This window comes from Rhincodon typus, chromosome 38 (genome assembly GCF_021869965.1).
Source record: "Rhincodon typus isolate 14 chromosome 38, sRhiTyp1.1, whole genome shotgun sequence".
Classification (NCBI taxonomy): Eukaryota; Metazoa; Chordata; class Chondrichthyes; order Orectolobiformes; family Rhincodontidae; genus Rhincodon; species Rhincodon typus.
In genome coordinates this window covers 180,735-252,823 of record NC_063369.1, presented here as the reverse complement: position 1 = coordinate 252,823, position 72,089 = coordinate 180,735, and the positions used below count along the sequence as shown (strand labels likewise).

At 41.1% G+C, this 72,089-nt stretch overlaps 2 protein-coding genes across 5 annotated transcripts; both read right to left on the bottom strand.

Moving 5' to 3' along the window:
* Nucleotides 1-5,522: 5,522 nt before the first annotated feature.
* On the bottom strand, nucleotides 5,523-12,789 carry LOC125487216. Of its 4 annotated transcripts, none has more exons than XM_048617758.1 (4): nucleotides 12,702-12,789; nucleotides 9,411-9,898; nucleotides 6,949-6,976; nucleotides 5,523-6,303 (listed from the first exon to the last, which is right to left on the bottom strand). In XM_048617758.1, the coding sequence occupies exons 2-4, from the start codon at nucleotides 9,732-9,734 to the stop codon at nucleotides 5,894-5,896; spliced, it is 762 nt and encodes a 253-aa protein (XP_048473715.1). In that variant the 5' UTR covers nucleotides 9,735-9,898; nucleotides 12,702-12,789; the 3' UTR covers nucleotides 5,523-5,893. The 4 variants fall into 4 exon arrangements, with proteins under 4 accessions (XP_048473715.1, XP_048473717.1, XP_048473716.1 ...); XM_048617760.1 differs by having other exon boundaries at nucleotides 9,411-9,813; nucleotides 12,702-12,773; XM_048617759.1 differs by lacking the exon at nucleotides 12,702-12,789 and adding an exon at nucleotides 12,384-12,638 and having other exon boundaries at nucleotides 9,411-9,813.
* A 17,733-nt stretch (nucleotides 12,790-30,522) lies between these two features.
* odad3 (outer dynein arm docking complex subunit 3) lies at nucleotides 30,523-67,512 on the bottom strand. The gene is made up of 13 exons (XM_020523379.2): nucleotides 67,126-67,512; nucleotides 65,128-65,249; nucleotides 56,979-57,053; nucleotides 55,308-55,487; nucleotides 54,894-54,995; nucleotides 45,179-45,304; nucleotides 43,786-43,908; nucleotides 42,013-42,153; nucleotides 41,186-41,346; nucleotides 39,017-39,173; nucleotides 38,513-38,668; nucleotides 31,263-31,347; nucleotides 30,523-30,819 (listed from the first exon to the last, which is right to left on the bottom strand). The coding sequence occupies exons 1-13, from the start codon at nucleotides 67,193-67,195 to the stop codon at nucleotides 30,650-30,652; spliced, it is 1,668 nt and encodes a 555-aa protein (XP_020378968.1). The 5' UTR covers nucleotides 67,196-67,512; the 3' UTR covers nucleotides 30,523-30,649.
* Between the last annotated feature and the right edge of the window lie 4,577 nt (nucleotides 67,513-72,089).

The window sequence follows — 72,089 nt, the reverse complement described above, 5'->3', positions numbered from 1 at the left end:
ACTGTTGGCAACTGTTGTAAAACCCCATCTGCTTCATGAATATCCTTTTGGGAAGGAAATCTGTCATATTACCTGGCCTACATGTGACTCCAGCCTCAAAGAATGCTTTTATCTGCCATCTAATTTGGCCTAGCAAGATGTTGTTGTATCAACTGTTAAAAGTCTCAAAATAAACATGAAACCAGATGGACTACCTGAGGCCAAACTATGCAACCAATAAATCAAGAGCAAACGTGGCCCTATCGACCCTGGAAAATGCTTCTTGTCAGTATTGGGGCTAGTGCCAATATTTGCAGAGCTGTCTTACCTAAATTAAGAAACAACCTGACATAGTCATGCATGGAATTAGACCTTACAATATGCCACACAGCACCATCACCATCCTTGGGTATATCCTGTTCTTCTGACAGGATAGACCCAGCACATATGGCAGCACAGTAGTATGCAGTCGGGAAGGAGTTTCCTGGGAACCCTCAACATCGATTCTAGATCCCATGAGGTCTCATGGCTTCAGATCAAACATGAACAAGGTAACCTCCTGCTGATTTCCATGTACCCCCAACACCCCCTCCCCCCTCCCTCCCCCCCAGCTGTAGATGCATCTGTCCTTGACATATTGGTAGAAGTGACCATTGCACAGACATTGTGGAGACAAAATCTCATCTTCACAATGAGTTTACCCTCCATTGTAATGTGTAGCTAAACAGGATAGACTTCAAACAGATTTAAGCAACTCAACACTTGGCCTCCATGAGGCACTGTCACTGTTAGCAGCAACAGAATTAAACTCAAACACAATCTGTAGCCTTGTCACCTAGCATTTTCACCATTCTATCATTACCATCAAGTCAGGTGATAAACCCTGGTTCAATGAAGAGTGCAGAAGGATGTTCCAGGACCAGCACCAGGCAAGCCTAAAAGTGAAGTGCCAACCTGGTGAATTACTGGTGAAACTCAGCAGGTCTGGCAGCCACTGTGGGGAGGTCATTTGAAACTTACAGAATGCTGAGAAGCCTGGATTGAGTGGATATGGAGATGTCTCCACTAGTAGGAGATACTAAGACCCAAGGGTAATTCTCAGAGTGAAGGGATGATCCTTTAAAACTGAGATGAGGAGGAATTTCTTTAGCCAGAGGATAGTGAATCTGTGGTACTCATTGCTGCAGAGGGCTGTGGAGGCCAACTCATTGAGTGCCTTTAAGATAGAGATAGATAGGTTTTTGATTAGTATGGGGATCAAAGATTATAAGGTGTCTGCAGCTCAGACTTCACCTCATTAGTTCTGAGCTGAAGTTCGTCCAGCAGCCAACACTTGAAGCAGATGTGAGAAATGTGGATTGCACTGCCATTTACCAGGTCCCATATAATACAGCTGCAGCACACCACCTGCCAACCACTTCTGTTCAGTTAATTAATTTGGATGTTAAGATCATAAAAAGTAGGAACAGGAGTAGGCCATTCAGCTCCTTAAGCTTATTCTGCCATTCAATGGGATCATAGCTGATCAGATATTCCTCACATCCATTTTCCTGCCCTTTCCCCATAACCCATGATTTCCCCTTACTGATAAAGAATCTCAGTCTTAAATATACCCAAGCACCTGATCACCACAGTTCTCTGTGGCAAGGAGTTCCAAAGACTTTCAACCCTCTGAGAGAAGAAACATCTCCTCATTTGAGTCTTAAATTGGCACTCCTCTGGTCCTAGACTTTCCCATGAAGGGAAACATCCTCTTAGCATTTAAGAATCCTATACATTTAAATAAGTATATTCAAATGGTGGATTTCTTAACTGTGCTCTTACTAGATTTTAGATTTTATTGTCATGTGTACTCAAGTACAGGAGTACAGTGAACAGTGTATAATGTCACCACACATGGCACCATCTTAGGTAGCTAGGAAGTAAAGTAGCAAGAGAAACAAGAGTTAAAAAGTTAAGCATCACTTCATAGAGTAGTAGAAAAATAAAGAAATAGGTAATAGTTTACATTAAAGTCTTTCGTAGTTTAAACTAGGAAAATAAAGGAATAAGTTAAAAGTTCAACGGTCTTTGAAGAGTCCTCAACTTATCATACTCTGCTATCTGTTCTCAATGCTGCAGGTACCATCGCTGATATAACAAGGTGTAGAGCTGGATGAACACAGCAGGCCAAGCAGCATCAGAGGAGCAGGAAAGCTGACATTTTGGGCCTAGACCCTTCTTCAGAACAGCTCCGATCTTCCCTGGTATCTCAAACATGCCTGGCCAGGATCCATTTGCATGCTGTGAGATAATATGTCCTGATTTAATCCAATTGTTTAATCGAAAGTGAATGGTGGATATTTCTTGCATGTCCTGTCTGTTGTCATGTGATGTCACACATTGGCCCTTACAGGAAGAAACAAGTTGAAGGGACTCCCTGCAAATGGTTTGTCTTTAGTTGCTATTGCACTTCTAACACAAGTCTGTTCTTCTCTTTATGAAGCTTCTGATCCCTCTCTGTTTAAAAAACTGATGACTTCATTCTCTTGCTATTATGAAGATGCAGTCCCCACTCTCTCTTGCGCTACTTCAGAAGCGCACACCCAATACTCTTCTATGCTTAGTGATACTTGCTGCACACTTCACCCAGTTCAGTTCTAAAGGCAGAAGTAAACAACCCCTGTAAACAACCCCTGCCCACTTCATTTTTGGCTTTGCTCCAACATCTTCCTGCTCTATTTCTGGGCTACAGCTTCAGCAGAAGAATATGTAGAAATATATGGAGGCTATTCATACATTGCTCAAAAATCAACCTAAGGAGGAATCATCTATCCTGGAAAAAGAATCCTTGTAGCTGTTGCATCTCCTTCCTGCTGATGCACAATAACATCATCCTCCCTCGTTCAGGGGAAGAAAATTCTTGAGGGAGTTCAAAGAGGCCATCCTCCACTTACCTAGCCATTGGAATGAAAGCATTCATGGCTTGAGCAATAGAGTGAAGGTCCCGCTGCATATCCAGCAAATTCTGATTGTTCTTCTAGACAGTTCTCCATAGCAGCCACAGCTCATTCCATGGAAGCAGTCAAGTGTAATGCCCAAGCAATAATAATGGCCAGACTCCTCTTCCCTTCACTCCAGATCACCTATAGGTCCCCTTCCTAAGAATCTGTCCACCTTTGTCTTAAAAAAATATACAATGACTCCACCTCCACTGCTTTCTGAGGCAGAGTTCCAAAGTGCATAACACTTAAAGTAAATTTCTCCTGAACTCTGTCCTAAAAGGGTAACTCTTAATTTTAGAGTTTTACCCCTAGTTCTTGACTGACCCACAAGAGGAAACATCTTTCCAATGTTCACCAAGTCAAGACCATTCAGGATCTATGAAGTCAGTTATTCTAAACACCAGCAAAAACAAGCTCAGCCTGTCTAACTGATAAGATAATCCACTCATTCCAGATATTAATCCAGTAAGTGCATTGGAGCGGTCCAACGAGGTTTACATCCTTTCTTAAATAGGGAGGCTAAAACTGCTCAAAGTACTTATGATGTATTTAGAAAAGGCAGCTCAATTGAAGTATATAAAATTCTGAGAGTTCGAGGGTGGATGTTGAGAAAATGTTTCCTCTTATGGGAGAATCTAAAACTAGGGGTCACTGTTTAAAAATCAGGGGCTACCCTTTTAAAGCAGTAATTTAAATAGGAGTTATAACCTAATCACAAGTCACAGAATTCAGGACATAAAAGCAAACATCTGGAAAGCAATGGATAATATTTAGACAATGTTTGTAAGTTAGCATCAGATCAAGAAAGGATTTATGTACACATTTATTACTTTGACTTTAACTGAAATATGCATCATTGTCTTTATAGACCTGAGAAAAGATCACCAGTAAATACATGTAACAGTTTGGTTCATAAGTTACATAAATATCCTAAAAGGTAGCTAATTTGTAAATATATAATAAACAGATAATAAATTAGTGCAAAAAAGTTACATTCAAATGAAAATATACGACAAGACAACTTTCATGGAAATGTGTAGTAATAGTGTCCTCTGCTAGTTTCAATGGAAATGCAGATAGTGAGCCAACAACTCTAACATGAGCATTGGCAGTTGAGGGGTTTTTACTGCATGTCACCATCCCACTCAGATTAACTTTTTTTAAATTCTTGTCAAAGGAAGAAAGATCATCTCAGAGTCAGAACTATCTTCCTTTGAAGGAGAAAGAATTACATTGTTGTGACATAGCAATCTATATCAACAGATTTTTTTTCCAAGAGATCCTCAACTACAACTTATGCAAGCCAAAGAGATTCCTCTCCAGTATCTGTGCACTTAGTGGAGATTCCCCAAATCTATCTTTGTGCATAAAATAAGGTCACCTTGTTATACATTACCAAATCATCAAGAAAATAGATAACAGCTGTTAAGAATACTCGACTGTCATACTAGATCTGAAAGTAAAAAGACCTCAGGATGCAAAGGTTGATTTGTCTGAATTTTCTATCTTATGAGACCACATGTGTTTTTTGGACAATGGATTGAAATTGAGAAAAATTGGACACTGCTTTAAAAATATAGGAGAATAGAAAGATCTTTTTGCTTTTGGAAAAAATGAGTGAAGCTAACTGGTGCATATAAAACAACATTACTTTTGGGGTCGCTATACCCAGACAAAGGAGTGCCATCTGTGTGTGTTTGTTGCAATTGTGCCCAGACACAATCTTTAGATTGGCTTTTTAATTGGTACAGTTGTTAAAGGCTCAGGAGAGCTCAGCATAGCAACAGGCCCCTGATTGATCAGGTTGTCGTGTAGTACAGACTGAGGGGAGTGAAAACAGAACAAAGCCCCAAAAACCCAGATTTCTGTTCCTTTGCTGTGAAAAATATTGACCTCTTGATTTTCTACAGGAAAACAAAGTCCCCTGAGTCCAACCAAGCAACTAGTGAACTAAAGACTGATCATCTCTGTGCAAATAACATCAACGCATCATCTAAAAAAGGAGAACCAGTTCATCTAGTTATGATTTTGGACCAGTGATACAGAACTATGCTGCTGTTACTTTTCTTCTCTTGTCCCTTTTTCCTTGTGTCTGAGTTTTATATGCATAAAATGGAAGTTACATATTAGAAATCTTGAGTTTTTACTGTTCTTGTTTAAGATGTACAAGATTAGCAATTTACTATTTACACAATTAACACTCACCACAACATGAACCCTCTCAAGCTTCCTTATGTGGAATCTTAGAGTCACTGTTCTGTGCTACTGTGGTTACACATTAGGCTATGTTTTGGTAGAATAGCCTACCGACACATGTTGCTCTATTAGACTGCCTTTTTTCATTCACAGCACTGAATGTTTGGTAGTTCTTTGCCTTGTGATTAGCTAATGCTTTCTACCCTTTGAGAATAAGGACTGCAGATATTGGCTGCATTTCTAGTCTCTATAACTGGACTTGGAATGGTGAAGTCTATTTGTAGGAAGTTTAGGAATCCATTGAGAATTTAATGTGGTTTCTTCTTCTCCTGAACTTGGAACAAACTTGAAACGAACACTACATTTCAAAACAGTACAATTCAGTGTGCTTTATACAAGTATTTCACCTCTTACAAAACAAAAGGTTATGTAGAGAATCCCAAATTTGGGAATACCATAATCTGAATATCAGACAGGGGATATAATAACATGCCCAATAAACTGATTGAACCACTGCATAGCAAGGACTAAACACTCATATATAGTAAAGAATGTAGTGAGATTAAAGCATTAAGTCCCTTCATGCAAAAACGTTTAGATTCAAACAGGCTGACAATAAGAAAATTAGGTAATGATAAATAACCAATATCTGTAGCATTGGCACAACCCATGAATCATAGACAAATTATTCAGCGTTTGTTAAAGTGCAGTCAGTTGCATGGATTGTAGAAAATCTAGCTTTCTATCAAGAAAGCTCCAAAATATATATGTTCAATATCTGGCATGACATTGTCCTCCTGCTGCAAACCTTCAATTTTGGCTTGCATGAAACCCTTACTTGAGATTTGCACTAATGTGCCAGAGTACCCAAAGGCAACCAGTTGCTCCTGTTCCTGGGATACTTTCATCTCTGTACTCAGTATAGATGAGCAGACATTTTCAATGCAGTGGGTAATATCTAACTTGACTGGTGAACTGTTCTTGCATTCATTTACAACAGAGCAGTACACTTTCAGCTTTGCATACACATAATACATCCCATCTCTGGTGGTCTGTAACTTCTGATTTTCAAAACGGAAACCACTGCCCAAATGGTTCCATCCAAGCCCGGGAGTGGTTGACCATCTTACTGTTTTGTTGTGATCTGGTGAAAGAATTGAGATAGGCAGAATAAATGACTTTGCTTCAGTTAATAAACATCTCCAAATATATAACTTGCCTTTATATGTTTAGATGTTGGCCGAGTACACTTACTAACATTCGCTACCCAAAATTACACATTAAAAGTCATCAGGTACATAAAGTGTCAAAGGGATATGGAAATGGTAAAACTCCTTTCATTTTAAACAATATCTTTACCTCAAACCTCTTATTTTTGTGAAAAACACTTCTTCAAAGTTTTTTCTTTCTTGTAATGACAACAGTCAATGCATATGAGCTGCAGTTTCACTAGTTACAAAAAGGTAAAGAACTGGCCTCATAATTCAAATGCAGCCCAGTGTCTTAGCTCCTCTTTATAAGCCCTTTGAGTATCAAATGCATTATTTCACTTTCATTTATTTTTGTTTCTTTATTCATTAAGATCAGAAATAGAGTAAGGACCCCCTACACTCTTCCATCAAACTCTGAAGGTAGATGCAGCACAAGTTGGGTACATAGGTCAGTGTAAAGGGATCTTTACTATCAAAAACTTCCACTGAGGTGTTGCCAACTTCCTGTTGTATTTTCATGTCTAGACTTGTTACACACTTAGAACATTTATTTTAAGAATAATTAAAAATACACTTACCAAATTCAGCTAATATGTGTACAGCAAACTGTAAAATAAACAGGTTAATTGTTAGGATGATACCATCAAATCTTTGCATTTACTTATTCGGTCACATCCTGTATCCATTATAACAAGGTGTAGAGTTGGATGAACACAGCAGGCCAAGCAGCAGAGGAGCAGAGGAGCAGAAAAGCTGGCGTTTCGGGTCTGGACCCAGAAATCTGAAGATTTCTGAAGAAATGTCAGCTTTCCTGCTTGGCCTGCTGTGTTCATCCAGCTCCACACCTTGTTATCTCAGATTCTCCAGCATCGGCAGTTCCTACTATCTCTGTATCTATTAGATGGTATTTTTTCCTCAACAATGGTAGTTGAGAGAGTAGTGCTAGTTGTTTGTTTGCATTCCCCTGTACACAAATTAATACGTTTATCTATATATTTGCTTTTAGGCAAGAATGTAGCCTAAATGGTAATGTCACTGAACTAGTAATCTAGGGACACAGATTCAAATCCAGTTGGTGAAATTTAAATTTAATTAATAAATCTGGAATTGAAAACTAGACTGATGGTGATCACAAAACCATTATTGTTGTTAAAAACTCATCTAATTCACTACTGTTCTATAGGAAAGGCAATCTGCCATCATTAGCCAGTCTGGTCTGCATTTGATTCCAGACCCATGGCAACGAGGTTGACTCCTAACTGCCCTCTGGCTCTCTAAGCCATTTCAAATCAGTTAGAAGCCATTTGGGGATGGCCAACAAATTTTGGCTTTGTATACGATGCCCACATCCCATGAAAAGAATAAAGAACAGAATGCTGTCGTGAAATGGACAACTTCAAGTACTATCTTAATCAGTTGACAAATCTGTGTGAAACAACAAAGGAACATGGGGACAGAACACAAAAATGATTATAACTCTTTGCTGACAGATAAATAGTTTATTTGGATGATCTACCCCAAGTATATTTTATTCCCCTCAGAAAACAAACAACTGTATGTAACTACTTTCCTGCATTTGCAACTGTTCTCCTTCAGTTCAACAGTCCTGTATGTAGAAATTAGAAACCATTCAAATCTGCATAAAAATCTCAAACTGAGTATATTCAAACATGAATAGGAATAGCAGCGGAATAATTGAGCCTAATCTGCAATTCTGTATAGTTATGGCTGATCCTGGGTTTCAACTCTATTCTCCTGCCCATTCTTCCCATTACCCCTGGATTCCCTGAACATTAAAAATCAGTCTCTCAAGACATTCAATAATGAAGCATCCACACTATGAGGGGGTAGAGAATTTCACAGATTCATCAGCCCATCCATTGAAGAAATTTCTCCTCAACTCAGTCCTAAATTATTTACTTAATTTAAAATTATACCCTTGTGTTGTAGATTCTTGAGCCAGATTAAGCAAACTCTTTGTATCTCTCCACCCCCTTCAGAATTTTCTGTTTCAATGAGATCACCTCACTCTTCTAAACTCACCAGCCAAAGGCTCAATTTACTTAGCCTTTCATTATTGGAAACTGGCTGGTGAACCTTTACCATCCTGCTGATAATGCAAGTATATTATGTCCTAAAGTATGGAGAGCAAAACTACACAGTTGTGGTCACAAAGTCTTGTACAATTGTAGACTTCCTTACTTTTGTACTGCAGTTCCCTTGAAATAAAGGGCATTCTGTCTCTCCCCTCACCTGGTTTCCTTGTTATTGAATCACCTCACCAAGATATCCCAGAGGGGAAAAGGAGAAAAGCAAGCCCCAAGACCCATCTCAGCTGGTATGGAATTGAACAATTGTTGTGAAGCATCCCTGTCTTCCCCAATTCGGTCTTGGCCTCCTCAACAGTACTTGCCTTCCTAAATACCTGCTAAATTTCTAATTCATTGTACTCCAATCCCAATGAACAGCAACATTTACATTTTTCACTCCTTTTGGAAAGTATTCTGCTTTTATTCTCACCATCTCGGTGCATGTGACAATAATAAATCATATGAATTCACCGAAGCGACAAACTTCAGCTGCACCTTTCGGCTCACTCACTTGTCCCTATCTCTCTCAAGCTTCCTCACGTCTATCGTTCCTCCCTAGTTTTGTACGATGAGCAAACTTTAGATACACCAGTGTGTTTTGTAATCTGGTTACTAATTGTCAAAGCCTGCCAACATGAAAATATCTCGTTTTTCCTCTTCGTTTGTTTCGTATCTTTTAACCAATCCTCTGGAAACAGTTGTGGCGATTTAGGGGGTTCATTCGTTTTCCGTGCCGCCTGGAGAATTATGTTCCCCTTCAGTACCACTCCGCTGCACCATATTTTTAACTAAAACAAGAAATGCTGACTCATGTTAGGCAGCATTAGGATTAAATGCAGATAGTGAAGTGTGAAGAGTGAAAAGGGATAAATTCTAAATCAAAGAAAGGAATTTCCCCGATAATGTGACTTAAATCCGATAGAGGTAGACAGAAATTAACATGTTCTTACTTTGTCTCCAGTTCCCTTGTTCTCCGCAGTCAACTTGGGAAAGAAGAATAGCCAAAAGGCGCAGACAAGGGATGCGATGATGAAGAAAAGTAGCAACACGGAGACGAGCAGGACTGCCAGCAAACGGCGCTCACACTGGCTCGGTTCCTTGCCTCTGTCTAGTTCCCAACTACTCAGGGTCTGACTCACGGTCACTTCGCTCAAATCCTCTTTCTGTGACATGACCTCAGCGTCACGCGTTCTCACTTCGTTGTAGATCCGCTCCCTGGAGAGGGATGTGCTCGCTCTGAAGCCGGATACTTTCTCGGGCCCCTTTTGTTTCATTAAAAGAGGAAGTTTCCGTGATGACAGAATCCATGAGTTGGACTTCCCCGGGGAGGAGGTGCCGTTTCACTAACAGAAACTGTCCAGGATTCACCCGATAAAGCGGAGAGAGGAAACGGGGGCGGAGGAAAGGCGACAGTCAGTGGAACGGAGCAAGAATTTAACTGGACAGAGAAAAAAAAAGTGAGAAAAGGAAACATTAAACGAAATAGTAACAGAGGAAGGACGACGAGCATGGAAACTCAACGCATAGAGAAAGAGACATGGCAAAAAGGAAAACTAGTGAAAGAATGAGCAAGTAGTGTCACCAAAGTGACGAGGACACGGAGTGAGACACTGTTACTGACAATAGTGAAACAAACACTAGAGATGTGGAGAGAAACAGATTTAATACAAGACGTCAAGTGACACAGCCAGCACAATGTAGTAAAACAGAGGACACACAGTGAGACACAGGGAAACAGAGAATGGAAAGTTATGTGCAAATTACTGCTACGTTACAGCAGGGACTACACTTAAACTATTGTCTAAAGCATTTTCGGACTTCTAGTGGTCGTGATAATCGCTGTAAATGCAAGTCTTTCTACAAAGAAATAGCCATGCACTCAGACAGGGAGGGTGGACCATCTTCCAAAAGAGGCACACGTCGTGAGACAGGCAGAAGGAAACACCAATTGTGTCAACCATACAAATAGCAGAGGCACTGAGAAAAATAAATGTTGGAGATTTGCAGCAAAGTGATAGATGGAGAGGCCCTACAGAAACAGAACGGGAGAAGGAAATGCTGAGTGGATGAAAAACGTAGATAACTGGAGAAATAAAATACAGGTAGGAGCCCCACCCACCCCCTTCCCGTGACCACCTTCTGCCCCAAGTGTCACAGCCTGTGGTAGCCGTATCGGTCTGTACAGCTACACACAGACTCACCCTGAGAGGGAAACAACTGCCGATGATGATGGGAGAAGACCCATTGGAGTGAACTGATCAGGATTAGATCGTTCCAGGGATTTAGGACGGCAGGGGCAGAAATATCACCTCCCATCCCACAGCTGCAAGCCAACAAGAGGCTAGCAATTGTTTGTCAGTGCCACTAAGTGTGGTGCCTACTGCTGGTAATGCACAAAATAGAGATCCAAGATCAATGAGGGACCCAGGCCACAGGTGAATGAGGGAAGAGGATTGATTCAACAGGCAGCCATTCTCAATGGAACGGCAGGCAGTAGCAGAGTGATAATGTCACCGGGCAAATAGTCTAGAAATCTCTGGGGATATGGATTTGAATCCAGCTCTGGCAGATGGTGAAATTTGAATTGAATAAAAATCTGGAACTGAAGGTTAGCCTAATGTCAGAGTTATAGAGATATGTAGCATAGAAACAGACGCTTTAGTCCAACTCATTCATGCCAACTAGATATGCTAGATTAATCTAGTTCCATTTGCCAGTGTTAGCCCATATCCCTCTAAACCCTTCCTATTCATATACCCATCTAGATGCCTTTTAAATGCTGTAATTGTACCAGCCTCCACCACTTCCTATTGTAACTCAGTCCATACACACACCACCCTCTGAAAATGTTACCCCTCAAGTGCCTTTTAAACCTTCCCCCTCCCCTTAAACCTATGCTGTCTAGTTCTGTACTCCCCCCACCCTGGGAAGAGACCTTGGTTATTCACCCTATCTATGCCCCACATGATTTTATAAGCCTCTATGGTCACCCCTCAGCCTCCGATGCTCCAGGGAATATAGCCCCACCCTACTCAGCATCTCCCTATAGCTCAAACCCTCCAACCCTGGCAACATCCTTGTAAGTCTTTTCTAAATCCTTTGAAGTTCCATAACATCCTTCCTATAGCAGGGTGACCAGAATTGCACACAGTATTCCAAAAGTGGCCTAACCAGTGTCCTGTATAGCTGCAACTTGATCTCCAAACTCCTATACTCAGTGCACTGACCAATAAAAGCAAGCATACAAACAGCTTCTTCACTATCCTGTCTACCTGCAACTCCACCTTCAAGCAACTATGAACCTGCACTCCAAAGCCTTTTTGCTTAGCAACACTCCCCATGACCTTCCCATTAAATGTACAAGTCCTACCCTGATTTGCCTTCCCAAAATGTAGCAGCTCACATTTATCTAAATCAACAAAGAATTAACTCTTGTCAACTGTGGTAAAAACCCATCTGGTTCACAAATGTCCTTTAGGGAAGGAAGTAGGACATAAAACTGTACAGCTCAGGAACAGGCCCTTCAACCCATGATGTTGTGCCTAACATGCACCAAGTTAAATTAATACTCTCTACCTGCCCATGGTCCACTTACCTCCATTCCTTGCTTATTCATGTGCTTACCTAAAAGCCCTTTAAACACCCTTATCATATCTGCCTCCACCACAACCCCTGGCAGCACATACCAGGCACCCACATTCTGTGTGGAAAACTTGCCTCTCATCACCTTTGAACTTTCACCCTCACACCATAAATACATACACCCTAGTATTAGACATTTCAACTCTGGGAAAAAAGATTCTGACCATCAACCCTATCTATGCCTCTCATAACTTCACAAATTTTTATCAGATCTCCCCACAGCCTCTGCTGCTCCATAGAAAACAACCCTAGTTTGTCCAACATTTTGTTATAGCTCATACCCTCAAAGTCAGGCAGTATTCTGGCAAACTTCTTCTGCATCCTCTCCAAAGCCTCCACAGAACTGAACACAATATTCTTAAATGTGGCCTAACCAAACTTTTATCTGTCATCCTTTCCTGATCAGGCTTTCATATAGACTCTAGACCCCCAGCAACATGATTGATTCCAAACTGCTCTCTGAAATGGCCCCCAGTAAGCCACTTAGATCAAGAAACCATTATGAATAGCCAATAAAAGATGGCCCAACCAGAGAAGCCCACATCTCATGAAATAATTTTTTAAAAAAATGCCAGGTCACTTGATCAGACATTAAGTACCTTTGGCAAAGGAACCCCAGAAGCCTTCAACACACTCAATAGGATTTGCTTTTTGGGCCCTTCCCACAGTAATGGCCCCATATTTTGCTGGTTGAATACCAGCTGCAATACAATGATGCCTTTAAATGGGCATCAATTGGCCATTTGAGAATTTCAATTAACATCCAGGTGGGAAGGTTGTCGATGATCAGGCAAAGGAGGAAATCCAACAAGGACCCAACCTGCACCATCTTGCAAATTAAATGTCCTCCATATCCAAGATTGGGGCTGGTGCACCATTAGATTTCACCATTTGGGTCTGTTCATCTTTAACTTTCTATTTCCCTCCTCCCACCTCTTTAGCTTAGAAATGATTATTAATGATGCTTTGTTTGTAATTATCACACATATATGAGCAAGGGCAGCATTTGTTGCCTGTTTTTAATTGCTTTACAAAGTGGCAGTGAACTACTTTCTTGAATTGCTGCAGCCCATCAATTGTAGATATTGTTATGATGTCTCCAGGAAGGGAACTCATGGATTTTGATCCAGTAACAGTGTAGGAACAGCTATGTAGCTCCACATCGGTGTGGTATATGGCTTGGAGGAGAGCCTACAGGTAATGATGTTCCCTTGATTCTGTTGTTTTTGTCCTTCTAGGCAGTAGAGGTTATGGGTTGAAGGCACTGTGCAAGGAGCCTTGGAGAGTCTCGTGTATAAAGTGTACACATTGTCATTGTGCACCAGTAAAGAGTGTGAATGTTTATTTTGCTGGAATAGGGTGTTGATAAGTGGACTACTTTGTCTAGATATGTCAGGTTGCCTGAGCATTGGAGCTGCATTCACCTGGGCAAGTCTGGAATATTCTAACACTCTATAGATTTGTATAGATAGGTGGTGGACAAGCTATGGGCAGTCAAGAGGTGAATTATTCACTGTAGAATATCCAGCCTCTGATCTACTGTTATACACGCAATTTTTTTTTTATGGCTGGTACAGCTCAGTTTCTATTAATAATAACCCCCCATGATGTTAAAAGTGGGCATTCAGTGACGATAATGCCACTGAATGTCAAGGGGAGATGGTTAGATACCCTCTTATTGGAGATGATCATTGCCTGGTACTTTTGTGACACTTATTCAAGAAGCACTTGGACAAATACATGAATAGGAAGGGAATGGAGGGATATACATCCTGTAATTGAGTTCAATTTAGAGTGGAAAGTCAAAATGTGGCAGTGCAGGCTTAGATGGCCTGTGCTATATTGGTCTTTGTTCTTTGTTCTTCTTTGTTTGGTCATATGTTGCATACCATTTGTCAAGAAAAGCGTGAATGTTGTCCAGGTCTTGCTGCGTATGAGCATGGACTTTTATCTGAAGAGTTATGAATGGTACTAAACATTATACAATCATGAGCGAACATCCCCACTGCTGATCTCATGATGGCAGGAAGGTCCTGAATAAAGAGGCTGAAGGTAGTTGGGCCTAGGACACATGAAGAACTCTTTCAGTGATGTCCTGAGCCTGAGATAATTGGCCTCCAAAACGTCAACCATCTTTCTTTATGCTAGGTATGACTCCAACCAGTGAAGGACTTTCTCTCTGATTTTCATTGATTCCAGGTTTGTTAGACTCCTTGATGCCACAGTTGGTCAGTTGCTCCCTTGAATTCAAAAGCAATCACTTCCACCTCCCTTCTTGTGTTCAACTCTTTTGTCCATTTTTGGATCAGTCTATAATGAAAGTAGGAGCTGAGTAGCCCTAGTGAAACTCAAAGTTGCGTGTCAATAACAGTCTAATACTGATCAAGACATTGCTGTGTAACTGCTGCTGGTGGCACTGTCATTGATACCTTTCATCTCTTTAGTGATGATTGAATAGAGGGTGACAGATAAAACATGAAAAGGTCCTTTAAGTTCCTTACCTGCAACTTTTATTGGATGTTTTTAACACATTTAAGATAAATAACTACTTAAATTGGTGGTTGAAGAAATAACATTTTAAAAAAATTAATCTCCAGTATTGTAAACAATTTCAAGACTCCTCTATCTACTCCAATTACATCCCTTTCTGTTCATTCCTTTTTTAACTGTCTATCACCTGTGCTTTCCTGTCATTTCCTAATTCACATTCACTTTATTTTCTCTTCTCCAAATCCAATAGTCTCTTTTCTGTCACTTCTGTATATCTGTGTGTCCCTGACTGCCTTGTTTCTGTCTTTTTATTCAGTGTGTGTACCATTCTTTGAATGCCTGTGTTTATACCTCTGTGTCATTCTCTATTTCTTTTGCAGTCATGGTTTCATTTTCTATCTGGATCCTTCCTTCTTTCTGTTTATCTGCTGATGTCTCTATCTATCTTTGTCTAACTCTCTGTTGCACTGTTTCCCAGCTAGCTCATGTTAAAACTTACTTGGTCAAAATTGGGAGGTTAAACTTCATTTCTTATGTCTTTCCTCTCTCCTTTAATGCCCCTTTCCTTTATCTGTTTCCTCCAGTTTCTGATTTTCTATTTATTTGTTTTCTCTTCTCTTGTCCACTTCACGTTATTGCCCTGCACATCTGTTCCTGTTGTTTGTGTGACTGCTTGGGGGATCAGCTCAGTTACTTTCTGTAAATCAGAAAACTCCTAAATGTTTTTATAGAAAAGGGATCCTGGGAATCCCCACAGGAACAGTAAGAGCTGCTTATTTTTAGACACAACTCAGAATTGTGTCATAGCTCTACATGGCTATTTAAGTGGAATTTTTGCCTAATTTTAGCACCACTTTGTTTGGTTAATGTATAGGTTTCGTTATTAATAAAACATAAAATAAATGTAGCTTCTAAAACATGTGAAAGTACTGTACAGACAGGAGAACAACAGAGCTAGAGTGTAAGAGAAAGAGAATGGAGGACAATATGGAGTCAGATGGTGTGTGAGAGAATAAGAGATTTATAGGTATGAAGAGAAGAACAACAGCAAGAACAAGTGGAGAATTAAAGAATGGAAGTAGGAAAAAGGACAAAGAGATCTAGTGGGAGAGAATATAAAATTGAGTTCTTTCAAAACTTTCTTGACCACATTCTAACTTCCACCAAGTCATATTTGATCATCATCCACAGTGCTTACTGCTCTACATTGACTCCCAGTTAAGCAACACCTTGATTTTAAACTCTGCATCTTTGTTTTCAAATCCCTTCACAGACTTAACCCCCACCCCTTCCAGTATTTTCCATAGCCTCCTACAGCTCGATGCTGCTCTAGTTCTGGATTTTTGTGCAGTCTGTTTTTAATTATTTCACATTGGTGACAGTGTGTTACACAGGCTGGTTCCTAAAATCCCAAACATCTTATACAGCTCCATCAGAATGTCCTTGTTCATTTATTCAATGCTTTGGGTAATAAAGGCATGTAGCCCATATGTCTTCTTAACCACCTTATCCACTTGTCCTATTGCTTTCAAGAATCTATGGATATACACATCAAGGTCCTTCTGATCTGCTGTATTTTCTAGAGTCCTACCATTCATTGCGTACTTCCTTGCCTTATTAGTCCTCTCAAAGTGCGTCACCTCACACTTTTCTTGACTAAATTCTGTTTGCCATTGTCATGTCCTTTTGATCAGCCTATTTATATCATCCTGCAGTCGAAGGCTTTCTTCCTTGCTATTTACCACGCAACCAATTTTTGTCTCATTTGTGAACTTACTGGTCATACCTCCTACATTCATATCTAGATCATCAATATGCACTACAAAACAGCAAGGGACACAGCACAGAACCCTGTGCTATGCCACTTATGAAAAGGGATGGGGAGATTACGTACCAGTAAGCACACTAATAATAATCTCCTACTGTATTTGCACAACATGGCTTTTGCTGCAATCACTGAAATGAGGCCCCTATGTCAAAAATAGAGATATTCCATGATCCTCCTTGTCAAGGATTTCCTTGTCCCACTGTATTGAGGAGTATGTTAAAGTCTCAAGAGAAGATACCTTACAAAGATAGAGACGAGGGCTACTCTCTGCAATCGTGCATGTTAGCTCCATTACGCAACACCCTGACCGAGGCCAAATATCATGCAGTTCACTTTGACCAGGGCCATATGGATCAGATTAGAGGTTTGTGGAAGGCGGAGTTTTGATGCTTGGATTGATACGGAGGGGCCTTGCAATACAGTTCAGACAGAGTGTGCTGCATAACTCATGCATGCTGCCCTCTGCACAATGGAGCAGGCAAATTGGGGATGTGATAGATGCTGAAGAGCTGGGAGAGCAGCAGCAATCTTTCAAAGAGCAAGATGAGGGCATTGAACAGGAAGAACATCATCTTCTGGCATGATGGAGCATTGCAGCATCAGGTGCAACAAACCAAACAGGGCTTAATTGATACCCCATCCAGTAAATGAGAGCTGGGTACAGGGATCACTCATTGACTATAAATTTGTTTCTGCTCAAAAGGCAAGTGGTCCCTATTTGAGCTCAGAAGCAAATGCAACTTCTGTTTGCTGTTGCTGAATAGAAGTGAATGTTTTCAACTGTTTGAAGGTTTTCTAGTCCCACGTTGAACAATAAGAAGACAAAAGGCTATATTGGACATTGATGGAAGAGTAGGACTCCCCAGAATGAGTTCTAAGAACTGATGACAATAAGGACAGGTAACCTGTGTAACTTCAAATGAATGTGTATTTTTATTCACAATGAAGTGTCAACCTTGCCATGCATGCGCCTTCCTGCTACGTGTACTGTGAAGGACAACTCCAGGTTGGTAATGCATGACCTGATGTATGCCTAGACTTTAAAAATGGGACTGGGCAGGAATCCCAGGAGGTCCCAGCTGTGTCAAGTATTTCCACTGCTGGCAAGAGGAAAAATACAGGAAAAGCACTGTGGAGGTGTGGTGCATAGCTAATGAAGTGAGTTGCGGAAAAGAGAGAGAGAAAACTCGCTGAGCCTCAGGGAGAGAAACCCTACTTGAAACTTGCCAAAATTGACATGTATCCACTTTCTTGTAAAATTCAGCCCAATGGACCAAGTGGCCATCTTCCGCACCATGACAATTCTGTGATTCTACTATATGATTCAGTAGGGAATTTTACTTTATAATACTGTTGTGAAAGGCCCCTTATAAATGCAAGTTTTATAAAGAATAGAGAGTAGAAATGAATAGCATGCCAGTGAGCAAGGGAATTTTGTCTCCACTTGTTTGGATCAGGAAACCCTATTATGATCTCTTAGAGACCATTAACTGAAAAAAAAAAATTAACATCCAGTTGATAGCTAAAAGCACCGTTGACTAAAGATTAATGTTGTAGGCAACTTATAGTTTAAACTACAGAACAGAACTTGCCCCTTTTGGTTGTGTAACCAAGTAAGAAATCTACTTCACAGATATACCTTACAATTAGTCATTTGATTTCCCTGGACCCAGTCTGAAGTGGTTCTTAGCTCCTGAGAGTTCACTTCCATTTCCAACCTAATATCTTTTAACCCTTTCACGATGAGAATTTTTATTGGAGCTTCTCCCTCTATGTAAAGCTAGGTGAATCATCTAGCCTCCTTTTAAATCCTCACAAATTTAGTTTTTTTAATCCAGACATGAGCACCCACTGTCATTCTTGCATGGTAAGCCATAGACCTTGGACCTTGGTAAACTGTGTCTGTGAGTTTGTGTTATCTTAGAAATCTTTCCCCTCTCAAAGCACCACTGCATGACAACGTGAATCACCTGAGACTTGTATAGCTTATTAGCTGTCCTTGAGACTTTGTCTTGGAAACAAATGGATAATTTAAAGCATAACTGTTTTCAATGCAATAGTCTCAACACCTTTCTAGGACTTTGCAAATGCAGGTGCTGCTGTGAATACCTCACAGCTTCCCAGCAAAACAATCTGGACCTTCCTTTAATCTCAACAGACCCCTTACCCCAACCTATTCTCAAATGGTCTTCAGAACTGGTTACATGACCCATTCACTTTATCCTAAATTAAAGACATAGTCCCAAGACATAACAATCTCATGAACCTTATAACTGTAAAATCCAGTTTTTGCACACTTTCTCTGGAAAATTCCTATTTAGCAGAGTGAATGACAAAATTCTGATTTGTAAAATGAAATGTGCTTTTCCAACTTGTGGGGTCACTGTGGCACTGGTTGCATTGTCAAGTTCAAGTGTTGCTATCGTATAGGATATACAAGGCTGTATCAATTCTCCACATATATGTCAATGATACAATCCTGTAATCGGCTGCTGCAGATTCTGTTGTATTTTTCATCATCCAATGTCTCCAATGTTCTTAAAAGAGACACCACTGTCAGGAATTGGATTAGTTACTATTTTGGACTTGGTAAAAATGTTCAACCTGTGGTAGACTGAGAAGATAGCAAAGATAGATACAGAACAGAGTAAAAGACCAATGAAACACAAAATTGAGAATACTCGTACAAATGTAATTTTAAAAGCTTAAGATGGGAGATGGATGCTGTCAGTAATGTGGATGCCGCAGTTGCAAATATCAAGTGTGACTGAGGCTGTGAATGCGTTGCCACACTGGAAATAGCAGTACAAAATTTTTGAAAATGTAGGAGTGGGACTTTACAAACTTTGTTTGCCATTCTTTTGGGGCAATGTAACCCACTCACAAGACTGAAGAACTCTTTCTTATGAACAATAATGGGTATGGCCCATATTATAAACTCTGAAATAAAAAGTTTGCAAATATTGGAAATCTGTAATTAACATAATGCTGGAAATAAACAGTAGTTTTGTGAAACTACGAAATGAAAAGATAGATTAACTTTGTTCTTCTGAAGAAGAGTCCATAGTCAAAACATGACTAATATATTGTAGTTTTGTAAATACTGTGTTTTATACCAGAACTCTACATTGTACAGATACTTTGTGAAGAATTAGAATTAAATTTTATTGTCACGTGTACTCAAGTACAGGAGTGCAGTGAAAAGTGTACAAAGTTGCCATTCCATGGTGCCATCTTAAAATACAAAATACAAAACCAGAATTTAAGAAATAAAAGAAACTGCAACAGAGTGTGGTGCAGGCTGATTCAATCAAGGTATTAGAAAAAGAATTAGACTTGCATGAAAAGGAGAAAAATATACAAGGCTATGGGGAGAAAACAGTGAGATTCTCATTTGGAGAGCTGGCATAGACACATGTGCTTGTTTTGTGCTATAATATGTCTGTGATTCTGATGTATACAATAAAGGAGAAGTTATATAGGGCATCTTTCAAGGCATCTCAAAGCACTACCTAACCAATAACTGTAGTCCCTGTTGTAATGTGGAAAACACAGTAGCCAACTCGTACACAGCAAGGCCCCATAAACAGGTAAGTTATTAGAAAATCTATGTTATTCTCGTGAGATGAGGATAAAATACTGACCAGAATAACGGGAGGTCTCTATACTCTTCTTCAAATGATTCTACATCATCTTCAAAACGTAAAAAAATCACTTCACGTTACAAAGGAGCAGCGTTTTGAAAGCTTGTGATTTCAAATAAATCCATTGGAGTATAACCTGGTGTCATGTGACCAACACCGACACTTCCACATCTTCAAAACATAGAACATAGGAGTAGGAGCAGCCATTCAACCCTTTGAGCCTGCTCTGCCATTCATTATGATCATGGCTGATCACTGAGCTCAATTTCCTAATCCTACCTACATCTCTGCCCCCTCCCCTCCTACCTCTCCCATATCCCTTGATCCCTTTAGCCACAAGAGCTATATCTACCTCCTAGAAAGCACAAAATGTTTTGGCCTTAGCCACCTTCAGTGGTAGTGAATTCTGCATGCTCACCCTCTCTAGGGGAAGAAATTCCTCCTCATCTCTGTCCTAAAAGGTTTGCCCCTTTATCTTTAAACTATAACTCCTAGTCTGGACCGCCCCACCATCAGGAACATCCTCCCTATATCTAAACTGTCTAGTCCTGTTAGAATTTTATAGGTTTTTATGTAGAGGATTGCTTTTCGGACTGGAGGACTGTGAAGAGCAGTGTGCCACAAGGATCGGTGCTGGGTTCACTGCTTTTCAGCACTTATGTAAATGATTTTGATGTGAATATGGGAAGTATGGTTAGTAAGTTTGCAGAAGACACCAAAACTGATAATGTAGTGGACACTGAAGACTGTTATCTCCGAGTACAATGGGATCTTAACCAGATGGGCCAATGGGCTGAGGAGTGGCAGATGGAATTTAATTTAGATAAATGTGAGGGGTTGCATTTTGGTAGGGCAAATCAGGGCAAGACTTATACAGTTAATGGTAGGGCCCTGGGGAGTGCTGCCGAACAAAGAGACCTAGGGATGCAGGTGCTTAGTCCCTTGAAAGTGGAGTTGCAGGGAGGTGAAGAAGGCATTTGCCATCATTGGTCAATGCATTGAGTATAGGAGTTGCAATGTCATGTTGCAGCTGTACAGGACATTGATGAGGTCACTTTTAGAATACTTTGTACAATTCTGGTCGCCTCTCCACGGGAAAGATGTTGTTAAACTTGAAAGCGTTCAGAAAAGATTTGGAAGGATGTTGCCAGGACTGGAGGTTTTGAGTTATAGGGAGAGGTGGAATAGGTTTTGGGCTATTTTCCCTGGAGCATTGGAGGCTGAGGGGTGACTTTATAGAGGTTATCAAATCATGAGGGATATCGATAGGGTAAATAGACAAGAACTTTTCCCTGGGGTGGGGGCATAGGTTTAATGTGAGAGGGGTAACATTTAAAAAGGACCTGAGGGGTAAAATTTTCAGAGGCTGGTGCGTGTACGGAAGGAGCTGGCAGAGGAAGTGGTGGAGGCTGGTACACTTAAAAGGCATCTGGATGAGTATATGAATAGGAAGGGTTTAGAGGGATATGAGCTAAATGCTGGCAAATGGGTCTAGTTCAGATTGGGATGTATGGTCGGAGTAGACAAGTTGGACCGGAGGGTCTGTTTCTGTACCCTTTGACCCTGAGATCCGAGATCCCCCTCATTCTTCTGAATTCCAATGAATACAATCTTAATCAGTCTCTCCTCATACATTAGTCCCACCATCCCAGGAGTCAATTTGGTAAACCTATCTTCTGCTTTCATTTGTAAGAGGATACAATATAATACATAACCTGTAAATAGAAATTGTATGAATGATTACAGTATGCAGGTTATATAAGACTTGTATTATATGGAGAGTGGGCAGATAGCATATAAACTGTAGAGCAATGTTCCCTTTAAGCTGTGTGGCTGTGCGTGTGCATGGCTGCTCTAAAGATCCACACAGAGTGATCAGTGTCGACATGCTGATCACAGCTTTGACTTTCGGTTCCAGACGTTGCTGCCATCAAAGGATCTTGGAGGCTTGCACAGCAAGGAAGTGAATAACAAAGGAATGCTGCTGTGGAGCATAATGCAGTAACTTTATACAAAAGTGTAAACATCTAACATAATGCAGAGGGAGAAAAAGAATTTATAAATTATCTCTCAGGATGTTGCCAAGCAATTATGGCTAATTAAATAGTTTTGAAATGTAGTCACTGTGTAATGGAGGAGATGTGGCAGCAAATTTGTACAAAGCTGTCATAAATGGCATTATGATAAAGACTAGAAAACATATTTAATAATGCTGTTTCAAGGTAAATATTGGCCAGAACACCCAAGATATCTCTTCTGCTCTTCTTTGAAATGGCGTCCTGGGATTTTCTACACTCACATGAAAGATGGGACCTTGGTTAATGTTTCATGTGAAAAGACTACAATTTTGAATTTTGTAACACTTCCTCAGTACGGCATTGGAGTGTGAGAAATGTTTATGTGCTCAAGTCTTGGTTTTGCCCCAGGCATTACAGCTTTGGTCTAAACATGACAAATCAGCTGAATTACAGAGCTGAGCTGAAAGTGATTGCTCTTGATATCAAAACCAATTTTGACCAAGTGTGGTATCATTGAACCCTAATAAGCTTAATGTCAATAGGAACTGAGAAAAAAACTCTCTGCTGACTGGACTCATACCAACAAGGCACATGTCAGTGGTCTGATGGAATAGAGAGACTGAGTAGATTGGGATTATATTCATTGGAATTCAGAAGATTGAGGGGGAAATCTTATAGAAACATATAAAATTATGAAGGGAATAGATTGTTTCCACTGGCAGGTGAAGCTAGGACAAGAGGGCATAGCCTCAAGATTAGAGGGAGCAGATTTAGGACTGAATTGAGAAGGAACTTCTTCACCCAGAGGGTTGTTAATCTATGAATTCCTTGACCAGTGAAGTAGTTGACGCTACTTCAGTAAACGTTTTTAAAGATAAGGTAGATTTTTTTTGAACAATAAAGGAATTAAGGGATATACGGTGAGAATGCAGGTAAGTGGATCTGAGTCCATGAAAAGATCAGCCATGATCTTATCGAATGGCGGAGCAGGCTCGAAGGGCCGGACGGCCTATTCCTGCTCCTAGTTCTTATGTTATGTTCTTAATACTTAGCAGTTGTCTGGATAAATGAAGCTCCAACAATACAAGCAACTCAACACCATTTAAGACATTGTAGTCCACTGGGACAACACTCTATCCACCACCTTAAACATCAACTCCGTCCAGCACTAAAGCACAGTGGCAGCACTAATTGTTCATGAGGTATGGGTGTCATTAGCTAGGCCAGCATTTATGGCCCATTCCTTATTGTCATTGAGAAGATGAAGATGAGCTGCAGTCCATGGGGTGTAGGTATAGCCACAGTGCTGTTAAGAAGGGAGTTCCAGGGTTTCAACCCAATGACTATGAATGAACGTGATATAGTTCCAAGTCAGGATGCTATATGGCTTGGAGGAGAACCTGTAGGTGGTGGTGTTCACATGATACAAAATATGCTGCTCTTTCCACAGCTTCTTCCAAACCTGTGGCCTACTTACAGAGACAGCAAAGGCAGGGAACACCACCACCTACAATATCCTTTCCAAGTCACACAGCATCTTGACTTAGATACGTCTGGTTTACTTTCTTTCATTATTGCTGGGGTAAAATCTTGGAACTTTCTCTCCAAGACCACAATGGGTGTACCTCCACACCTGGACTGCTGCAAGAAAGTAGCTCACCACCATCATTTATAAAGGGAAATTAGAAATGGGCAATTGTTACACCTCCATCTCATAACGAACAAGAAAAAAATGTCCAGTCTCTCACCCAAGCGAGACTGACCAGTAATCTGTGGAGAGTAAACAGACTTTTTTTGAGTAGATGATACAGTATTTAAAATATGGCATATGGGGAGATATGTTTAGATGACGAACGAGAAAATATATAACTATAAAGATTGGAGGGTACAAAATCTAATGAGTTACTAAATGCAAACTCCATTTCTACTGTAAAAATTCCAGGTCGTTATTGCTGAGTCACACGTAGAGCGAGAGTTGCAGGAATCAGGGGAGTTTCAGAGAGTAGCGAGCTGGGGAAATTGGACGATGGTGGCGCTTCCTCCACCTCCCTCTAGCGTCCATACCCCGCCGCCTACCACAAACTGGGAAACTCTCAGCGCTGAAGGGCAGTTCGATGATCATGTGCAAACAACAAAACCTGCACCAATGACAAAACTCGTTGTACTTAATACAAATTGCATTGTTCATTGATGGGAAGTAAAAACACAGACCGATATCGCCTTTATTTCTCCAGGATGGTTCAGGGCCACAAACTCTATCTCTGAACTGGAATAATTTCACCTGTAACAAATCCTGACTCACTGAAATCCTACCAGTAATCACAATGTCATGTGTATATACTTTACAGAGTGTGTGGCGTGTGCCTCACGATTAAGTAGTCGACGCAGTGCAAGAAAGTGGGTGCTGATCATGAAGTGTGAATGCAGTGAAAGAGAGTGAGTGATAGTTATTGGGGAGTGAGTGCAGTGATGGAGAGGGAGAGATGGCCATGGGGTTGGGGGCTGGGAGGTGAATTCAGGGACGGAGTGTGAGTGACGGCTATTTCTGGTAATTACATGTTAGGGATCAGGGGTAAAGGGACTCAAGCTGACCTACATTGATTTTACAAATATTTTCTCAAATCCTCTAAGTTAATTCTAGTTAGGAATGTTGTAGTTTGATCTGACTGCCTTCAAGATGGTGCCATTCTCAACCTGAATACCTGATTCATTAAGTAACTGCTCATAGATGAGTATTCTGAGCAGATCTTTCTGTGTTCAAATAAGACAGAATGTTCCAGTCAAGTGCCTGTTTTTTTCAACAATTGCACTGGTGATTTTTCCAGTGTGGTTTTTAGTCATGCAGATTGGTGGAACTCACTGATGCTTTCGGTATCGCAGACACTTTACTTTCACTTCTTTCTCTTGTCATTTCCCAACTTTGTGGAGCACATTTTAACTTAACTCTTTAGAATGACCAAAGAATTGTTCCAGAAAAATAAATCAGAGTATGATAAGAAGCTAGGTATGAATGCAATAATGGATAGCAAGAGTAATTCCCATTTGATTTTATAAGGGTACATCACTCTCTAGTGACTGAACTGTAACTTCAACAAAATGCAACTCAAAATTCTACTGCTACTTCCATCAATAAACATAGACATAGCAGCAGTGGACAGCTACTGATCTCAATGAATGATGTTGGACGTAGATGACTGGAAAACCATGGACCTAATAGACCACTGGATTTCTAACTTATGAAGGCTGCTGAACTGAAATTTGTGATTTGCTGCCATTTTAGACTCTGTATTTGTATAAATATAAACTTCTGTTATTGCCTTTTCTGTCCAGAATGTCAGGTTAGGCAGTGTAAGGAGTGGTGAAGTAATTAACTTGGCTGCATTCAAACTAAGATCCGTATCCTTGAATGAGAAAGTAGTAGAACACATTTTATAGGTTTATGCAGGAGATATGTCACTTAAAAAAAAGGCCATTTGGAGTAACCAATCAATACTAGTATTTAGGATTCACTCAAGCCTCCTCTCGTCTTTTATCATTTTCATCTACCTTATAACCATATTTTCTTCTCCATCTTATGCCTGTCTAATTTCCTCATAAATAAACCTGTACTATTCACTTCAACCAGCCCTGTTTAGCAACTTCCAAATTCCTACCATTCATTGGCAAAGATGTTTCTTCTGAATTTCCTATTTGATTTCTTGGTGACTATCTTATATTCATGGGCTCAAGTTATACTCTTGTTCCACAAGAAAAAAAAACACTTTCTTTGTATTTGTTTTTTTTTAAAGTGTTCCAGAATTTTAAAGACCTTCATTACATTACCTCTCAGACCTTTATTTTCTCAGAGAAAAGAGAACCAGCCAGTCAACCTTTTCCTGAAATGCCCCCACACACATTTCTGGGATCATATTGGAAATCTTCTCCACTCCCTCTTCCAGTGCCTCTATAAGCCTGTATTCTTTTTATAATATGATGACCAGAACTGCACATGGTGCACTCAGCGTGGTTCAGATAAAGTTTGGTACAGTAATATAAGGGGGAAATACTACGGATGTTGGAGATTTGAAATAAAATAAAGTGCTGGAGAAATTCAGCAGGTCTGGCAGTATCTGTGGGGAGAAAAAACCAAGTTAATGAGCAGAATCTTCCTAGCACTTGAACGACATGGGCCATGGTGAGAAATTTTGGACATTGAGAAAATCAGGTGAGGCATCAAGCAAGGACTGTCCAGATAGAAACTAGACACTAGGAATTTCAGACATAGAAGTCAAAGCAGTTATGTGATGACACCCACTCGCCACTTATTCCTCCGAATCTCTACCTTAGACCCTTAGAATCTTTCCAGGCCAGAATACACTGCATCAATGCCATTTGTGCAATTAATTCATAATGTTTTAAAGAATGCTTTGCTTTAGCCAGGATATGTACTCCACACAGTATGTAAGGTTCACATACAGCATTTTGTGATCACAGGTGTCTTTCACCTGCACTGTCTAGGTGTCTATTTAATTTTATTGCCCTTTAATTTCCACCCTCAGGCGACTATCTGTGTGGAATTTGCATGTCCTCCCTGTGTCTGCATGGGTTTCCTCCGGGTGCTCCAGTTTCCTCCCACAGTCTAAAGATGTGCAGGCTAGGTGAATTGGCCATGATAAATTGCCCATAGTGTTCAGAGATGTGTAGATTAGTTGGGTTATCAGGGGAACGGGTCTGGGTGGGATGCATTGACGGTCAGTGTGGACTTGTTGGGCCGAAGGGCCTATCACCACACTGTAGGGATTCTATGATATATGATAAAATAGCATAAATCACATGAAAGTGGAGCCCTTCCTTTACACAGTGAAACACTCCATCGCTAAGGATGTGGTGGCAGTCAATTTCATCTCCACACCTGCTGTTTTGATGTTGATGGAAGGAGACAGCAGTTGCAATGTGTCACAGACTCAGCCTCTCAATCTTGGTGACCTCCCAAATCTTCACATCTCCTTCTTGGTTGCCCTCCCTGTCAAACTCATCAGCTTTGATCTTGCCAAATTCCAACCAAACACGTTTATTTAATTGTTCATTTCTCCAGTTTCCTCTGAGTCCCAGGCATACCACATTGTCATACCAGACATATTAGTGCACTATGCCCCCCTGCAAAGCCAGGGTGGGGCTGACTATTGATCCCCCTCCCCCCACCCAAACCACACTCCACTCACGTACATTACTCCTTTCCCTCCCACCTGGTATTAGTTCCACCATACATTTTGAATTGCCCTTCTTCAGAATTGTCACTTCTGCATCCCAGCATGCTATTACAATCCCCACAACTAAGTTTAACAGCTTCTCTAGGAGAACAGCAGCCCCTTGACATTTAGTGGACAGATTCCCAGAATTGACCATGAGCCAACACCTTTTATTCACTCGGGTGGGTAGTTCCAACGGATGATTGACCAGACCCTCGAATGCTCCCTGACTGACTTACTACAACTCCCCAACCTGGTTATACTGGACCCACAGGGCTGACCATGGCCCACTCCCTGGATAGTAATTGTTAGGGGTGTCCACGACAGAGTGGCACCAAAAGGCCGATAACTGCCCATGAAACTCTGCTGAACATGACTGACAGTAGTTAGAGTGTGGGAAAACATTTTCTTGGTGTGGTCTCATCAAGTAAAACAATAGCTGGTCTGTCTTAAATACAATAGAATGTACAGCTGCAATTGCCAACGTAGATAAGAACATTTCTCAATAATTAGATGTTCCTCTTGAGTTTTTTTTTAAATCAATCTGTCATAATATTACGAGTAGGTTTTAGGTAATATTCTTCAAGATAATCATAGATATAGATTCCAAAGAAGGTATAGATCTACATATATCAAAAAAATCAGCAAAATCATTAGAAGGAAAGATTCAAAAACTAATTTCAGATAAAAGAAGGCAACACGCTTATCTTTTCAACAAGGACCGAAACTAGCAGGATTGGAACAGAACTTGTTAGTTAAAGAATTCTGGCAAGAGGTATAACCACATGGCCTTGTTGTAACTGATCAAAAACATCAATATTCTTTTGTATTCCTTGTAGTGGAAAAATTTTTAAAGTTTCGGATGTAACCAATTGGCAGTTAAACACAATACAGCTAGAAAATGTTGCTCAAAAGCCCTGACTGTCTTGGTTTCATCCTGGTACAAGATAACAGATTAAACAGACCACAACTGCCATAACTAGAAGATAAGGATTGCTTGGTATCTCTGACAGTAACAGAATATCCATTCAAAGTTAAACTTTTTATGCACTAAAATGGCCCAATGAGAACATAGCAGCAAGCAAATTGCTAATGTAGAGTGATGTACCAAGGACCCAATCACAGTTAGACAAAGCAACATTATTGACCAATAGTATACAGGGGCAGGGAAAGTATGCTGCGATGCCAGAAAGACAAGAAAAAAGTATAAAATGAGAATATGTTTGCATTAGGGTAGAGCGCATTCGACGCAGCCCTATGTGGAGTGTCTCGAGTGGCTCTCCCTGAATGATCCAGTGTTTGCTTGAATAAACAGCCGTGTGCCTGAGCTCTCTCAGACATAGTAAGAACTGTCGATGCTGCAGTCAGAGATAAGAGTGTGGAGCTGGAGGAACACAGCAGGTACTGCATCCGCTGCTCCGAGTGTGGCCTCCTTTACATTGATGAGACCAAACGGAGGCTTGGAGACCGCTTTGTCGAGCACCTGCGCTCTGTTTGCGCCAAACGATAACACCTTCCAGTTGTGAACCATTTCAACTCCCCCTCCCAGTCCCTGGGCAACATGTCCATCCTGGGCCTCCTCCAGTGTCACAATGACGCCACCCAGAAACTGGAGGAGCAGCACTTCATATTCTGCCTTGGGAGCCTACAACCCAATGGTCTCAATGTGGACTTTACCAGTTTTGAAATCTCCCCATCCCCGGCTTCATCCCATGACCGACCCCCACCACTCCCCCCCGTATCTCTGCCTCCTTGACCTGACACGACCTGACACAACCTGTCCATCTTCCCTCCCACCTATCCGCTCCTCCCACCTCACTGACCAATCCCCACCACTCCCTACCTGCACTCACCTATCACCATCCCACCTACCTTCCCCATCCCCCCCCCCCCCCCGTATTTATTTTCGAGCTCTCTTCCCCCCCCCCCCCGCCCCATTTCTGAAGAAGAGTCCTGACCCAAAACGTCAGCTTTCCTGCTCCTCTGATGCTGCCTGGCCTGCTGTGTTCCTCCAGCTCCACACTGTTTATATATGTGCCTGAGCTCTGCTGTCTCCTGAAACTTATTCCCATCTAAGAAGAGGGGTGCAAGTAATTGTTGTCTATAGAATGTGCCCTGAGATATTAGTGATTGCTGTACAGTATGGAGTCCTGAAGGAATAAGCAGTGAGCTGAAGTCACCAGTTACCCACTCTGATTTGCATGACAGGATTTGTTGCCATCCAATTTCTATTGGGTGGGTGGGAAACTGCATATTAATGAGATGAGATTAGGTATTAATAGCATCTAATTAATCTGTTGGCACTCAATAGCAAGATTCTGATCTCACCATTCAAAGCTTGGTTGGAGAATTAGACTTTTTCTTCTTGATATTGAGAATCTCATTTCTGTTGATCTCACCCTATTTTCCTAACTGATTCACGAAGACCTATGTTGTTCAGGAGTTGGGAAAATTCTGTCTAAGATGTATCAAACCAGATTTCATTCTGGAATCTGACTTGCCCAATTGTCCCATTAGCTGAATCTTTACAGAATTGTAAGAGATTCAAAGAACACATCATCAATGTTTAGGCTCTGAGTCTAATTTAATCTGACCAAACATGGAAAATACAATTAGAAATGCTTTATCTCCTATAATTTGAAAGAAAGTTCCTGCACAGTTTAGAAATAAAATCAGGGTAGTGTTCCAATTCTCACCAGGTTTAATACCTCAGCCAAGGAAACCCGGGCACACGATACATATGCAGGTAAAAGACTGGAAAGTCCCTTCTGATGTTACTTTTCAGTAAAGAATGAGCACTATCAAATGTTTAAAAACTGAAATGGAGTGTGGGGCAGGGCTGGCAGCTTTTACTGCATTAGCAGCACAACTCATTTACCTGGGTCTCCCCAGCTCCTTAGTTCAAGATCACTATGGCTGTATAGTTAAGTTCAGCTACTGTATCCTCAATTACAGCTGGAATGTGGAGTGGAGGTGGGGGTTTTGATTGGGATATTGAAGAGAGTGAGCTTGGAAATTGCAGAGACACTGGCATTAATCTTCCAATCTTCTCTAGATTCAGCAGAATGGGAGACTTGCAAACATTACGCCCTTGTTAAATAAAGATAGTAAAGATAGGCCCAGCAATTACAGACCAGTCAGTTTAACTTTAGTGGTGGGGAAAACATCTAAAAATAAATATTTGAGATAGAATTAATAGTCACATGAAAGGATTTGTTTATAAACATTTGTTTATATTTTACTGGCTATATACTGGTTTTCTACTATTATAAATGGTTATATGATCTGTGTCCACTAGACTTGTGCCTCTGTGCACAAACAGGTTAGATCCAGTGGGCTTCAGTCCTGAACTGATTTGTGCTTCACTTTCTTCCTCTTGGGTCGAGTCCTCTTTTTGGTTTTCCAGTCAACAATCTGCTGTGATTGCTGTTTTAGTACTGCTCTTGTGACAATGTCACCACTATCATCACTCCTGTTGTCGTCATCATCATCATCAATATCGTCATCATCTGCAATCAGAAAACCCGACATCACTGGACAAGAAAATGCATGGCAAAGAAAGAACCCAGGAGAAAGACACAAAGAAAGGTAAGGAGGCAGAGAGAGAGAGAGAGAGAGAGACACACACAGACATACTCTTAGTCCAAATAAAAACTGAAAGAACTATGGATGCTGTAAATCAGGAACAAAAACAGAAGTTGCTGGAAAAGCTCGACATATCTGGCAGCATCTGTGAAGAATACATCACAGTTAATATTTCGGGTCTGGTGACCAGTTCTGAGGAGGGGTCACTGGACCCAAAATGTTAACTCTGATTTTTTTCTGCACAGATGCTGCCAGATCTGCTGAACTTTTCCATACTGTTAGTCCAAGTCCTGTTATTTTTGCTTGAATTCACTCCCTCTCCCAACAGAGTAAACTCTGTGAAGGAGAATCAAATTTAGTTCCTCACCGTCATACGTATCGGGTTTTTCGGCTGTGGGAAGCCTCACTCTCATGTTGTAAGCTGGAAGATTGCCTTGCACGCTGGCATGGAACTGAAACACAAGCATAAAGATAGTTCACATATGTATTTCCACAGGAGAATGGAGATTTGGAACACATACATATGGGACCTCCCCAGTAATGTGGGGCTCCTACAGAATTGTGTTTGAGGTCCTGCAAAGAGAATTTAGAGAGTTAGGTTGAAAGTTGAAAAGCGGGACCTTTAGGGTTATAATCTTGAGATTATCCTATGTGCTACTGGGGCTAGAAATATGAAGAAAATACAGTTGATTGTGTGGCAGCTGAAGTACGAAGGAGGGTTTCGGATATCTGGATCATTTTGATCTCTTCCAGGGAGGAGGGAACTGTACAAGAAGAACGGGTTGCACCTAAACTGGAGGGGTACCATTTTCCTTGCAGGGAGGTTTGCGAGTGTCACTAGGGACAGTTTAAACTAGTGTGGCGGGGGGTGGGAACCAAAGCAGTCGGTCAGCATGTGCTGTGATTGAGGAGAAGGTGAGGTTAAGTTAAGTAAGTCTAATAGGAGGAACAGGCAGGGTCAGGTCAATGAACACACTGGGAGTAGCAGTCTGAATTGTATTTAATTCAATGCAAGGCATATAACAGATAAGGCAGATGAGTTTAAAGCTTAGATTAGTATATGGAACTTTGATGTTGTAGCCATTACAGAAACTTGGTTGAGAGAGGGCAGGACTTTGCCAGTGAGGATAGACCCTCTCAGCACCGCACACTAGTGAGGATGGAAATAGAAAGGTAGATCAAATGAATGTGTGGCTGAGGAACTGGTGTAGGGGGCAAGGTTTTCAGTTCTAGGATCATTGGGATTTCTTCTGGGGTAGATGTGACCTGTACAAGAGAGATGGTTTGCACTTGAACCAGAGGGGTCCAATATCCTTGTGGGGAGATTTGCTAGTGTTACCTGGGAGGGCTTAAACTAATTTTGGCAGGTGGGTGGGATACTAAATAAGAGAAGTCAAGAGAAAATACATTAGCCATTGAGAGCAAGTTTATTATTCAGGATAACCAGAGGCACAGTAAAGGGAGGGAAAAGACTTCTGGTTTAAAGTGCGTTTATTTCAACACATGAGTCCTGACCGTAAAGACAGACGAACTCCGAGCATGGACTGGCTCTGGGGACTGGGGTATTATAGCCATAACAGAAACATGGCTGATAGAAGGGCAGGACTGCCTGCTCAGTGTTCCTGGATACAGAAGCTACAGGTATGACAGAAGTACAAGTAAGTGAGGAGGGGGTGTTGCCCTTTTGATAATGCTGGACATAACAGCAGTGCTTAGAGAGGATATTCTTAAGGAGTCATCAAATAAGGCCATACGGTTAGAACTTAGAAACAAGAGGGGGGTGGTCATTCTGTTGGCACTGTATTAAAGACCCCCAAATAACCAGCGGGTACTAGAGGAGCAGATGTGTAGAGAGATTGCGGATACCTCTAGGAATAATAGAGTAGTATTGGTTAGAGATTTTAATTTCCCCTGTAATGACTGGGCCACCCAGAGTGTAAAAAGCCTGGACGCAGTCGAATTTGTCAAATGTATCCAAGAAAGTTTCCTAAATCAATATGTAGGGGGTCCTACTCGGGAGGGTACAACACTGGACCTCCTCTTAGGAAATGAGGTTGGGCAAGTGACTGAAGTATCAGTAGGAGAACACTTTGGGTCCAGTGACCATAACTCTCTTAGTTTTAACATAGTTATAGAAAAAGATAGGACATGTCCACAGGTTAAGGTGCTGAACTGGAGCAGGGCCAATTTTGGGACCATTAGGTAGGATCCAGCAGAGGTCGATTGGGTGAGGAAATGGAATGACTGGCAAATGGGAGGCTTTTAAAAGTGTGATATCAACAGTCCAGGGACAATATGTCCCTGTTAGGGTGAAGGGAAAAGCTAGCAGGTTTAGGGATCCCCGGCTGACTAGGGATGTTGAGGCTCTGGTCAGGAACAAGAAGAAGGCACACAATGGGTATAAGCTATCAGGCTGAAGTGAATCCCTAGGTGAGTATAAAGAATGTAGGAGCACACCTAAGACGGAAGAGCAAAAAGTATGAGACAGATCTGGAAGATATGGTTAAAGATAATTCCAAGAGGTTCTATAGCTATATTAACAGGGTGGCTAGGGAAAGAATAGGTCCCCTTAAAGATCAACTTGGCCATCTATGTGTGGAGCCACAGGAGATGCGGGAGATTTCTCCTCCATGTTTACTGAGGACAGAATCATGGATGTTAAGGACATAAGGGAAACAAGTTGGGAAGTTTTGAACTGCATACACATTACCAGAGAGGAGGTGTTTTAGGCCTTAATGAGCATTAAGGTGGATAAGTCCCCTGGGCATGATCAAGTCGATCCTCGGACGCTGTGGGAGCTAGGGAAAGAAATTGCAGAGGCCCTTGCAGAAATTTTTGCTTCATCTTTAGCCACTGGTGAAATTCCAGAAGACTGGAGGGTGGCTAATGTTGTTCCATTGTTTAAGAAAGGTAGCAAAGGCAAGCCAGGGAACTACAGGACAATGAGCCTGACATTAGTGGTAGGCAAGTTATTGGAGAGGATACTGGGATAGAATCAACCAACATTTGGATAGTCAAGGTCTGATTAGAGATAGTCAGCATTGATTTGTATGTGGGAAATCATGTCTGACAATTCTTTGAGATTTTTGAAGAGGTAACCAAAAGGATAGATGAGGGTAGGGCAGCGGATGTTGTCTATATGGACTTTATTAAGACCTTTGACAAGGTCCCACATGGCAGGCTAGTTATGAAAGTTAGGTCGCATGGGATCCAGGGAGAGCTAGGTAATTGGATTCAAAATTGGCTCAATGGTAGGAAACAGAGGGTGATGGTTGAAGGTTGTTTCTCAGACTGGAGGCCTGTGACTAGCAGTGTGCCACAGGGGTCGGTGCTGGGACCTTTGTTATTTACATAAATAACCTGGATGTGAATGTACAAGGAATGATTAATAAGTTTACAGATGATACAAAATTAGGAGGTATCATTGATAGCAAGGAAGGTTATCAAAAATTACAGAGGGATCTTGATCACATAGGGAAGTGGGCTGAGGATTGGCAAATGCAATTCAATACAGATAACTGTGAGGTGTTGCACTTTGGAAAGTCAAACCAAGGTAGGGCTTATACAGTAAATGGTAAGATCCCAAGGAGTGTTGTGGAACAGAGGGAGCTAGGAGTACAAGTACATAGTTCATTGAAAGCAGTGACACAGGTAGACAGGGTGGTGAAGAAGGCATTTAGTATGCTGGCCTTCACTGGTCGAGGCATTGAGTGTAGGAGTTGGAATGTTATGTTATAGTTGTATAATTTGTTGATGAGGCCGCACTTGGAGTATTGTGTACAGTTTTGGTCACCCTGTTATAGGAAAGACATAGTTAAACTGGAAAGTGTGCAAAGAAGATTTGAGGATGTTGCCAGGACTAGTGGACCTGAGTTATAGGGAGAGGTTGGCCAGGATAGGACTTTATTCCATGGAACGTAGGAGAATGAGGGGTAACCTTATTGAGGTGTATAAAATCATGACGGGCATAGATAGGATGAAAGCATGTAGTCTTTTTCCCCAGGGATAGGAAATTGAGAACGAGAGGGGATCGATTTAAGAAGGACCTGAGGAGCAACTTCTTCATGCGGAGAGTGGTGTGTATATGGAATGGGCTGCCAGAGAAAGTGTTGAGGCAGGTACAATAACAACATTTAAAACATTTGGATAGGTATATGGATGAGAAGGGTTTACAGGGATATGGACTGAATGCAGGCAATTGGAACTAGCTGACTGGGCACCATGGTCAACATGGACCAGTTTGGGCCAAAGGACCTGTTTCCATGTTGTATGACTCTATGACTAGCAGCTCAATGTTTCAGACATAATACAAAGGGATGTAAAAGGGGTGGCAGAGTTGCAATACTGATTAAGGAGAATGTCACAGCTGCACTGAGAGGACACCTTGGAGGGCTCATTCAGTGAGGCCATATGGGTAGAACTCAGGTATAAGAAAGGTGCAATCACTACAATGAGGTTATTCTATAGGCTTCCCAATAGCAAGCAGAAGATATGTAAACAGATCATTGAAAGACATAAAAACAGAACTGCTGTAGTGGGTAATTTAACTTCCCCAACATTGACTGGAGCTTCCTGAGGTCCAGGGGCTTATTTGGGGACAGAATTTGTTAGGTGTATCTAGGAGTCCTTCTTCAAACAACATGTAGATAATTCCAACCAGGGAAGGGATTGTACTGGATCTTGTATTGGGGAATGAGGCTGGCCAGATGAAGTTTCAATGAGGGAGTTAAGGATAAGGATAAGGGTAAGGATAAGACCAGTCCTCGGGTGAAAGTACTAAATTGGGGAAGGCTAATTACAACAGTATTAGGCAGGAACTGCAGAAAGTAAACTGGGGTCAACTATTTGAGGGTAAATTTACCTCTGACATGTGGGAGTCTTTTATATGCCAGTTGATCAGAGTTCAGGACCAGCACGTTTCCAAGAGGACAAAAGATAAGAATGATAAGATTCAGGAACACTGGATGACAAGATATATTGAAAGTTTCGTCAAAAAGAAAAAAGAAGCATATGTAAGGTTGAAGAAACTGAAATAAGACAAGGTCCTTGAGGAAGAGAAAGGAAAAGGAAAGAACATAAACAAGGAAATAGGAGGGTTAAAAGGGGCCATGAAATGTCCCTAGCAAGTCAGATTAAGGAGAATCCCAAGGTATTCCATGTGTATATTCAGAGCAATAGGGTAACTATGGAAAGGGTAGGTTGAAGTCAAGGACAAAGGAGGGAATTTATGAGTAGAATGAGAGGAAGTGAATGAGGTCCTGAATGAGCACTTCGCATCGGTATGCACCAAGGAGAAGGACATGGATGATGATGATATTAGGAAGGGGTATTCTTATATTCTTAGGCATGTTGATATTAAGGAGAAGGTATTGGGTGTCTTGAAAAACATTAAGGTAGATAAGTACCCAGGACCTGATAGGATCAATCTCAGAATACTAAGGGAGGCAAGGGAGGAGACTTCTGGGGCCTTGACAGAAACCTTTGTAACCTCTTTAGCCACAGGTAAGATCCCAGAAGACTTGTTCTATTTTTATTTAAGAAGGACAACAGGGATAATCCAGGAAATTATAGGCCAGTGAGCCTTGCATCAATGGACGGGAAATTATTGGAGAAAATTCTTAGGGACAGGATTTACTCACATTTGGAAAAGAATGAACTTATTACAAATAGTGAGCAAAGCTTTGTGTGGGGGACATCTTGTCCTGCAAATGTGATTTGAATTTTTTGAGGAAGTAACAAAGATGATTGAGGGTAGAGCAGTGGATGCTGGTTAAATGGACTTCACTAAACCATTTGACAAAGTTCCTTGTGGTAGGTAGATCCAGAAGATTAAGTCACATAGGATCCATGATGGGTTGGTAAATTGGATATAAAATTGGTCATAGAGACAGAGGGTAGTTGTGGAGGGGTGTTTTTCTGACTGGAGGTCTTTGACCAGTGGTATTCCACAAGGATCAGTGCTGAGACCTCTATTGTTTGGAAATTTATGTAGATTTGGATATAGGTGGTCTGATTAGTAACTTTGCAGATGACACAAAAATTAGTGGAGTTGTGATAGTGAGTAAGGCTTTAAAGGATACAACAGGATGTAGACCAGTTGGATAGTTGGGTGGAGAAATGGCAGATGAAGCTTAATCCAGAAAAGTGTGTGAGGTTAATGCGTTTTGGGAGGTCCAATGCAAGAGGAAAGTATACAGTAAATGGCAGAATCTTTAGGAGCATTGATATACAGAGGGATCTTGGAGTGCAAGTCCACTGCTCCCTGAAAGTGGAAATACAAGTGGATAAGGAGGTAAAGAAAGCATGGGGCATGCTTACCTTCATTGCATTGAGTATAAAAGTTGGCAAGTCACATTCAGTTCTGGTCGCTACAAGATAGGATGGATATGGAGACTTTGGAGAGGGTACAAAATAGTTTACCAGGCTGTTGCCTGGTTTGGAGTGCATTAGCTATAAGGAGAGGTTGGAAAAAGTTGGATTGTTTCCGCTACACCGTTGGAGGCTGAGGGGCAACCTGACAGAAATACAATAAACTTTTTATATTCTGGCACCAATGGGACCAGGAATGTGCCTATTGATCAAATTTTCCAGATAATCAAGAGGTCCACATAATCAATGTAAGAACACATGCCAAGTAATAGAAATGTAATGCAGGGGTATACACATCACTATTATACTTTATTTACAGCAGAAATCACTCAAATAGTATGCACCTTTACCTTAATTAAAACCTACTGGCAGAAAACCCTCAACTGACTACTTGGACATTGCTATAAATTGTGATATTTGAGGAGAAATTGACTCAAAATTGAATCAACTGTTGATATTTTGTGTGGCCATTTGATTGAACAACAAATGTATTTACATTGATGTAAATAAATTTTAAAAAATTATTATAATTGTACAGAATAATACAGTAAACTTCACAGTATTTGAGGTATATAATTTTTGCCGATTTCATGAACAGTGCCAGTTAAAACAAAAAGTTTGCTGTATATAAAATTGAGGCATGGATAGGGTGGACAGTTGGATTCTTTTTCCCAGGGTGGAAATGTCAGGGGGCATAGGTTTAAAGTGAGACAGGCAAGTTTAAAAGAGGTATGCGAGGCAAGTTTGTTATGCGGAGGGTAGTAGGTGCCTGGAATGTGCAGCCAGTAGAGTGGTAGAAGTGGATACAATAGCAATGTTTAAGAGATATTTAGACAGATTCATGAACAGGCAGGTAATGGAGGGATGCAGACCATGTTCAGGTAGATGGGATCAGTTTAGAATGGCACCATGGTCAGCACAGACATGGTGGGCTGAAGGATCTGTTCCTGTGCTGTACTGTTCTATGTTCCCCTACACCGCACCCTGCAAACTGGTGTTGCCATTCAAAAACAAATAGCTAGAGGATAAAGAAGCTGCATTAAATAAATGCACAGAGGCTGGCATCTTGTCATCAAGTCATGACTCTGACCAGCTAGCTCAGCTAGTCCCTAGAGTGAGGGGACTCTCTGAATCTCCTGTTTATGTCTGTCAGCCAGGGCTCCCTGATTGGCCCACATTAACAACCCCAATCGAAGATTGCATACTCAACAAGATCCACCAGGCCCTTGTTCCAATGCATTATCTCACCTCATCATCCTCCATCAATTGCAATGTCTTCTTCATGTCGATTCCTTCTAGATTTCGACAAAGTTTAAGGAGTTTTTCCTCTGTAAATGATAACAAGTCCAATACATACTCATCTGATGTGGGGCTCAGTACCACAGCAGGAATACTGCCCTTTGACTGAATAATTAAAATACAAACAAGTTATATGAAAATCTCCAGAGCTCAGCATTAAGGTAGCATCTTTCAATATTGAATACGTCACACATTTTATAAAATACATCACGTGAAAAGACTTTATTCCTTCATGTTGCCAACAAAAACATAAGGCATTGAAACAGTTCAGCTTTTACCACCAACAATGTCAGTAATAGCAAACAGGATCTCATTCTGACTCTCAACTAACCTATCCAAGTTCAGGAAATAGGCAATGGTAACATTCCCTGCAGTACTCTGGAACTGATCAACTTACTCACTGGAACAAAATCTCTGGAATTATCAGTTTTATCGCGTGTGACCATTACTTACAATTTGCACATGTTTCAATTTCTCGTAGATATGTTCCACACCTGCTTTAACGGACATGGTGATATGGCTGACATATTCAAGGTACTCCATTAGCTTAGCTCGTCGTTTCTGCTCATTGTTCAGGTGAGTTTGTAGTTCCATTAACAATTTTTGCTCACTATGTTAAAAACCACAGGGAAAGCAGAAAAGTTTGATTAAAGCAATAGTGAATGAACAGAGCATTCAGTATGAGTGGCAGTATGAATTTAAACGTACAAGTAGCACACGTGCAGGTGCATGGCTTAATATCACAGCAAAAGGACTGAGAACACCTGACTTTGCCTGAGTATAGAAAACAGGAAAGATTTAAGGTAAGTGGAAAAAAAGGACAAAGTATGAAAAGAAAAGGCAGGGAGGTGAAGTAAAGAGAGAACGTTGAGGAAAAAATACAAAAAGCAGAAAATAATACAGCACAGAAGAAGGCCACACACAACCAATCATGCTTATGCCAACTCAGAGAGTTGTCTAATTCAAACTCATTCCCTGTTATATTCTTCATCCAGCTTTGAAGAGCTAATTAAAAGATAAAATGAGAAATAAACAAGTACCAAAAATGACAAGAAATTAAATAGAATGGGAGATCAGAAACAAATACAATAATTTCATTGTGAAGTATAATGAGGATTGGGAGAGAAGAGAATTATAAAAGAAAAGAGGGAAAAGCTAATTCTGCACTTCACAAACAGAAATTAAAAGACACCAAAAGTATGACCTCACCTATCTCTGCAGATGGATTGTTACATTAGATGCATTACTTAATCCTTGATCATGTACCACTTCATTTTTGGGTGGCCCCTGAGATAGCCATATTTGGTAGTAACACCAATATAGATGCCGCCAGGGCTTTTTTATTTGGTCATGAGATATGTGCATCACTGATTAGGCCAGCATTTATTACAGATTCCCCATTGCCCTTGATAATGTAGTGAGATGCTTTCTTAAATTGCTGCAGTCCTTGGAGTGTAGGTGCACTAAGGGATTACTCCAGATTACTGGCTGTATTATCTTAAACCTTCTTTAGGTTGTTGAGTGAGGTCTTTGCCAAACTTCTGAACTTTCCCCATAAGACAATTTTTGTACTGGGGGAAGTCAGCCTAATGAACCTTTGTCCCTTTTCCTTGATGGCTTTTCTATAATGGAATTCTCAAATTGCACACAGAATTATAACTACACATATACAATGTCAATATCATGTTTTCTGCACATATTTGTAAAACTCAATGCTATTTGTTTTGAATGGTTTCACTGATCTAAACCACTATTTCATAGAATTCCTACTGTTTGGAAGCAGGCAATTTGGCCCATCGAGTCCACACCACCCTGCTGAAGAGCATCCCAACCAGACCCACCCTATCACTGTAACCCTGCATTTCTCATGGTTATTTCACCTAGCCTGCAACTCCCTGGACACTATGGGCAATTTAGCATGGCCAATCCACCTAACCTGCACATCTCTGGACTTAGATTTAGTTATTTTAAATGGCTGGGTTCTTTCTTCATATGTACACTTCTGTATCTGAAATGTGAGCTGTACTGGACCAAGCTAAATTGACACTGTTTGACATTTAAATAAAAGCAAAATACTGTGAATGCTGGAAACCTGAAATAAAAACAGAAACTGCTGGAGAAATTCAGCAACTCTGGTAGCATCTGTGGAGAGAGAAACAGTTAATGTTCAGAGTCCAGTGAGAGTCAATTTTTGCAAAAGAATCATACTGGACTCAAAACATTAACTCTGTTTCTCTCTCCAGAGACAGTGGTTAACGCTTGAAGTAAGCAAAGTTTTTTTTTTTTTTTTTTTTTTTGTAATTAATAATGAACACTGTTACTTTGCCTGCAGGTGCTCATTTTGTTCAAAACATCTCCTCTAAATCTGAAACTGACCTACTGTCTCTCAAGCTCTGGATTGAAACATCTTAAATTGAGCTGATTTAGCTTAACACCTGATGTTAACCACTTGATCACATAGCAGAAAGCATTGAACATAAATCATGCATCAGTGGATCTTATCTAGCTGTGTTGGATGTAAGTGAAGAAACAAAGTTATTTGGGGTTACCTCAGTCACAAGACAAATGGGTGTGGAAACAGAGCTGTAATCTAGATACACAGACATATAATATTCTTCATACCTGGAAAGTTTTGTTTCACCAGAATACTTCAGTTGGTCATATTCTGCATGCAGTACCTCTTTCTCCCCCCTTAGTCGCACCATTTGCTTTTCATTCTCCAGTTCCAACTCCTCCAAATGCTTCAAGGTTTCTTCCTGCATCACAAAGCGTTTCACTACATCCTGCAACCAAAAGCAAGACTTAAGCTTTTACCAGAAAATCTAAATGTCTTGCACATTTCAAATTATTACACTACTCAGCATCACATTCTACTGCAACATTTTTTTTCTATTTTTACGCATATGGGTTTATTTATTCTATGAATCCACGGTTCAGACTATTCTGGTAAAGGAGCTTGAGAACAATGTTTTCAAGAACGTTTTCACTTGCACACTTAGTGACAGTTCTTCTGCAGTGTTGAACAGAGAAGCACATTCATTTTATTTCAATAATTGATTTTAACCGCTACCTCAGATAGTGGCAGAATAACATGTTATCATTATCTTAGGCTTAATCTGACACAAAAATTACTTAAACAGCATTGAAAACAGGTAGGAGTTACCCAAGATATATATTTAAACATCTGCAACGAACAATGGAAAATAATTTTCTTAAGTCAATGGTCTTTTAATTTTCTCAGTATTCAAGAGCTGAAAAATCAAAATCAAAATCTCAAAGCATTCCAGATGTGCTTATTACTGAGTATGTTTAAAAGTAACCAGGCATCAGTGAACACTATATATAGTGCACAGTATGGTCCCCTCACCCAGAGGTTGGGCCTCAGTGTCTAGACTGGAGTGGCAGCTCTAGGAATCTTTGAACCACACTTCTCCCTGAATGCCCCTTACCTGTACATCACTAACACCAGTCACAGTTTTGATCCATAAGATATCTTCAAATATGTTGATGGCTCTTTCCTCGGCCCCAGTTTCTTGTGTTGCAGGTCGCTCAAAGTGCAACTCCTCAGAGTGAGCACCTGCTCTCATTGCCTGAAAAAAATCATCATAAAACCAGTTTGTTAATCACTCACAGACATTTGATAAATTCTCCAATAACACTCTTGGTGATGTTTCACAAGATGAGATTGGCTAGATTCACCTAGAACTACAATTATTGTCAGTACTCCATAGGGTGACACTTTTTTGGATTTTGGGATGATCTTTTCTCCACACTGAGTCAATAATGAACTTGAGCACAATGTGATTTCCCCATCCGTTATGATCTGTTTCCAGGATAATGAAACTAGTTGTGTTCAACACCACAGGTCCTGGCTTGACGTGAATGAAGTTGCCTTGATTGCGGAGGATTTATTGGGTATCGTGGCAAACATCTAAAGTACAGAAGCCATATCCTGGCTAAGCTGGGAATGCAGAAGTTCATCACAGAACTTTTGGATTCAAGCATGATCATATTGTGTATATAAATATATTTTACACAGTAGGATCATTGTAATATACTATTCACTCTACTGAGACTGCTGCACTGTTCAATTGGATCAGGACTGCTCAGTCACCACAAAGACACTTTCCTGTGCCTGTTACATATCCCTTGTCATTATTACTATTTAGAAATTGATTTCTGTCTTGACCTTATTAATGATTGAGCTTCCATAGCTTCTGGAGTACAGACTTCCAAAAGTCACCACCTTCTCAGCGAGTAAATTCCTACTCATCTCAGTCTTAAATGGGCTTTTTTTTCTATTCATTTGTGGGATGTGGGTGTTGCTGGCTGGGCCAGCATTTATTGACTGTCCCTAGTTACCCTTGAGAAGGTGGTGGTGAGCTGCCTTCTTGAACCGCTGCAGTCCACTAGCTGTAGGTTGACCCACAATGCCATTAGGGAGGGAATTCCAGGATTTTGACCCAGTGCCACTGAAGGAACGGCAACATATTTCCAAATCAGGATGTTGAGTGGCTTGGAGGAGAACTTGGAGGTGGTTATGTTCCCATATGTCTGCTGCCCTTGTCCTTCTAGATGGAAGTCGTCATGGGCTACCTTTATTCTGAGATTATATCCCCTGGTTTTTGACCACCCAGGAGTGTTCCCTCTAATTTTCTTCCCAGCTGCATGGGTCTCCAAGACCTGGGCACAACAGCGACTTCAAAAACTGCAAGTCAATGCCACATTCAGTGTGCCAATATCGATCACTGTATGCAGAACCACCAAGCTATGCAGCTTAGGGGAAATATTAATCACCAACCAAGGGAAATATCCTACCTATTTCTATACTGTAAAGATTTTGTAAGTTCCAATGAGATCATCTGTCGTCCTTCGCAACTCTAAAGATGACAGGCCCAGTTTCCTCAATGTCTCCTCATAAAAAAATCCTTCATTGGATTACCCTGGTGACCCTGTGTTGATTTCCTTCCACAGCATCTAGATCCTTTCATACATAAGGAAACCAAAACTATACACCATACTCCACGTGCAGTATGACCAAGACTCTACACAATTACACCAAGCCATCTTTACTCCTGTACTCAAATACTATTGCAATGAAGACCAACCTATTAGTTGCCATCCTAATTGCTAGCAAAACCTGCACGCTAACTTTTGGTGAGTTATGAACAAGGACACTTGGATCCCTTTGGAATTAAAGACTCCTTCTATATGATTCTTACCCGTCTTTCTGCACGTTCTGCTTGTGTTCTCTTCTCCTCAGCCATCTTCTTGTACTCAGTGAGAATCTTTTCCCGTTCCCGTCGTTCCTTATGCATAACCTCCTCGTGCTGCTGGAGTTCTGTCTGCTCCGTGAAATCACATAAGTACCATTAACCACTAAGTCCATTAAAATATAAGATGTAGTAAGATCTGCCGATCCTGGAGTCTGAGATAACACAGTCTGGAGCTGGAGGAACACAGCAGGCCAGGCAGCATCAGAGGAGCAGGAAAGCTGATGTTTCGGGTCGGGACCCTTCTTCAGAAATCAGGAAGAAACTCTGGATAGGGTGTTGGCAGGGGCGGTGTCAGGTCCCAAGGGTAGGGGGGGATGTTGTGTCCTGATGGCCTGGGGGAAAAGGGTATATTGCCTAGGGTCTGTTGGGTGTAAGGGGTTGGGGGAAATGTAGTTGAGGGTGTGTGAGGTACTTAGGGGTCAGTTTAATAGTTACTTAGGAGTTAGACAAGATATTTAATAGTCTAACTTTTCCTGAATAAGCACTTACTTAACTTCAGTGGAATCCTCTAATTTCTCTGACTTAAATGGATATTTTCAAAAGTTTCCATGTGCAGGGGAATTAGACCTTTAATTTTCTTGGGCAATTCCTTTAGAGTCTGCTATGATGGAAATACCATACAGCTCTCATGCGCAAATCCTATCTACATTTCATGAAACAATTATCAGGCCATCAGAAATTCAGGACCAAGGTACATTTGCCTGTGTGCACCTTTGTGTCTCTGTGTGTGTGTGCCTAGGCTTTTGTGTGCGTGCATGTCTCTGTGCATGTGTGTGTGTCCAATTCCTGCATTTATTCACAGCATGTTTTCAGAAATTAGAACACCTGACTGAATGATTCCCCAACTTGAACAGTTCCCAACAGCTCAAAAATTGAACTTCCTCATCTCTTGGTCTTTCCTTTCTCACACAACCTTTTAATAACCAAAATAGATATTATGTAACCACCACTTCTTGATTTATCTCAACTTTTCTTACTGCTTTCAACCTCAATGCTGCTGGTACTTTAAACTCTACCTCTTCACCTGTTTTAAAAGTGCCTCACTGTCTCAATGTTCTGTGATCAGGTCGAGCCAAAAATATCCCAGTCAGATAAAGTATTTTCTTCACACTCCTCCTGACCTAGCATTAACACTCCGGTCTTGCTTGGAGATGGAAAGCCGTCAAAATAGTGGGCATCTTCCAAACAAGCACCTGACGGAATTCAGATATAGCAACAGATAATTCATGCCATGCTCAGGTCTCAGCCTTTCTAATCCATCAAAGTCTGCCCACAAGCACACAATGCCAAGACTTTCAGTGAGATGATGAAATAAACATGTTTGTGTTCAGATTGGTACCTTGGTAGCATCTCGAGATAGTTGGGCATCAGTATTCATGGCCTGAAGTTCTTTCAGTTCCTCTTGTTGCTGTAGGATTTTAGCTTCCAAAGTATCAAGTTGTTTCTGAAAGCTCACACTCTCCTCCTGGAAGTAGCAACAATGGTGAATATAAAACAAGAGAACAATATCACAGCTATAGAATACACTGTTCTTCATACTTGTACAGACTTCTGAATATTTCTAAATGCTTCCAACAAGAACCAAAAAGATATGTGGATTTACACTGCTTCTTCTAGATGCTAAAGCAGCGAATAACCTTAGAGCTTTGCAGTCCTAACACATCAGTAATAAATAATATATTAGACAGTTAATCAACTAAGGGGAGGACAAACATCCCAAACTCAAAGGTAAGGGTGCCCAGAACGTCAAGCCCAGTGCAAGGCTGAAGCTTTTGCAACCATCTTCAGCCATAAGTGCTGAGTGGATGGTCCATCCCAGCATCCTCCTGAGAGCTCCACCAAATACAGGCCAGTCTTCAGCAAGTTCAATTCACTCTGTTATATCAAAAAATGCAATGGATCCTGGCTACATTACTGAAGGCTTCAGTGCCAGAACAAGACTCCCTCCTAACCAAGATATTCCAGTCCAGCTACAACATTGGCACCTATTTGACAAATTGAAAATTGGTATTTATTTTCTAATCAACCTCTTCAGGGACATTGTTACAGACCTCTGGAACAGCTGGGATTTGAGTCAGGGAACGATTAGCCCCATAGCAGGGATACTATCACTTCACCACAACAATCCCCCAAATTGAAAATTAACACATTATCTTGAAACCACAAAAAGCTGCACAAATCCAATCCAACCAGTTACTCTCAATCATCAACAATGCGATAAAAGGTGTCATTGACAATTTTATCAAATGGCATTTAGAAAAATCAGCTGCTGACCAAGGGATGAATTTTCCCTTTTGCAGTTGAAATGTTGTGGCAAGTGAGTTTCATGGCACCGTAGCCTGGAGCAGGTTTTCTTGTACAATATTCTGCTTTTCCCCAATTAATTGTGAGCAAGATGTCGGGTGAATTACTCACTGAATTCTGTGGTGAGCAAAATGAAACTGCCCTCTACTGCTAGCACCTTCTGGATTCCATATCTCTGGCACCATATTTAAAACTCAGCTGGACACCACTTCAGATACTGAAAGCCTGGAACTTGTATAAAGCGGAGATTGACCCCCGCTCTGAAAAGTAAAACTGAAACACCCGAAGAGGAGCACCTCGCCCTACAGTCTATAAAAGGAGTGTGAGAAGTGGTGTAACCCGCCTTTCCGCAACTTCTAGCAGTTAAATAAAACAAATCCCTGACACTCACTTTACAATCAACATGTATCAATTTATTTATCTAACTGTAACAGTGAACAAATTAATTAAACTATTAACAAACTGAATAATTCCCTTCTAACTACTAAATATTCCTGAATATAACAAAATTCTAATAGTATGCTGTTCCAATAAATTTGAGTCCCACTTATATAAAATAAAAAAATAGAATTTAGTCTCTTGAAATTAGAGCCAGATTACATGTCTTCCAGAATGCTCTGTGCCTTCTCCATTGATTGTTCTGTCATGAATGCATTTTCCATCAAATGTTCTGTCAGGAACAATTTTTCTGTGAATTCTTCTGTTGGGAATACTTTCTCTGTGAATTCTTCCATCAAGAATCTTAGCTAGGAGTGCCATGGTACCATTGTGAATAGATGGTGCTTTCTCTAAGAGCTGAGCACTGTTATCTCTAGCAGATGGCAGTTCACGCTCCTGTCTTTGCCCAACTGCCCCTTCTTTTATACCCTTGATGACATATCAATTTCTTATAATAGGATTGGTGCTATGTTGTCAAAACCATCAAATTTAAATTTAATTGGTTTTTGGTATCTAAGTGCCTAATTCAAATTGATTGGCTAAATTCAAAACTTGTTGTCTTGGTATCAAAACAAAACTGCTGCTTGGCCTACTAACTGTGTGGCCTTTTGATACAAACGTTTCAATTCAGGTGCTCCTTGTACACCTGCAAACCCACAAGCTGCTGCCCACAGACATCCTTTTTGAATCGCTAAGCATAGAAAAAGCACATCATCTTTTAAAGGGACCACGTACTGCTCTCCCCCCTAGCATTTTAGTGCACCAAATTCTAACTTCCTGACTCCTAATCCAAAAATATTCTACCCAACTTTGCAACAAACTGGCCCTCATGTAGTGATGCTCATCCCTAAATTGTGAAGACATGGCACAGAAGAAAGGCAAGCTCACTCTCTAATTCCTTGACGAGGACCTCGAGTTTCTAGTGAGCTGGGTAGTGAAGAGAAGACCAGAACTTTTACTAGATGACTGTAGAAAGAAATCATCCACCAGGATCATTGGGTCTAGTCAGAGGTAGCAGCAGAGGTCAGTGTTGTCTATGCTGTAGAAAGGGACATCCAGTAATGCTGCAAGAAGGTCAATAATCTCCTGCACTCCACAAGGGTAAATACTAGCATCTTCTCTCTGCTACTTCATACTTGAAGGGCCATTACTCACTCTAACTTTGCCATGGAATATCCCATTTCTCAAATAACAATATATTAAAAGAACCTGCATAACACTGTTTTCATATTTCTAGCCAGCTTTCTCTCAGTCTATTTTTGTCCCTCTTTACTATTGTTTTAATCACTTTCCTTTTTTTATATATAATCTAATCTTTCAATGTTTAACTTCTTTAGTTAGACATGGATGGTAAGTCCTTCACCTATTTCGGTCTTTCATTCTCACTGAAATGTATCTCTGTTGAATGTTGTGAGATACCTCTTTAAATGTATGCCACTGCATCTCTACTGATTCATTCCCTAACTTAATTTCCCAATGCACTTGGACAATTACCTTCATACCCTCATAATTGCCCTCATTTATGTTCCAAACTCTATTCTCAGATGCATTCTTCTCCCCCTCAAACTAAATACAATATTCAACCATGTTATGATCATTGCTACCGAAGCCTGCCTTTATTGACAATGTTAATTAACCCTATTCTCATTGTGTATTACCAGATCCAGAAGATCCTGCTCTCTAGTTGCCTTTAGTATGTGCTGCTCTACAAATTTATCCCAAAAATACTAAACAAATTAATATTCCAGAAGTCCTTTGCCTATAATTCACACAATCTGTGTGTAGATTAAAATCGCTCATGATTATCACTGTATCTTTCTCATAAGCCACCATTATTCCTTCCTGTATACCCTGTCCTACAGAGTGGTTAGTTGCAGGGTCTATAAACATTTCCCACAAGTGATTCTACATCTTTAGAACTAATGTCATCTCTCTCTATTATACTTTATCAGAGCTACTCTTCTATCTATTTTTAGCTTCTTGTCCTTCCTAAATGTCAGGTGTCTTAGAAGATTCAGGTCCCGGCCATTGCCATTCTACAGCATTGTCTCTGAAATGGCTACCTCCTATTGGCCTTGTGGATCTATCTACAGCACATGGACTGCAGCAGTTCAAGATGGCAACTCATCACCATCTTCTCATGGTCTAGTCAGTGACACCTGCATGAGTAAGCAAAAAAATACACCATGCATATTTATTCATATTAGAGCTATCACTGCATCCGCTTTATTATGAATGATAAGTATATTTGGATACAGAGCCTTTAACTCTGTCTTTTTACCATTTTTGCAACATTGGACCTTGTCTGCTGGCACAATCTTAGGTCTCTAATGCCACACTCTAATCATCGTTTCTCTTAATGTCAACTTGCCCTGTTTCTGTTTTGGGATCTTCCTGCACTGCTACTGCCAAGTGGTTCATGTGCTGTTTTTTTAAACTCCTTCACTCATAATGTACTTTGCTACATTGCATTTGTTACCAAGAGCAATTGTTCAAATTTTTGGTTTTTGTAAACATTCAAGCACCATGTACATTTATTTTACTGTCCCCTGGTTACACAAAACATAGTGGCCTCTACAGAATCATTTCTAACAGATTCCTAACCATTTCCAGACATAGACCTCTTCCTTACTGCAGTGGTTGTAATGAGATCAGCCAGGTGGACATCATAGAATGCGTTTCCTGGTTGGAGGTGTTAATCTGCTCCAATCAGGGAGCCCTGGCTGACAGATAAGAATGGGAGTGTCAGACATCCTGTTCACTCTGAGAGCTAGCTCTGAGGGAGGGAGATCAATGTCAAAGACTCTCTACGTCTAAATAAAGGGTGACTTGGTGACAGGATACCGTCTTCTGCAGAGTCATTTCAATCTAGAAATTGCATGATTTATCAATAGTTTGTCTTTTGTAGGGTTTTTGTGTAATACATAAATACATTTGCCTATGTACACTATTATGCTCATTGGATTGTATACAAAGGCAGGATTGACAGATGCTGGGACTGGGAAAAGGAGGTGCAGTGACTCAGGGAAGAGCATCTTCAGCTGTTAAAAACTCTCATTTTTTGTTAAGATAAGAAAGGAGGAAATAAATAAACTTGTGTTGATAGAGTTGCCACACCACATCTCACCAAGTATCTTACAGCATTAAACTTAACAATAAATTTCCTTAGATTTGCTGTTTCTATAAGGTAAACAAATGAGGCAGTCATTTTGTCTTCACAAAATCCTGGAAAAAAAGCTCAGTTTATGATGGAGTTGACTGCAAGACAAATACATATCTGAAACATGAGAAAACTCCTGTCCTTTATAATGGAATGCCCATGTCCACTTCAATTTCTGTATATGCCTTGTTAGAAAATTCCATTTATTGTAAGCCTTCCTTCTAAAAATCCATACAGGAAAATGTATCTGAAGTGGCATTATGTGTGAATCTTTGCATCAATGCTTTCTATATTGTTTAAGATTTATAAGATTCATGCAAACTATTGGAATGGTAAACAATCAAGTCCAATCCACTAGGATCCACTTTCTTAAATTTTACCTAAGTTTACCTCATAAGGAGGGCACATAATGCATTTGATCATGGGACAAAGTGATAATTTTCTGAGTTGTCTCATCTACCAAAATACACATTAGAGGTTTGGCTGCGTATGGCAAATGTTTTTCCAACCATTTATCGCATGTTAATAGTCAGAAAATCATAATATAACGTTTAAGATTGATACTAGCCATGATGTCTGACTAACTGATAACACGGTTATACGTGTTCAGCAAATGCTGTGCCGAGGACCTGGCTATTGCATACAACAGCAGAAGTCAAATCAAGCACTTAAGAGTAGATTTTTCTGAAGCCAAAGGTGACTACACATTAGCAATTAAAACAAAAGAAGATTTTGAAGTTCCTTATTATAATCAAGGATTGACATGTTATAGACTAGCTAACATTTTGCTTTTACAGTCTGCGTTCCTACAGTAGAATATTGAAACTAAATCAGTTGTTAGATTGTTAATCATATATATTTGACATCAACTATTTTAAATTGTTTTTAACTTATATTCACATTTTTTTGATCATGCTGAGATTGGCATTTGAAAAGATGGCTAACTAGAGGGCATAATTTTAAGGTGAGAGTGGAAAGATTTAAAAGGAACTGAGGGACAACTTTATCACAAAGAGGGTGGTTCATATGTGGAAAGAATTGCCAGAGAAAGTAGTAGATGCAGGTCAGTTAAAACATTTAAAAGACATTTGGATGGGTACCTGAATAGGAAAGGTTTAGAGGGATATGGGCCAAAGGCAGGCAAGTGGGACTACTTTAGTTTTGGAAACTTGGTTGGCATGGATGAGTTGGTCCGAAGGGTCTCTTTCCATACTGTATGTCTCTATGACTCTATCAGACTAGAGTTCTTGTACCCATTTCCAAATGCATCACAATTCTGGAGGCGGCTACCCTTTTAAAGTTTTGTTTTATTAAGCACCAGAAGTAGTGCAACAATATTTAAATAAACACGTCGGACAGATCTTACTGTTTTGGCTAAGTACAAGATAGAAGATAAGACACAAAACTGTACGGCACAGAAACAGGCCCTTTAGCCCATGATGTTGTGCCGAACATGACACCAAATTAAACTAATCCCTTCTGCCTGCCCATGGTCCATATCCTTAATCATGCTTATTTGTGTGCTTATCTAAAAGCCCCTTAAACATCCCTGTCGTATCCGCCTCCACCACTACCCCTGGCAGCACATTCCAGGTACCTACCATCTCTGTGTAAAACAAAAAAAAAACTTGCCCCTCACATCTCTTTTGAACTTTCCCCCTCTTACCTTAAATGCATGCCCTCTAGTATTAGTCATTTCAACTCTGGGAAAAAGTTCTGACTGTCAACCCTCTCTATGCCTCTCATAACTTTATAAACTTCTATCAGGTCTCCCCTCAACCTCTGCCACACCAGAGAAAACAACCCTAGTTTGTCCAGTCTATCCTTAAAGCTCATACCTTTAATCCAGGCAGCATCCTGGTAAACCTCCAAAGCCTCCACAACATTCCTGCAATGTGGCGACCAGAACTGAACCCAATACTTTAAGTGTGGCCTAGCCAAAATCTTTTAAAGCTACAACATCACTTCCTGACTCTTGTACTCAATGCCCCAACCAATAAAACCAAGCATGCCATATGCCTTCTTTACCACCCTATCTACTTGTGTGGCCACTTTCAGGGAGCTATGGACAAGAACCCCAAGATCTCTCCCTTCATCAATGCTGCTAAGGGTCCTACCATCAACTGGATACTTTCCCTTAATATTTGATCTCCTAAAGTGCAACACCTCACTCTTACTCGGGTTAAACTCCATCTGCCATTTATATGCCTTTATTTGCAATTGATCTGTGTCCCACTGTATCCCTTGATAACCTTCTACATTATCCACCACTCCACTGATCTTTGTGTCGTCTGCAAATTTACTAACCCACCCATCTCTCTTTTCATCCAAGTCATTTATATAAATCACATACAGCTGCAGTCCCAGTACAGATCGCTGTGGAACATCACTAGTCATGGACCTCCAGCCAAGGACGTTTTGTGGCCTCTCCTTGCTCTCCTAATTTCCTACTTGAGTTCTTTCCTGCTTTGTTTATATTCCTCATGGGCCTTATCCGACTTTTAGCTTTCTAAATCTTACATATGCTTCCTTTTTCTTTTTGACTAAATTCTCAATCTCCCTCGTTATCCAAGGGTCCCATACCTTGCCATCCTTGTCCTTCCTCCTTGCTGGAACATGCTGGTCCTGAACTCTGATCAGTAGGCTTTTAAAGAACTCCCACATGTCAAATGTGGACTTGCCTGATAACAGCAGCTCCCAATTAACACTTCCTAGCTCCTGTTTAATACTGACATAATTTGCCCTCCCCCAGTTTAGTACCTTCCTGCAAGGTCCTGACTTATCCTTATTTATAGCTATCTTAAAATTTAAGGAATTATGATCATTATTTTCAAAATGTTTTCCCACTGAAAAGTCCGTCACCTGACTAGGCTTGTTAGCCAATACAAGGTCCAGAATGGCCCCTCCTCTAGTTGGACTATCCACACACTGTTTCAAGAAACCCTAATAAATTCTGCCCCATCTAAGCCTCTCTAAGAAAGTCCCAGTCAATACTGGGGAAGTTAAAGTCACTCACTATGATAACCCTGCTGTTTTTGCATCTTTCCATAATCTGCCTATATATCTGTTCCTCGATGTGCCAGTGGCTGTTGGGAGGGGGCCTATATTATAATCCCAACAGAATGATTGTACCTTTCTTATTTTTGAGCTGTACCCATATTGCCTCAGTGAATGAGTTCTCCAATATGTCCTCTGAGTGCAGCTGTGACATTCTCCTTGATTAGTAATACAATTCCTTTGCCTCTTTTACCTCCCTCTCTATCTCATCTAAAACATCAAAACTCTGGAGCACTGAGCAGCAAGTCTCTCTAATGGGCACAGGACATCATACCCCCATGTACTGATCCAGATTCTAAGCTCATCTGCCTTACCCATAACACTCCTCGCATTGAAATAAACACACTTCAGCCCATCAACCCCATTGTGTTCATTAACCTGTCCCTCCTTTCAAACTTACTGGTCATAATGTCTACCTTACCCTAAACCCCTCCATTTGCTGACCTGCTGCTCTGGTTCCCAGCCCCGAATAGCACTAGCGAACTTCCCTGCGCGGATATTTGTTCCCCTCCAGTTTAAGTGCAATGCATCCCTCCTCTACAGGTCACCCCTGCCCCAGAAGAGGTCCCAATGATCCAAGAACCTGAAACCCTGAACCCTGCACCAGCTCTTTAGCCACACATTCATCTGTCCTATTTTCCTACTTCTATACTCGCTAGCATGTGGCACCGGCAGTAATCCAGAGATTACAACTTTTGAGGTTTTGCTCTTTAGCCTACTGCCCAGTTCCCTGAATTCTTGGTGCAAGACGTCATTCCTCACTTTTCCCATATCATTGGTACCAACACGTACCACAAACTCTAACTTATCGCACTTCCCTTTCAGGATACCCTGCAGCTGTAGTGACATCCCTGACCCTGGCATAGGGAGGCAACATACCATCCTGGAGTCACGTCTTTGGCTGCAGAAGTGCCTATCTGCTCCCCTGACTAAAGAATCCACTTTCAATGTTGCTCTTCCTTTCTTCTTCCTCCCCACTGTACAATCAAACTGCTTGTGGTGTCAGAAACTTGGCTCTGACCGAACTCCTCCGAAGTACCAGCACCCTCATCAGCTTCCAAAATGGAATACCAGTTAGTGAGTGGGACCTCAGGGGACTCCGGCACTACTTGCTTGTTTTTTCTGGACTGTCTGGTGGTCATTCAGTCCCTTCTTTCCTGTAGTGCCTACCGTGCACCGTTCCTAAACAACTCATCAATCAGCAGATATCTGCTGAATGACTGGCATCCCTTGTACCTGTGCCATCTTTGAAAGGCCGCTGTGCATCCAGACAAGTGTTTGAAATCTGGCGTCACAGGCAGCGTAATGGCATAGCAGATACAAAACCACGTTACATACAGCACATAACTGGCAAGATTGACATTGCCTTTCACATACAAACCCCCTCTCTTATCCTAGTCACTGTGTAACCACCCGGCCACATACTTTGCATAAAGAATGTCCTTTGATACATTCTGTCTGCATATCTCTCTAGGTCACCACTACTCTGTCCCAAGTGCCCAGTGTTGACCCCACATTTTATCATTGTCCATTAGGGGAACATCATAGACAGACAAGCAATTGGACAGCAATTCAGATCAGTAGATTTTGGTTGGGAATGAGTATCGAAGGTGGGAAAAGCAGGAAATAAGGATAAAGTATTGATCAGCCAAGATCTTACAATTGCAAAACAGGCTAGACTGACTTGCCTCCTCTTGTTCCTGTGAGTCCTGTCTAAGTGCTTGCAATGTACTTGTCCAGATGACCTAGCGCCAGATTACATTGCTCTGGGAAATTAAATTGCAGAAAGAAATCTACAGCTTTCCACTTTGCCACTTTCCTTAACAGAATTAGTGTGAGGACAGGTTTCGATAATATAAATACAGTTAATATTCATCACCCACTTAACAGGGTACTTTCCATGGAGTAAAAAAGCAATTATAGAGATTTTTGATGTTCCAGTTTAACCAGTTTGTGCTCATAATCAAAATAGAATTTGTCAATGTACCTCGGATGTAACTTGATGTTCTGATCAACATCTCCCCTTTTCCATCATAGCAACACTGGGAATTGCAAGGCTATAGCAGGTTATGTTGCAAATAAAAGGTAGTCATACCTGCAGATGTGCCTTTAGTCTCTGGTACACCTTCATCACATGCACTGCCTCACGATACTTTAGCTGGGTTTTCTCCAAACGATTCTCCAGGAGCCGCAAGGTCTGAAGTTAGTGACAGCAGAGATAACTTAAGAATTTGTTTAGCAGCTTATTTAAAACGCATTCAATAAAAGCACAATGTTCAGTGGCAATGACAAATAAGCAGCCGGTGATTATCTCAAGTGACAGTCCCAAAGGTTGTACCAAACAGCTTGCTCCCAACACCCTGACAGGGGGTGAGAACTTCACTCTCAGGAAGTTATGTGAATGCTAACAGGGATCTACCTTTTACACCCTCTTTTAGAGGACTAATTTTTTTAAAAGTTGATGTATTAAAAATTGCCCATTGACTTTTCTTTGAACTGGCAGTTTCACCTGTGCATCCTCGGACACATTCTCCATGATCTCTTGCAGGGCTTTCACTTCCTGCATATTCTTGCTGTATTGCATCTCCAGGTCCAACTGAATTTTCTTCTTCATCTCTGTCACATGCTTAAGAGCATTCAGGCGCTTAATCTTATCACAAACTTTCTGGTCCATCACCATAATGACATCCTGCGCAATGAATGAGGCATGAAAGCATTTAATTAAATTCATATTTTGTTATAAATTGCTATATTAGATGCGAAAGATGTTATTCAACTAAAACCCAACTGTTGCTTGTTCTTGTACTTTACACTAAAAAAACTTTTATAAGTCTGGGGACAAAAACAGAAATTGTTGTAAAAGCTCAGCAGGTTTAGCAGCATCTGTGAAGAGAAATAAGAGTTAATGTTTCAGGTCAAGCGACCCTTCCTCAGAGTTAAGTGTTAAAATGGGATTGCGCAGGAAAATAGATTGGGAGGCATTTATCTTTGTGAGTAATCATTTGTCCCCATGTTTTCAACAACGTTCATTCTGAGGAAGGATCACTCAACCTGAAACTTTAACTCTGATTTCTCTCCACAGACGCTGCCAGACCTGCTGAGCTTTTCCAGCAATTTCTGTTTTTGTTTCTAAAATCATTTTGACTCTGATTGTACAGAATCCCAAAGGGCCAAAACCTTTCTATTCCTTCTAATTGTACAGAATCCCATTTCATCAGACTGTTTCCTTTTAGCTCCCATTATGTATGATAGCAATGATTCAGTTCAAGTTGTGAGTGGCTAACTGAGGCATCCAATAACGATTCATTTATGGCTTTAAGGCTAAAGCATGCTGATGTTGAAATAGGCATGGAGTTTGTAGTCATACTAAATTCCAAATATCTTGAGCAGCAATGATTACAAGATTGGCTGGCTATTAGTGTCATCCCTGGCAGTACATAGCCTCCAACTAGCAGCAAATTTCTACAGTCCAAAAATCTTTCCTCCCACAACAACCTCCTAGAACAAAGCAAACTTCAGAGAATTTTGAGTTTACCACAGGATGAGGCCTCTCTGACAAAACACAAATAGGAACATAGGCCATTCAGCCCCTCAAACCTGCTCTGCCACTTAGGGAGATCACAGCTGATCTGTGGCCTAACTCCATATGCTTGCCTTAATTTCCCTTTATATCCCTTAATATCTTTACTTAACAAAAATAATCTATCTCAGGTTTAAAACTAACAACTGATCTAGAAACAATTACCATTTGTGGAAGAGCATGCCAAAAATCTACTATTCTTTGTGTAGAAGTGCTTCCTAATAATTCTCCTGAATGGTCTGGCCCTATTTTTAGACTATGCCCCTTAGTTCTAGAAACCCAACCAATGGAAATAATTTATCTACCCTGTATTTTCCTGTTAATATCTTGAAGACTTTGATCAGGTGTCCCCTTAACCTTCTAAATTCTAGAGAACATAGGCCTAATTTGTATAATCTCGCCACATAACTTAATTCCTAAAGTCCAGGTATCATTCTTATAAATACTTGTAACAAATGTCTACCTTGTTCTCAGGATCATGGAATTAAAAAATGGAGTGTTTTGGTTTGTGTTTCTCTTTTCACCTATAACCATTTTTAAGAGGTTTTGAATCACATTTGATTTTGCAATAGCTGTCAGGAACATCCATTCGACAATCACCTTTCCACTCTTATTTCTCAGTGCTGCTTTCTCATGATGGTCTTGAAATGATTCTTTAACAAGTTTCTCATTGCTCTGAAACACAAAATTCAAATGTATTCCCATAAATTAAGCCATTAAGCCATCCCTTAAGATATATAAAAACATTGGATAGGGGTAAGATCTGACACAACGCAGAGGCGTCAATCTAAGATAGGGCAGTGAGGTGGAAGAGACTTTTTTTTAAATGAGCTTTTCTACAGTGAACGGCTGAGTTTTTTTAATTCTAAATTCAGAAGTTAAAAAAGACAATGTGTTTTAGAGGGTGTTTTTTACATTGCAAAAGTTTTTTTTGAAAAACACAGTTTTCTTTAAAATAAGTTGTGTTTTTGTTTTGGGGAGTCCTACATGTGGTCAGCTCTGGAAAAGATTTTTTTTGAGGAATTTACTGAAGAGGAGTCTTTCTTTCTTCAGTTAATCAGCTAAGTGGTTGATTTTATCTAAGTTTTATATGTTAAATATATATATATATGGTGTTATTGAAAATTCCTTTTTTGGCTTAATGTTATTAAGGCCATTTATGAGGTACACAGTGAGATGGCTGGTAGATTTAGAGAAGTTATTACACAGTAGGATCAGTCAGATAGATGAGTGATTCGGAAAAGGCAAGAAGATAGTTCAAAAGTCTCTGGTGGCTATTCCTCTATCAAATAGATGTTCAGTTTTGGAACTGTAGAGGGGGATAGTCTCCTCAAGGAAAATGGAAGGGGCAGTCAGTTATTGGATACTTGGAATGATTCTTCTGTTAGGCAGCGTTTGACATGATTTAATAGAATTATTGTTATAGGGGACTGTCCTGTCAGTGGCACAGACGGGAGATTCTGTGGTAGTGAGCGTAAATTTAGTATGGTTTGTTGCCTTCCTGGTGCTAGGATTAAGGACGTCTCTAAACGTTCCAAGCATATTGTTAAAAGCGAGATTAAGAAGCTAGAAATTATTGTACACATTGGTAGGAAAGACATTTTAGGGAAAAGATTAAAGCAGTACAGAGTGAATTTAAGAGGTTAGGTAGAGGATTAAAAACTAGAACCATAAAAGTAGTCATTTGTGGTTTACTCCCAATGTCAAATTCAAATGAGGGAAGGAGCAAAAGGTTAAAGGAGATAAATCATTGGCTTAAGAGCTGATGTATTGTTCAGGGATTCAGGTTTTTGGACAATTGAAATGTCTTTTGGGATACAAAAGACCTATTCAAAACAGATGGGTTTAACCTAAACTGGAAAGGGACCAATATCTTAGCAGGGAGATTTGCTCATTCCATTAAGGGAGACTTTATGCTGATAGAGAGGGGAAGTGGAGGAATTCTAAGTAGCAGTGTAAACAGAAAGATTTATGGGGAAGGCTCTGAATGTGAGGAGAGCACGTTAGTTAGAAGCGAAAGACAAGAGAGAGTCAGAGTGTATAGTATCTCTGAAGAACTAAATTACATTTATTTCAATGCAAGGGGTCTGACAGGTAAGGCTGATTAAGTCAAGGCATGTGTAAGAACATGGGATTGGGACATCATAGCTATTACAGAAACTTGGCTGAGAAACAGTCATTTTCCCTCTTACTACTGGGGCGCCTGTAGTGTAATCCCATCAAAGCTGAATGATCTGGGTTTTAGATGCTTTAGGAAGGGTAGAAAAATAGGCAAGAAAGGAGGCGGGGTGTGGCATTTTTGATTAAGGAATACATTACTGCTGTAACTAGGGAAGATATTTCTGAAAAATCATCCAGTAAAAATATGTGGGTAGAAATTACAAATAAGAAAGATCACTTTGATGGGATTACACTACAGGCCCCCCAGTAGTAAGAGGGAAATTGAAACAAATACGTAGGGAGATCTCAGATTTACGTAAGCATAATAAGGTTGTAATAATGGGGGATTTTAATTTTCCAAACATTGACTGGGGCTACCATTGTGTTAAAGGTTTGGATGCTGAAAATTTGTCAAATGTGTTCGAGAAAATTTTCTTTATCAATATGTGGATGCTCCTACTAGAGAAAGAGTAAAACTAGACCTTCTTTTGGGCAATAAGGTAAGGCAGGTGACTGAAGTAAAAGTAGCGGAACACTTTGGGTCTAGCAATCATAATTCTATTAGTTTCAAAATGGTTATGAAGAAGGATGAGCCTTCCATAAAAGTTAAAGTTTTAATTGGAGTAAGACAAATTTTAATACTTTGAGACAAGAACTTTCAAAAGTTGATTGGAACAGACTGTTCTCAGGTAAAAAGATGTCTGACCAGTGGGAGGCATTCCAGAGTTTGATGCCAAGAGTTCAGAGGCATTATGTTCCTGTTAGGGTCTTCACCCTAAAGCTGGTGAGATTAAGGAACAATGGATGAATAAAGATATTGAGTTTCTAGTCAAGAATAAAAGAGAATCTTATTTTAGATATAGACAACTTGGTTCAATTGAATCTTTTACTCAATATAAAGAGTGTAGGGGCATTCTTAGGAAAGAAATCAGGAAGGCAAAGAGGTGATATGAGATAACAAGGTGTAGAGCTGGATGAACACAGCAGACCAAGCAGCATCATAGGAGCAGAGAGGCTGATGTTTCGGGTCTAGACCCTTCTTCAGAAATGGGGGAGGGGAAGGGGGTTCTGAAATAAATAGGGAGAAAGGGGGAGGCGGATAGAAGAGGGATAGAGGAGAGGATAGGTGGAGAGGAGACAGACAGGTCAAAGAGGCAGAGGCGGAGGTGGAGCCAGTAAAGGTGAGCATAGGTGGGGAGTTAGTGGGGGATAGGTCAGTCCAGGGAGGACAGACAGGTCAAGGGGGCGGGATGAGGTTGGTAGGTAGGAGATGGGGTGGGGCTTGAGGTGGGAGGAGGGGATAGGTGGGAGGAAGGACAGGTTAGGGAGGCGGGGACAAGCTGGGCTGGTTTTGAGATGCGGTCGGGGGAGGGGAAATTTTGAAGCTTGTGACTGAATAGATTGGGATTATATTCATTGGAATTCAGAAGATTGAGGGGGGATCTTATAGAAACATATAAAATTATGAAGGGAATAGATAAGATAGAAGTAGAGAGGGTGTTTCCACTGGCAGGTGAACCTAGGACAAGAGGGCATAGCCTCAAGATTAGAGGGAGCAGATTTAGGACTGAATTGAGAAGGAATTTCTTCACCCAGGGGGTTGTTAATCTATGGAATTCCTTGCCCAGTGAAGTAGTTGACGCTACTTCAGTAAATGTTTTTTAAAAAAAGGTAGATTTTTTTTGAACAATAAAGGAATTAAGGGATATGGTGAGAACACGGGTAAGTGGATCTGAGTCCACGAAAGGATCAGCCATGATCTTATTGAATGGCGGAGCAGGCTCGAAGGGCCAGATGGCCTACTCCTGCTCCTAGTTCTTATGTTCTTATGTTCTTATGTTCTAAGTCCACATTGATACCATTGGGCTGCAGAGTTCCCAAGCGAAATATGAGGTGCTGTTCCTGCAACCTTCAGGTGGCATCGTTGTGGCACCGCAGGAGGCCCAAGATGGACATGTCGTCTAAGGAGTGGGAGGGGGAGTTGAAATGGTTCGCGACTGGGAGGTGCAGTTATTTGTTGCGAACCGAGTGTAGGTGTTCCACAAAACGGTCACCAAGCCTCCGCTTGGTTTCCCTGATGTACAGGAGGCCACTTCGGGAACAGCGGATACAATATACCACATTAGCAGATGTGCAGGTGAACATCTGTTTGATGTGGTAGGTTTTCTAAGTGCCTGGGATGGGGGTGAGGGGGGAGGTGTAGGGGCAGGTGTCGCACTTCCTGCGGTTGCAGGGAAAAGTGCCGGGGGTGGTGGGGCTGGTGGGGAGTGCGGAGTGGACAAGGGAGTCACGGAGAGAGTGGTCTCTCCAGAAAGCAGATAAGGGTGGGGAGGGAAAAATGTCTTTGGTAGTGGGGTCAGATTGCAGATGGCGGAAGTGCCGGAGGAGGATGCGTTGGATCTGGAGGTTGGTGGGGTGGTGCGTGAGGATGAGAGGGATCCTGTTTTGGTTGTTATTATGGGGAGGGGGTGTGAGGGATGAGTTGTGGGAAATGCGGGAGACATGGTCGAGGGTGTTTTCGACCACTGAGGGGGAGAGGTTGCGGTCCTTGAAAAACAAGGACATCTGTGATGTCCATGAGTGGAATGCCTCATCCTGGGAGCAGATGAGGCGGAGGCGAAGGCGAAGGAATTGGGAATAGGGGATGGCATTTTTGCAGGAAGGTGGGTGGGAGAAGGTGTATTCTAGGTAGCTGTGAGAGTCGTTAGGCTTGAAATGGATATCGGTTTCCAGGTGGTTGTCAGAGATGGAAACAGAGAGGTTCAGGAAGGGGAGAGAAGTATCAGAGATGGTCCAGGTAAACTTAAGGTTGGGGTGGAAGGTGTTAGTGAAATGGATGAACTGCGAACATATGACAGCATTGGCAGATAAGGTTAAGGATAATCCAAATAGATTCTATCAATACATTAAGAGCAAGAGGGTAACTAAAGAGAGGGTAGGGCCTGTTAAAGATTAAGGAGGACATCTTTGTATTGAACCCCAGGAGGTAGGAGAAATAAAAAATGAATATTTCGTGTCAGTTTTTACTGTGGAGAAAGAAATAGAGTCTAGAGAATGCAGAGAAATAAACTTTGATGTTTAAAAACAGAAGGGTCTAGGCCCGAAACGTCAGCCTTTCTGCTCCTATGATGCTGCTTGGCCTGCTGTGTTCATCCAGCCCTGCACCTTGTTGTCTCGGATTCTCCAGCGTCTGCAGTTCCTACTATCTCTGATTCACCTTACAGAAGAGGAAGTTTGGGAAGTCTTAGAGAATATAAAGGTGGATAAATATCTGGGACCCTATCTAATGTATTTTAGAACATTGTGCGAAGTAAGAGAGGAAATTGTGAGACCCCCTGCAGAAATATTTGCACCAACTATAACTATGGGTGAGGTGCCTGATGACTGGAGGGTGGCTAATATTGTATCTTTGTTTAAGAAAGGTTGTAAGGAGCAACCGGGGAACTATAGACTTGTGAGTCTGACTTCAGTAATGAGTAAATTGTTGGATGTGATTATAAAAGATAGGATTTATGGACATTTAAAGAGGCAAAAATTGATTAGGTATAATCAGCATGGTTTTGAGCAAGGAAAATTATGTTTCACAAACTTCATTGAGTTTTTTTGAGAAAGTTAACAAAAAGATTGTTGCTGTTGTTGTTTATTTGTATTTTAGTAAAGCCTTTGACAAGGTTCTGCATGATAGACTAATTTAGTAAAGTTAGATCACATGCGATTCAGGGTGAGCTTGCCAATTGGAAACATAATTGTCTTAATGGCAGGAGACAGAGAATAATAGTGGAGGGTTGCTTTTTAGCCTGGGGGCCTGTTACCAGCAGTCGTCCGCAGGGATTGGTTCTAGGTCCTCTTTTGTTTGTCATTTATATAATTGATTTGAATGAAAATACAGAAGGCATGGTTAGTATGTTTGTGGGCAACACCAAAATTGGTGACATAGTAGACAGTGAAGAAGGTTTTCTAAGATTAACAAAGGGATCTTGATCAAATAGGTCAGTGGGCTGAAAAATAGCAGATGGAGTTCAACCTGGATAAATGCGAGATATTGCATTTTGGTACAACAAATGAGGGTAGGCCTTACATAATTAAAGGCAGGATCTTAGGTAGTGTTGTAGAACAGAGGGACCTAGGGGTGCAGGTACATAATTCTTTGAAGTTTGCGTCACATATAGACAGGGTGATTAGAACATAGAACAATACAGCACAGTACAGACCCTTCGGCCCATGATGTTGTGCCGAACTTTTACCCTAAACCTAAGGTCTATCTAACCTCCACCCCTACCTTATACTATCATCCATATGCCTATCTAATAGCCGCTTCAATTCCCCTAATGAGGCCAACTCCACTACCCTCTCCGGCAATGCATTCCACGCCCGATCACTCTCTGAGTAAAGAACCTACCTCTGACATCTCCCCTATATCTACCTCCATTCACTTTAAAACTATGCCCCCTCGTAATAGCTACCTCCACCTTAGGAAAAGTCTCTGGCTGTCCACTCTAGCTATACCTCTGATCATTTTGTACACCTCTATCAAGTCAAAAGGCATTTGGCATGCTTGCCTTCATTGTTCAGTCCTTAGAGAACAGGATTTGGGAACTCATGTTGAGATTGTACAGGACGTTGATCAGGCCTCTTCTGGACTACAGTGTCCAGTTCTGGTTGCCCAGTTATAGGAAGGATATTACCAAGTTTGCGAGGGCTCAAAAGAGATTTACCAGGATGTTGCCAGGTATGGAAGGTTTGAGTTATAAAGAAACGCCGGAAAGGCTGGGACTTTTTTTACTGGAGCCGAGGACATTGATAGGCGACTAGATAGAAGCTTATTAAATAATGAGTGGTATAGATAGAGTTAATAGTAGTTGTCTTTGATAAGGGATTTCAAGACTGGGGGCACATTTTTAAGGTGAGAGGAGACAGATTTTAAAAAGTCATGAGAGGCAACCTTTTTACACAGAAGGTGGTTCGCGTGTGGAATGAACTTCCTGAGGAAGTGGTGGATGGGGTACAGTTACAATATTTAAAAGACATTTGAATAGATACATGAATAGGAAATGTTTGAAGGGATATGGGCCAGCACCAGGCAGGTGGGACTAGTTTAGTTTGGGATTATGTTCATCATGGACTGGTTGGACCAAAGGGTCTGTTTCCATGCTGTATGATTTTATGAAAGGTGCAACTCGCCACAGTGAGGAATGACAGACTGTCACACGGGGGGTGAGGGTGGAAATCTGTTGGCAATTGTTGCAAAATCAGAGAGATTCACCTCCATGCCTATCGTACACTGAAAATATTCTTGCTCTAGAATTATATGGATATGCCCAGCAACTGGTGTGCAAATTACATGGATTGGCTATCCTCAATTGGTCCGTAGTGGGCAGGCTGGGTGTGTTTACTATAGTAAACATGCGGTTACAGAGTTAGGGTGGGATGCCCTTTAGAGGGTCTCCAAATGGCCTCTATCTGCACCGTAGGGATTCTGTGGACAGGTTATAACTAAACTAATTTGTGTGTATTTTCGCATTGTCCTTTTACCTTCTAGTTCCTGATCTTGAATACAGATTAGATATTAAGACGAGGGTCTCCACTCCCGGGAAGACAGACATATTCAGCCACAATGCCCAATGACCATTATTCACTTACTCAATAACCTACATTAACTCAGTCTAACAATCCATTAAACTTACAAGGTTTATTTTCATATGTTTCAATTGCCTCACTAATTCCACAAACTCCTCCAGCAGCACGGTGGCTCAGTGGTTAGCACTGCCGCCTCACAATGCCAGGGACCTGTGTTCAATTCCACCCTCCGGCAACTGTCTGTGTGGAGTTTGCATGTTCTCCCTGTGTCTGCGTGGGTTTCTGCCGGGTGTTCCTGTTTCCTCCCACAGTCCAAAGATGCACAGGTTAGCGGGATGGACCATGCTAAACTGCACATAATGTTCATGGATGTATAGATTAAGTGCCTTAGCCAGGGGGAAATGTAGGATTACAGGGAAAGGATAGGGAGATGGGTCTAGGTGGGATGCTCTTCGGAGGGTCAGTGTGGACTTGTTGGGCTGAATGGCCTGTTTCCTGTGATTCTGTGAAATGCCCACAAACTTCCTTTGGCATCTGCTTTTCTACATCCTTCAGCAACTTTACACTGACTCATTGGACCCTCATCTGATTCACTTCCTTAAAACCCAACTTTTCAACCAAGACATTCATCAATCTTTCCAATTTATTTTTCAATAGCTCAGCGTATATTATTTATAATATTCTCAGTTACTCCCCGGTTTCTTTGTGAAACACTTTTGCACATTTTCTATTTAAAAGGTGCTGCAAAAATGCAGCTTTATTGTTTCTCCAATATTGCAATGAAGGCAATTAAAAGCACACATGCAACTTCTACAGAAATTTGTTACAATAGAGGAGAATTACTGAGCTTGAGAGCAAGTCAGTGAAATCAAAATTCAAGGCCAACAAGTCGACATAGTCCGACTCGACCATAGGGCTGGTCTCTTATTGAAGAGAGCCGACAAGTGCTGGTTGAACCCGAGAGTCATCACACATCAGGCAAAGGGAGACGTTGAGAAGGATTTGATCTTACCACCAATGCCCCTGCAAGTACTCTGTGCAGGCTTTTATTTTCTTCTCTGACATATTGAATGGTGTCCTTGTTCTTCTTGATTTTGCACTGTGAACTTTCATAGTAAGCCTTATGATCACCCTCTGAAATAAACCAGTCAATAAGGTTAGGATGTTCTGCTTCTGTGGATAATCTTACCCTGGTCAGGGAACCAGTAAAATAGAGTAAAGTAACCGTAGTCTTACCAACCATAGGCTGCTCTCTCTTTGGAGAGAGACTACAGGTGGTGGTTTAACCTGAAGGTGACCACTTCAGGCAAAGGGAGAAAACCTAAGTCTTGCTCCACCCTCTGCACTGGATCCTCAGCTTCATGATCCAAAGATCACAATCAGTGAAGACAGACTCCACCTCCTCCATGATAGCACTCAACACCGGAGCCCCCCAAGGATGCATCCTCAGCCTCCTACTGTACTCCCTGTACACTCATGACTTTGTTGCCAAATTCCAAACAAACGCCATCTACAAGTTTGCTGATGACACCACCGTGGTAGGATGGGCTTCAAACAATGAGTCAGAATACGGAAAGGAGATAGATGGCTTGATGATGTGGTGCAATGATAACAAACTCTCTCTCAATGTCGGCAAAACTAAAGAACCGATCATTGATTCATAAAGAAAGGAGGAGAACACGCCCCCATCTACATCAACAGTGCTGAGGTTGAGAGAGTTGAGAGCTTCCTCGGAGTGACAATAACCAACAACCTGTCCTGGACTTTCCATGTGGATGCAATGGTCAAGGCACAACAATGCCTCTTCTTCCTCAAGTGGCTCAGGAAATTTGGCATGTGCATAAGTACCCTCACCAACTTTTACAGATGCACCAAAGAAAGCATATTCTCTGGGTGCTAACGGCCTGGTACGGCAACTGGTCTGTCCAGGACCATAAGAAACAACAGAAAGTTGTGTGCACAGCCCAGACCATTACAGAAGTGAACTTCCCATCCATGGACTCCATTTACATGTCTTGTTGCTGCAGAAAGGCTGCCAACATCATCAAAGACCCATCCCACCCCGGTAATGCTCCCTTACAACCTCTTCCATCAGGCAGAAGAAACAAAAGCTTGAACACACACACACACACACACAAACAAGCATGTTCAAAAACAGCTTCTTCCCTACGGTTATTGGACTGATGAGTGGACTGTAATTTCAAATAATGCTGACCTTGCCTCGCGCATGTTCTGTGCAGTGTAATCTGTATGGCTTACTATATCCAACTCTTTTATTCACCCTATGATCTGTACATCCTTGCTTACTATGATCTGCCTGTACTGCTCGCAAACAAAGCTTTTCACTGTAACTTAGGTACACGTGACAATAAATCACATCAAATCAAGTCCAATTAAATCAAAATGGAGGAAAAAAAGCAAATCAGGGTCACCGGACCCAAAATGTTAACTCTGATTTCTCTTCACAGATGCTGTCAGACCTTTTCCAGTAACTTCTGTTTTTGAAGTAAATCAGCGAATTGGAAAGAACTTTGGCTTATTTTTCCACGGTAAAATCCTGAAATTTTCACGGAAAATTTATGAAGAATTTTAGGTCCCTGTTTAATTGCAACTCACTGATGCTTTCGGTCATCCTTGGCAATTATCACGAAAGGGTATTCTCTTCTATTCTCTAACTGATAGGATGAATACTGCTCAGACTAATGCATCCTCTCTGCACTCATTTCTGCCTCTTCAGTTTCCTTTATCTCACATTCATGAATCTTTTTTTCTCACAGTTTCTATTTCCTTCCTTTTTTTCTTCCTCTTTCCCATTCTCCATTTACCTTGCTATCTTGCTTTTAATTCTCGCAAATCGAAGGAATCAAGTGAAGAATTTCTTACACATCCCGAGTTAAAATATCTGACCTGTTTGAGTCTCCAGAAATATTATCATTGGGGACACGAGGTGTCAGACTGGTGTGCTCATTCTCTTCCATTGTATTTCTTTGATATATCCAACCAAACTCACCCAATAATTGGATTTTTTTCTGCAAATCCCAGATCTGTTCCTGGACAGGAACCCGCGAAGGTCCGAACATCGTCGACCCTGGGCCGTCCTTCCCGTTGTATCTGCCCCTTATCTTCGTGTCCCAGTACCTGCTGAGCTGCCAGTCTTTGCAAACGAATGTTTAGGAGCTTACTTCTCTCTTTGGCTCGACATGCTATTTTTCTGCCACTGAACTGAAATCCCTTTCCAAGTTGACTTTTATCCCTATCTTTTCTTGCTATCTTCGCCAATATGGATCGATTCACCTCTCTGTGTCCATCTTCTCTCTCTCTCCCCTTCCTTTTCTGTCTCGTTTCGTTTGCTTGATCTAATCTCCCGAGCAACAGGCAATAGAGCAGTTGCTGAGAAACCCTGATTTCCGTTTCCTGTTCGTACTGGTGTCGTTACCAACCAGGTTGACGTTTCCTCACACTCTGACGAACTGGAAACCTTTGAGTTGACACTGCCCTGGCCCATGCCATCTTCCCGTCACCTCAATGCTATACTGTACCTCCGACAGCGCCACTATCGAATCAGTAACCCCACCTCTCTATTTGCTAACTGATTTCATAGGCACAAATTGCTTCTTTTACCAGTTGCTTTCTGCCTGTAACCAACGTGCATTGCAGTTGAGGACTGCTGTAGCGTTCCCCATGTGACTGTGAAATCTGGATTTTGACATTAAAATATGGAGCACCAGTATTAAAACTGTGGAAACACAAATGGTTCCTGAATTTCTTTAAGGAGTTATTACATATGAGTGACTGATAGTGGTACTGTAACGTGCATAATTTTAATGTTGTTCCATGAGATGGTCAGCGTTTGTTCCCCCGTCTCAATTTGCCCTTCACTGTCAGGTCATATAGCGTGATGCTCTGCAATGGTGAAGATACAGCAGTACAGTTCCAAAACATAATGAAATGTGGCTTGGAGAGGACCCAATAGGTGCATCTGCTGCCCCTAGGATAGACACCTGGTTCAAAAGGTGCTGTTGAAGGCAGCTTTGCAAAGTTGCTGCAGCACATTCTGTAGATACACTGCTGACATTGGACTCTGGTGCTGGTGGAGGTAATGAATGCTGGAGGTCGTGAATGGGATTTCAACAAAGGGGCTGTTTTGTCCTGGATGTTACTAAGCTTCCTGAGTGTTGTTGGAGCAATATTCATCTAGGCAAGTGGAGAGTTGTCTATCACACTGCTGACTTGTGTCTTGTAGATGGTGGACAGACTTTAGGGGATAAGAGGGTGAACTACTCACTGCAGAATTTCCAGCTCTGACTTAATCCTGTAGCCACAATTTTTGAATATCTGATTAGTTTGAGTTTCTTGTCCTCATCTTGCTGGAATGGCAGTAGGATGGACACTACCAGATAGAAGAAGAAGATGGGGCCAGCCAAAGATGATCTGGACTAGACCAAGAAATGACTATAAATCAGGTCTAGTGACAGAGTCTTGATGCCCATTATCCCAATTGGGACCAGAGGAACTAAGTCTTAATTTTTCAGTCAATAGTCCTCAAAGGCTGTTAATGATGGAGAGTTCAACACTGATAATGGTGTCAAAGGTCGGGGGGAACTGGTTTGATTCTCTCTTATTGGAGATGGCACTTGCCTAGCAAGGCACTATTGTTACCACTCTTAGCATGTTATTCTCCAAACCACAGCCTAATCCTGACTTGAAACTCTTGTGCCAATCCTACCGTTACTGGATCAAGATCCTGAAACCCCCTTCTGTACAACACAATGTGGTCTACCTGCACCAGATGAACTGCTGTGGTGCAAGAAGGCAACTCACCATCAGGTTTTCAATGAATGAGGTAACTGAAGATGTTTCATTCTTGGAAACTACCCTGAGGAACTCTTCCATCATCCACAATCATCTTCCCTTGTGCATAGTATGACTCCAAACAGTGGAGAGTTTCCACGATTCCCTTTGGCTTTCATTTTGCCTGGGCTTGTTGATGCCATACTGAGTCAAAATGCTGCCTTGATGTAAATGGCAGCCACTTTACCTCACCTCTATAATTCAGCTCTTTATCCATACTTGGGCTGTTTTGAGGATTGGAGCTGAGTGTTCCTGATGGAATCCAAACTGAGCTTTGGTGAACAGATTTAGCTGAGTAAGTACAACTTGAGAGCACTATCAATGACACCTTCTATCGCTTTGCTGATGACTGCAAGTAGACTGATGCGGTAATAGTTTGCATGGAACATACCTGGGAAATTTTAACATTGTTGGGTAGATGTCAGTGTTGTAGCAGTTCTACAACAACTTGACTACATGTGGTAATTCTGCAGCACAAGTCTTCTCTATTACAGTCGATACAGTGTGAAGCTGGAGGAACATAGCAGGTCAGGCAGCATCAGAGGTGCAGGAGAGTTGATGTTTTGTACTAGACTCTTTATCAGTCCTGATGAAGGATCTAGGCCAGAAATGTTGACTCTCCTGCTCCCCGATGCTGCCTGACCTACTGTGTTTCTCCAGCTTCACATTGTAGTGACTTTGACTTGAGCATCTGCAGTTCTTGCCATCTCTTCTGTCCTGTAACTGGGTTGTTGTGAAGGCCTAGAGCTTTTGCTGTGTCTGGTATGTTCAGTTAATTCTTAGTATCACATGGAGTGATTTGGCTGAAGATTGAGATCTATAATGTCAGATAAAACTTGATTCCTATCAATGATGGAAAAGAAGGTTGAGCAGTTCTGGCTGATCATTGATTGCAAATGTTTCAGCCTTGTCTTTTGCACTGATGTGCACTTATCCCCTGATTTAATGGTAATAGTTGATTGAGGGATATACTGGGCCATGGGAATACAAATCTTCCACAGATGGTAGAATTCTGTAGAAGTAGCTTCAGAAATATTAGATGCACTGGTAGTAATCTTTCAAGAAGTCTTAGATTCAAGAAAAGTTCCAGAGGATTGGAAAATGCCAACATAACACCCTTACTCAAAAAGTGAGAGACTTGAAAAGGGTATAATAGGCCAGTTAGTTTAACATCTGTCATGGGAAGGATGTTAGAGTCTATAATAAAGAATGTAATAGCAGAGCATTGAGATATGCATTATAAAATTGAGCAGAGTCAGCATGGCGTCGTGAAGGGGAAATCATGCCAGACAAATTTATTACAGTTCTTTGAAGAAGGAACAAACAGGATAGATAAAACAGAACCAGCAGGTGTAATATATTTGTAATTCCAAAAGGTGCTCGATAAGGCACTGCCCATAAGACTACTTAATAAGATAAGAGCCCATGGTGTAGGGGTAGTGTTTTAGCATAGGTAGGGAATTGACTATCTCATAGGAAGCAGACAGTTGGACTAAATAGGGAATTTTCAGAATGGAACCTGTGACCAGTGGAGTGCCACAAGGATCAGTACTGGGGCCACAATTAAGTGAAGATTTTTTTTTCTGTCAGAAGGTGAATTTACGGAACTGTTTACCACAAAGGGCTGAGGAAACTAAGTTGTTATGTATAGTCAAGGCTGAGATAGACAGATTATTAATCAGTAAGGGAAGCAAGGGTGATGGAGAAAAGGCAGAAAAATGGAAATGAGGGTTTTTGGATCAGTTATGATTTCGTTGAATGCTGGAGCAGGCTCAATGCTGAATGGTCTTCATACCACATATAAACCTAGTGCAGTGTTTCCCAATCTTTCCAGTATCAAGGCACACTTTGATAAAACAAACAATTCTACATTGTACCCACTTCTTTTCAGCTGAATTGATTGCTCATTAATGTCACATTTACTTGTATTCACTATGTTACGGTCTTACTACAGAGTTTTGCAACATAGAGCGTTGAGCTAAAGAAGGGTCAAATGCATTAATGTTTTAAATTCACCAGTAAGAATACACCATCTTCAACTGCAAGCATCAGACACATTTTCAAGATCTGCTCAACTTAACTATTTCTGACTGTTCACAAATGACGGATCAGAACAAAATGCAAAGCAAATTGCAATGGGCCAGTCAGTGTGTGCAGGGTCTTTTGATCAGGAGGGCAATTGTTGAGAGGGCCAGCAACAAATCTTGCCCCACTGTCGAGTACTCCCTCCTTTTTTTTGTGTAGAAAGTGCTAGCTCGCAGAGGTACAATGTCGCAAACAGCAAGCGTACGGCAATAGCATGGTCAGAGATCGTCAGATATTTAGTTACTTAGTCAAAACACAGAAACAGACACCTCTCCAAACTTTAGCTTCATTGTACAGTCCATTCATGGCTCTGCATATTCCACTTTGTCTTTTAATCTCAGCTTTTGTGATGAATCGGAAAACAGTGAACTACAGGCAGTCATGATCAAAAACAGAAGTTGCTGGAAAAGCTCAGCAGGTCTGGCAGCATCCGTGAAGAAAAATAAAAGAGGTAACGTTTCGGGTCCCGTATCCCTTCCTCAGAACAGGTAGTCAGTCCCAGGTTTGCGAACAGATTCTGTTCCGGAGTCCGTTCGCAAGTCGATTTGTATGCACGTCAGAACACAATGCAACATAGTACAAAGCAGCTGTGTGTAAGTGCAGGATTTTTTTTATATGTCGGATCTTTCAAATTAAACCCGTAGCCGGGATCGATTTCGTAAGTACGAGCTTTCTTAAGTTCAATGTTTGTAAATTGGGGAACTCTGGTAAATGGATCACGTATCCAATCATAGTGTTCCACGTTTGTTGAAGAGAAGTAGAATTTGATCTTCTCTAGCAGTGAGTGCATTGAGATGTTTTAATATGAGGTAATGCAACTTGACAACTGTATCTACTGCTGACAATGCCAGTGGAAACATCTCAAGTGCACCCACTGCCTCTAACTCTTGCTAAAGGCTCCGTTTGACCTGAAATCTTGAAGTTTATCTGTGATGATCGGAATCATCTAGATCTTCCCCTGCGTTTTAGTATTCAGCATATTCGGAAGGTGAAAATGTCTGGGAGATTTGCTAGCTTATTCCAACAGTAATCATCAGA

Bases quoted from the DNA above. Each gene is read 5' to 3' on its own strand.
- LOC125487216 (XM_048617758.1), bottom strand. From the start codon at position 9,734: ATGAAACAAAAGGGGCCCGAGAAAGTATCCGGCTTCAGAGCGAGCACA. The intron at 6,977-9,410 runs GTAAGAACATGT...TTTATTTTACAG, and splicing joins ACAAGGGAACTGGAGACAAA to TTTGCTGTACACATATTAGC. The intron at 6,304-6,948 runs GTAAGTGTATTT...TTCTTTCACCAG, and splicing joins ACACATATTAGCTGAATTTG to ATCACAACAAAACAGTAAGA.
- odad3 (XM_020523379.2), bottom strand. From the start codon at position 67,195: ATGTTCGGACCTTCGCGGGTTCCTGTCCAGGAACAGATCTGGGATTTG. The intron at 43,909-45,178 runs GTACCAATCTGA...TTCACGGAGCAG, and splicing joins TATCTCGAGATGCTACCAAG to ACAGAACTCCAGCAGCACGA. The intron at 41,347-42,012 runs GTAAGGGGCATT...TTTTGGTTGCAG, and splicing joins CTGGTGTTAGTGATGTACAG to GATGTAGTGAAACGCTTTGT.